Here is a 72,089-nt window from a genome sequence, read left to right as displayed (position 1 = left end):
AACATGTTTATTCTCAGGCCTGAAAGAAATCTTCCGCTGTGCATTTGCTCATTTTAAAGATATTACATGGAGCCGTTCATGGCACATAGAGGTCAGAACCTCGCAATGGGACCATCTGTTGAAGACTTCGTCCAGGTAGATTAGGACGGTCACTACATAGTATGGTAGAAAATAGAACATTTTATGTAAACAATTCAGGAAGACCTTGTGGCATGACCCACGTAAGATAGCAATTTTTCTGAGTTTCATATAGTTAAACGTAAAGATCCCAATCATATTGCTTCTTCGAAAAAATTTCTAGCCACACCTACATTAAGACAACAGATGGGAAAAAGTCAACCCACCTACAGAATAAAGCTAAACAACCGTAGAATGCGAACGACCTGAAATAAAACTTCAAAAAGCTTAAATCTGATAACCAACCATGTGTTTAATCGCTTGTCGTTATTTATGTTTGGATTTTTCTATTGTATCAGATGTACATATAAAATAAAGAACACATACAGATTTAAAAGATTAAATACTGCACCACCTCAAAAAGTTACCTGCAGATTCAAAGGACTTTTCTATTTAGCTTATCGTTACTTCAAAAAGATCAATGTTGGATTTTTCATATTGATGAAAACGACCACCTAAACATACAATAAAGAAATTGAAAAATAATCAAAAGAGTGAAGATTATTTATTCAAACAAATTATAACAACCAGAAGCACCATCAACTGTATTATTTAATGTATAGTAGAGATAGTAGAGATTGTATAATGCACAGCTAGCCCGACTCGTTTGCAACCATGCATGGCATCTAAAAGGTCACGGATTCGAATCTACTTGGTCACTTTTTGTTCCACTTTTTATTCCTGATGCTACGTTAATGGCTAACATCGACAATTCTATTTATTATTTATTTTCCTTTTTTCATTACCTACTTTCCCTTTTTCTTTCCTTTAATTTTTTCCCTTTTTCTAACATAATTTATATTACTTTTTGTTATGTTAATTGTTGCAAATTTTTATTTTAAAACACTCTTTTATACTTCTTTATTATTAAATGCATTTTATTTGTTTTATTACTACAACGCTACATGCCTTAAAAAAAAACTTTTCTAACGTTTATATTATATTTTAAAATAATAATTATCATGTTTCTTTTTATTCAATTAAAATGTTTGTATCAACAAATGTTTATGGACACATGTTAATATGATTAACTCGTTACACAAAATTTATACAGCATTCACATATATGTGCATTCTTATTATAAGTTCTTATAAATTTTAAAATCTTTCTCGCAGCAACGCGCGACTACACATATACCTCGTTTCTATCAATATTTTTAAACCATAGTCATCTAAATTTCTCTAATATTTTCTTATAGTTATCAAATACACAACAATCCTTCTCCAATCCAACATAACTTTTACAGACTCAAATAAAGACTAAAAAAAAATACTCTCTAAAGTCACGGATTGTCTATATTTTGTTATCCAATTATTTATTGGAACCATTTGAACACATTATCATTAAATACACAGTTATGACATCAAATAAAAAAAAAGTAAAGTAATTCAATTCCAAAAAATAACTATTTAAAGTTTAAATTTTGTAACTCATGTTATAAAAGTATTAAAAGCGACAAAAAGATATGTGATCCACATTATGGGGATTTTCAAAGCTCGAACTCCTCATTCCATTAAGCCTTCTCATCTTCTTTTTCATCCTCGTCGCTAAGAATAAAGTACGCGTTTTCTCAATTGTCTTGAACACGTAAAGCATCATTAAATAGAAGACAAGACTAGCGATGTATGGAACCAAGGCGTTCATCGCGACCGCTCAAATGGTAGTCAGACTATAGTATGATCTGTTGCCTGCTCGCAGCTTGGACATTGAGATTGTATCTTATTTTTCACCGTTTTTGTTCTGTTTCTTTCGTTTTAAGTCTTTTTTTCTCCGATTCTTCTTGCATAGTCTTTGTAATCACTTGATCTACCAAATAAAGCAAATAAAATGTTAATTATTCAATAAAGTTAGTTTATTGATTACAATTGGGATTGACATCGGGGGTAAAATCGTAACTTTCTAGCAAATATCACGGTTCATATTTCACTATTTTCGTTAACCTTCTAAACCAAACATACTTAACCAATGAAACTAATACAATATATGTGTTTCAAATTTGTAGGAAAAAACAATAACTATATAATAAAGTAGATAGTAATCGTTATGTACAATCGATCTATGTATGCCAACAATATCTTATAGGATTATCGTTAGAAAAATTCAAAAGCGTATGCAATTTTAAAAATGAAAAATTTAAAACTACAACAATAAATTAAATATAATATTATCTTTTAAAACAATTTAAAGAAAAAGGTAGAAGTTACATGCCTAGCACGTGACTCAAATTTAAAGTCGTGTCAAAAACCAAAACCAAATCAACCCACTACAAAAATTCACTTGGACCAATCAAAAAAAAAAAAAAACCTCAGCTTAAAAGGTCAGGTCGAGTACGAATTCAATTTCGATAATGTTTGTCACCCCGTGAGGACCAATCATCTTGTTTTTGAAAAAGTAATTATCATATTCTTCCTTCTATTTTATTTTCACATATTTAATAATTCACAGAATATCCCCTTTTAATTTTATTCCATAATGCTGCAAGATCATTTCAAGATGCTAGTTAAAATAATTATGTGTATTGATCTTTACATAGAATTGGTCCAGTTGAAAACTAACAAACGTGTGAGAGAGAAATCATTCATCGTGAATATGTTAATCCCCAATTTCAATTGTAGAAACTTCCATTGTTTTAAACAATTAGTCACCTTTAAGTCTTTAACATCAATTTCAATTGTGGACCGATTACTACACTCTCCATTGGAGCAACTAATCAGATTACATAAATCTTATTAAGTTTCGACAAGAGATCTTATCGAGCTATGTTCAGATGGACCGTGATTCAGAATCCCTGATTATAATCAAAACCCTAACTAAATTCAATCAATTTAATAGCCTGATTAGTTAGGATAACAATCGCTACACCACAAAGATTACTCCGTATAATTTTATTTTCGAGCATCAACCAAATAAATTCGAGAGAAATAAGTAACATCAAATGATTTCTCCTTCGTCTTATGAATGACATCGTTTTTTCTTCAAAGTTGTATGTAGGATGGGCGGTTATGACGTTCATTGCAAGAAAAGCACTTACTATCGAACACGAATTATGGATCGCAAGTTGAGGCGTCAAAAAATATTATACTTCGTAGTGAATAGAGCGAACTCACAAGGGTTATGGATTTTCCACCGTGTCCCATTTTTATGACTTACTTTTGTTTTATAAAATCAATCAAAAAGTAGGAAAAAAAATACTCCGTAATTACCTTTAGAACTACAAGAAGTTTACTTTTTAAAACTACGTTCATCCCTTAATAAACTCGTATATATAGATATACAAAATGACTTTTACACCCTCTGTGTATATTTTCATGGATAGGTGGGTCCCACAAGTGACCGGAGTATTCTTACCGGCGAACCCTACCAACGTATAAACTCCGCCCTTTTCCCGAAAACTATATATACTCCTCATAATTTCTTTACCCTAAAACAGCCGCAACTACTCCCTTTTTTAACCCCTTTTTTATTTCTCAAAATCAAAATCAAAAACGACAACATTATAATTTTCACAAATCCTTAATCACTTTCTCTAATTAATCCTTCCAATTTCTCAAATAATCCTACTTTTATTTCAACTATGGTCAAATCGAGTCAAAATTACTCTCTATTACAATAGATCGAAGATGACGATAACGGAATAATTAGCTACGATGATTTGATGGACGCGGTTGAGTTATCGTATCCAGCTACTATTGTTACTCAAATTATGAGATCGACTGGTTGCAGTGGTGGTGCGGTTACTAGTGTCGAGTTGTTAGGTCATAAATCGGAACTTAAATCGTGTAGCAGCTCATTGCATCCGGATAAAGGTAGCTCTTATATGTTTGAATTGTGTATTTGATATATTTTTTAAAAAGATCTAATGTTAGGTGTGTGTTACTTTTTACTGTTGATTTGTAATCTAGGGTTTTGGATTATGAAATTTTGGGGATATTATTTGTGGTGAATGATATAGCCTGGAGTTTGCTAATTAGGGCAAAATTTCACTTTTTTTGTAGTGATGAGTATTTTTATATTGCTGTAAGTGACTTTATTTACGCTGATGAGTAGTAAATTGGTTTTAGGTTTTGAATTAAAAGAGAGTTCATGTGTACATATTGTGATTTCATTGTTCTTTGAATAAATTAATAGTGGAAGAAGCTGAGAATTTTAGGGAAGGCTAACATATGTATTGAAGAACAGACACGAATAGGTTTTAATATATTAAGTCGTTATTTTTTACTTACCTACGATACTCTTGATCCACTTTTGTTTATATCTATTTTGTAAAGAAACCGTAGAGATACTAGATTTAGACAAGCAATCACACAGTTAATGTGAAATTAAACGATGCACAAAGTACAAAGATTTTACATTTTTTGGTCCAGGGTAGACCTACTCTATGACTGCAGTATCGACCACATATTTATTAGGGTTAGGGTTTGGGTTTGACATGTACGATAATACGGGAGAACTTTTCATCTAGGAATGGTCCATAATACTATTCACCTGGCCAAGTACAATACTTGCTGTTAATTGATTTGTAATGTATAAATGTGTATTGCACACGTCAATGTGATGGATGAAATAAGTATAATGGTAACATCTGTGAGCATTTGCTCTTATATTGAGTTTTGACTGAAACTGAATGCCGTCTTTACTTACATTTATGATTGTGCTAAGTGATAAAGTGAATGCCTATATGAACAATTGCACTACTATTTACATTATGCTTAGACTCTAATGCTTATACGCACCATTGCACGTGGTTATGACAGATAACTGTAATGTAAATGGTTCAAGACCAGCTTTTTGGAACAAAATGTCAGATGAGGCCATCTACAAGCAAGCTGATCAAGCGTTCCTTAACCAGGATACAAGATCTGTTCCAGAGGCTAAGCAACCACAGCGAAAATCTGGGAAGACAGCTAGAAGTAATGTCATTAGTTCTAGAAGATCACGAGTAGCACATATGGAAGCTTCTATGAATGTAACAGGATCTGTTGATTTTGATGATCTACCAAAAGACTTGGGATCTTATTCTGGAAAATACAACATTGCAGGTAAAAACATCTTACAAAAGAGTACATCAAGATTTTGTGCAGTTGTCTTTATATTTTAGCTGACTCTTTACAAATTCAGAGAAAAAACTGAAGACGAGTGTATCTGGGAAGCGAAGTGATAAAAGAAACGGTAAACTTTCTAAGAGCAAATGTGATTCTTTTTCTGTAAAGGCTGGCTTGTCAAGTTTCAGTTCAGCTGCTGGTAGTAATAACATACTTGGTATGTCCGTTTGTCATACCTAATTATTATGTGTTTGTAAGTCGGTTATTTTTTTTTTTTTATACCTATTTTGCTAATGCTTTTAAATTTGCGGTCTAGGCGTATACGGTTCAAAACACGATATTTGTGATTTTGGAAAGCAAGTAGATGAGGTATCATTGAATGAGCTCCTTGATGGTAGTTATAAGTGTCGCAATTCCATCGAAGAAAAGGAAAGGAAAACGGAGGTTTTGAATGGAAGTATTTTGTCATCCGTTAGAGATGCTTGTTCAATTCTTCACCTCCAGAAGCCCATTAAAACCCAAACCGCGGCAGGTGTAGACGGTGCTTATAAACATAATGCTTCTTGCTTACCAAACTCTGCCGTTTCTGGAGCTATCACAAATGATGAAAACGAAGGGGTTCCTGAAAATCCTTCTTCTAGTAACCAGGTTAGAAAATAGAATATATTTTGCCGCTTTTGTTAAACGGAAAGACGCTGCAACATTGTTCACATCAGAAAGTTATTTTAACCCTCTATTGCTTGGATTTTGTTTTATCATAGTGTCTTTTTTTTTTTTTTACATTTAATGTGTCTTGATGCCTTTACAAACAACTATAGATCTTGGGACTTCGTTGGCCAAATTAGAAATTATATTTAGACGTTTTAGACTTAATCGTATAACTCGTTCATTGATTTTTTAAGTGCATCTTAACCTAGTCGGAACAAGCCTACTAATAGTTACTAACTTGAAAACTTAGAGTCCGCTCTCAAAGATGTGTATCTATGCATGCTAATCGGTCGGTCTTGATGAGCATGATATCTGACCGGATCCATAATAAATGATTCGGCAGATCAAAGAGTACGATCCACTAATAAATAGCTGGAAAGGGTGGGATGAGATTATTAACAGGTACGATCTGGATCTGATCTATTGACAGTTGCTTTATTGTTTGCTTATGTAAGGTTGAAAATCCTTCATGCGCTTTTACTGATGACCATGCCAATATTCTTCAATTTCCGTTGGTTGCTCCAAAGGATGTTTTGACCCGTTTAGCTCTTCCGCCCCCAAAGGATCTCGATCTTATGCTTCTTGACAACATGAAGCCTACTTCAACCTCAAAAGGTAATCTTTATATATATTTATGCTTTTTGCCATAACCAATTCCACATATACTAAAACTAATACGTCGTTTCGACACCTTAATTATGGCAGTACAAAATGGAGGAAGTTTACCAATGTTTCCTTGGTCACATGTCTCCGGGCGGGATCTCAAATCTAATCCCGATGTGGTGAAGTCTACGCCTAGTAAGAGTAGTTGTCAAGGTAGATGGGTCAGAATAAGGAAGTCAACCGCTACTTTATGGGAAGCGACTGCCACTAGTTATCTTGCGGATTTTCAATCGCTGACTTATAATCAGAGCCTTGTTCCTTTAGTAAGTCAACGGGCCAACCCAATTGAAAAGGAAATATCCCCTACTCCATCTATCAGCAATACGTCTTCTGATCGAGGGGTAACACCTTTTGATACGGGTGCAACAGTTTCTAAAACTTCAGGTGAACTTTTTTTTTCCTTCCCTCATTTGATTTTATGATTTATTATTTATTATATTGATAATTGATAATATGAATATGAATGAATATGTTATTGTTTGTGATTAAGAGGTTGCAAACCTGAATTTTGACTTTCTATGTATTCTTCAACAGTTGGGAGTTCTTCAATGGATGTGGCTGCTGCTGAAACATTATGCAACATTGCAGCTCAATGCCGAAAAAAGAAATCTTTCCAGAAATTTTCAAGGGCTATCAAGTTAACATCAGACGAAAAACTCGAGAAAGCATTATTCACCATCCCGAATTCAAGACCGGTGGGACCCACTAACCTCATCAATGGTCCCAATGACACGAAATCACATATGCAAAAGAAAGTTACTAATACTGCCAAAGGACAGTTCCATTGGTCATCATCTACATCTCAATCTAGCAGATCATCTCCAAGCAAAATTGTGAAAAATGCATCCATGGAATTAAAACACCATGAAAGTAGTAGTAGCAGTTCGTTAAAGAGATCAATTACAACCCCACCTGAAAGATTCCCAAACAAACCTCCGAAGCTTAGAAAGCTTTTACCAATGGAGTGGAAAAGCAACAGGGGTGACAAAAAAGGTAACGGGAGGTATTAAAAGCGCGATTCTTTTGGTTAATTATATGCTATTATTACTTCATTGTATCTGTTGTGCGGTTCTATGAATTTGTAGTTTGGTGTATATATCCCTTTAGATTTTATGGTGTAGTATCAGTAGTACAGGAAAAATATTCCCTTGTTGGGTGTAGATCATTGAAGGATAGCCTTTGTGTTCTATTTTGGCCCCCATAATGCTTGTTGTAACCATCATGTATGTAACAGGAGGGAAAAAAAGTTTCGATTTTCTTTATTTTTATCATTCTTTTTGGCGAGTGTCATTCTGTTTTAGGCATCGGTGTACAGACGATTTCTGAACTCATATCGACCGAAGTGAGGAAATGATGACATAGGGACTATAGGCCTATAGCCACAAGAACAAGTCTAACAATAGCTCGCTGTTGGACCTGAATATTTTTAGGCCCTTCCATTCATGATGATTCCTGTAAAATACTAGAGTTTGAGTGTTGACTATAAATAGCTAAACCTAGTCCTTGTTTAACATAAGATTCCAACAAGAATTAAAATTATTCTCTCATTATACATTCAGTCACCAAAAAGGTAATAACATAAGAATCGACCATAAACCACCCTTCAGTAGATTCTCATCTCAGTTAGGGTTATCACGATATATGGACCAAAGTGTTTCTTAGTCGATCAAACCACACCTATCCACCCGCATATGCTCTCAAATATGAATATATGCTTAATCAAACATTAGAGACCAACCTTGTAATTTTGTAAAAAAAAAAATTATTATGGTCAGTTTTATTCTAATCCCGATTCTTCACTACGGCTAGGAAATCGTTCAGTGCAAAATAATTGATAATAATAACAGATTACAAATTTAGGATACACTCGCAAATCGCAATTGTATCAATACCATATGCTAGGCAAAATATCATAATTTGCCTATCATATATTTGGGTTATGTTCAAGATATTGTATTTTTATATCATTTTGTTTTAGTATATCTAAAAATATATATATTTTGTCTTACAATCTTTATTATAATGGGGATGTAGCTCAGATGGTAGAGCGCTCGCTTAGCATGCGAGAGTTACGGGGATCGATACCCCGCATCTCCATTTACTCGCTTTGCATCTCAAAATTAAATTCTTTAACTTTTACAGCATTAATTAATTTTGCATCTCAAAACTAAATTCTTTAACTTTTACTCCGTAGTACTTTTTCCCCAATATTATATTAATGGAGTGTATGCTTTTGTATTTAACAAGCAGATGGCCCACCGCACGTTGTTGCGGTTATGTTTTTCGAGATTTACGAAACGACCAATTTGACAAAGAATATTTCGCGTAGGATAATACATATCATACATAGGTTCATAGTTCACAAAAGTTTATAGTAGATTTACATAGAATCATACGTATGTTTCTACATAACATGGTTGGCCAAACAGAAATGTGAACGGGTATAGTGAGGACATAGTGGATATAACTTGTTGACTCCCTAAGACATACCGCCTTTGTACTCTATAACAACATCGCAATCCCCAATAGTCTTGTGACCACTATCAAAAACAATAGTACCTAACGCCTGTGAACTCGGCATATCATACTTCCTGGAACTCACAACACTGAGAAGTCGAACTTTCATTGAAGGGATATTCACCTCCAAGAATTTATCTGTAGGTAAACAGAAACCTACTTATTTAAGTGTTTATTCATTAAAAAATGCTTTCAAATAGTTGTTGAAACTGATTATTTATAGTAAAAATAAGCAGGTTACTCCTTAGTAACTTACTAATCACAATCAATTTCTACTACTTTATTGTTTTAAGCTTATATAATCAGTGTTAATATTTCCAAAATAGCAATTATACATATTTTTTAAAATCGGTGAAACTTTCGTCATCGAATTTCAGAATAAGTAACATGAAATTTAACAGATCGAGTTGAAGTTGAGGTTTACCTGGTTCGTAGAACAGTGACATCCAATAGCAACTGTAGTGCTACCAGGCAGTCATAAATATATGATATAAAAGACTACTTTTTATGAAGTTTAATACTTCTCTCTTAACAACAAACAATAGATGATAGATTTAACCATAGGTGGCAATCTCAACCCAGTTGCATCTGTGGGTCAAGTACATTTGCTCTCAAGGCTCTCGCGTCTAAGGTTGAGATGTTTAAGGAACTTTCATGTACCAATGCCCTTCTTTATCTGCAAACAAAATGACACACTCACAACATGAGACGACTCGAAAGAAGATACACGCCCGACACCATTAGCGTATGATAACACATGCCCACATTGGAATTCTGTAGATATTAAGATACATAGTAGTTACTACAATTATCCTACTGCATATTTAACACAATACTCCTACAAAAAAAAAAAAAAAAAAAAAAAAAAAAAAAAAAAAAAAAAAAAACAGTAAAGAGCCATGAATTACCTGGAAAAAGGTTGTCGTAAAAACAGAATATGACGTAACATATTTAATGCATCTTTAGTTTATAAATTAAACCCTAACCTTTGGCCGTCATCAATCGCTTAAAAAATGGAAGTCGTTCATCGATAAGCATCAGTTAGGAAAAAAATTAGAAATTAAACCCTGACTTTCACCATTAGCAACCGATTGACATAAAGCATCAGATAGATCGCCGGCCGACGACATTAACCATCCCAAAAATCGCCACCATCGCCACATGTGGAGGCAATGGAGATGGTTCCAGAATCGCCAAAAAAACCAAATCAGTATCGCAAATATAAGTGTGTAACTTAGAAGAAAAACATCATTAACCATAAACCACTCAACAACCACAAAATAATACATATTGAAAAAACTACAAAAGCAAGCAAGAAATTAAACAAAACATTAACCTGAAAAGGACATACCAGTGCGCATACAATATGTCTTCTCTGCCCATATCTATTAAACATCAACGTAACACTACTGTTTTTTATCTCCTCTCTGCCGATACCTATTAAACATCCTATTAGTTAAGGCTATTGATTACGTTTTCGTTACCAATTTAAGACAAACAAAACCAAACAAATATATAACTAACATTCGCAATAACATAACGAAGACAACAAAAAATCAGAAGCAATAATAATACAAAACAAATGGACAAAAACAATAACAACTAAATAGATTACCCTAAAGAAGAGAGAACAGTAGTCGCAAATCGGAAAGGATATGTAAATTTGCACATAACCTGGGAAAAAAAAAGAAAAAAAAAACAGACCATTAGCAACTGCAAACATAATTAGCAAGATATTCTAACAATTGATCTCATGAATACCATTACACCTTGTTCCTCATTCCCCGATTTTCGACACTCGCAAGAGATCAACAAATCGGTACATGTCTTTTCTATTCAAATTGTACTACCACCCATTGGCTTCAAATTGTTGTAACAACTTGCCTATTGTATAAAAATGGCTATAAAAACTGGAAAAAAAATAGATGGGGAGCCAAATCAAGATGAAATAGCTACAAAGCTACACTCATCATGGCAAGCTCATGACGACTGCTATTATAAATGCTACTTTATATTCATCTTTTTTTCCAAACACCTTTCAAATGTCAATTGTAAAAAAATGAAAATAATGAATCAGTTAGCACATAACTCAGAAACAACTAAAAAAAGAAGTAAAGCCGATTACTTGTTCAGCCAAAAAAAGTTGTAAGTTATTTTGGCAACTTCACTAACCTGAAACAACAATGAAAAAATCATTTCTATTCAAACTTGTTGAAATCACAGAAGTTTAATAGATATGCATAGTGAATGATAAACAAAAGTATATTGAAATAATGGAAGGAAACTTATGTAAGCTAACCCCTTGTTTAGAGACGTCCGAAGAGTACAGATGACGAAATAAACAGTTAGTTTAGATATATAAATTGAAGTCGTCGGTGGACACGTTTCCATAAATTGAATCGGTCTTTTCGGGGGATCGATGAGTAACTGTCTTCATGGCTTCGATGATACAGCTCAGCTACTCCGTTGAGCCTTCCGATTAAAGCCTGCAAACAACCCCAATTGAATGAACGATTACCTTACACATACTTTATTTTCGGGTTATCTGTTGCCGTCGTCGTCGCCGCTGCGGCCACCGTTCAAAATAGCATACTCTTCATCAATACTATTTGATAAACACTGATATGTAAAGAAAAAAAAAATACACGTGTAATGTTGTGTAAATCAGTAGCTTCTGATCCAACACAAACTAATTACTTATTTTGTTGTTAGATGGTGTCATTGAGTTTTAGTATGATTTTAAAACAATACATATAAATATAAAAAGGACACATTACAATTAAAAGTAAGAAATTTGCCTTTAAAAAAAAAAAATATATTAACAGCAAGAAATTGATACAAAATAAAACTCCATGTACAGGTACTAAAAAACATGCTGTAACAACAACAAACATTTCTATCAGACATTTAATCAAACACCTTGTATGCAAAGGCAACACTCAAAGAGTAAATAACTATCAATCCCAAAGATCAACAATAACAGCAACAAATAACTGACATAACATATAAAATAATGAGAGTAACAAACAATCAGAGAACATAAAACATACCACAATCAGGTGAGAAAAAGGATACGGAGGAAAGGACAAAAAAAAAATGGGGCAGCGAAGACATACCTATATGCAGAAAACAAAGACTTTGTACCAAAAACCTCCATAAATAAGGAAGATGCATATTACCACAGGTCAAACCCGAAGCGACCGCAGGGACAGAATCAGTCTCAACAGGGTTATGACTTACTGAAGGTGATGATGACGATGGCGGTTACACCGGTGATGATGGGGCGAAGGAGACGATGGTGGTTGTGTCGGTGAGGTGGCGTCGAGAAGTAGAGAGGGGTTGGTTGTGGGTAAGAGCTGGAGAAGTAGAGTGAGGTGGAGTGGAGTGTGGAAGAAGGAGAAGGTTCTGGAGGGACAAAGAAGAGGAGTGGAAGTTTGTGTAAAAGGGCAAAAATTGAAATGTCCCGTTCTTATTGATTAAAAACGTTCCATATTAATTGATTTCGTTGCGAGGTTTTGACCTCTATATGAGACGTTTTTCAAAGACTGCATTCATTTTTAAAACAAACCATAACCTTTATTTCATAAATAAAGGTTTAAAAAGCTTTACGTAGATTATCAAATAATGATAATCTAAAATATCCTGTTTACACACAACCATTACATAATTGTTTACAATACAAATATGTTACATCGAAATCAGTTTCTTGAATGCAGTTTTTACACAATATCATACAAACATGGACTCCAAATCTTGTCCTTATTTTAGTATGCAACAGCGGAAGCTCTTAATATTCACCTGAGAATAAACATGCTTTAAACGTCAACAAAAATGTTGGTGAGTTATAGGTTTAACCTATATATATCAAATCGTAAAAATAGACCACAAGATTTCATATTTCAATACACATCCCATACATAGAGATAAAAATTCATTCATATGGTGAACACCTGGTAACCGACATTAACAAGATGCATATATAAGAATATCCCCATCATTCCGGGACACCCTTCGGATATGATATAAATTTCGATGTACTAAAGCATCCGGTACTTTGGATGGGGTTTGTTAGGCCCAATAGATCTATCTTTAGGATTCGCGTCAATTAGGGTGCGGCTCCCGGAATAAGATCGATTTGGAATTCAACCGGTCGATGAGGCGGAAGACCCGGCAATTCGTCGGGAAATACATCAGAATAGTCACTAACAATTGGCACATCATCGATGTGCTTCTCATCGGACTCGACTTTCTTAACGTGAGCAAGGATCGCAAAACAACCCTTACGGAGTAGTTTTCTAACTTTAACACACGAAACGAGGTTGAGTCCGATGCAACTCTTATCGCCATAGACGATCAAAGGTTCACCATTCTCGATAGGAATTCGGATTGCGTTAAGATCACAAAGAATGTGAGATTTGGTTTTGACTAACCAATTCATACCGATTATTACATCAAAGCTTCCTAGTTCCATGGGTATCAAATCAATTTCAAATTCCTTACCCAAAATATTTATCGTACACCCCCGGTAATATGTGTCGGCACTTAATAGTTTCCCGTTAGCCACTTCAATGGTATAAGTGGTATCTAATGGAAGAGGTGGAGTGCTAAAAGAATGAGTCAAAGTCTTGGATACAAAGCATTTATCGGCACCTGAATCGAATAAGCAAGAGACATAAGAATTGTTGAGAAGAAACGTACCCGTGACTAGTTCAGTGTCATCCCGGGCTTCCTCGGTGTTGATGTTGAAAGCTCGGCCGCGCGTGTTGGGGTTATCTTTCTTCTTTGGGCATGCATTTCTATAATGACCTGTTTGACCACATTCGTAACAAGTGCCCGTCTTTGGTGCATTGGGCCACTTTCGAGCAACGGGAGTGGCACTTTTACAATCGTTGGCCTTATGACCAACTCCTTGGCACCGGTGGCAAATTAACTTGCCACATTCACCAAAGTGATGTTTGTTGCATTTGTTGCAAAGAGGTAGGTTCCCGGCATAACCCCTCTTGCCGTCGGAGGTATAAGGCTTCTTAGCAAAGTTGTTGTTGCTTGATTGGGAGGGTTCCCACTTTCTTTTGTTGCCGCCCGATTTATCCTCGGCCTTAGGTGCCGGAACTAAGATTTCGTCAACCGTTTCAATTAGTTGGCGAGCCATGTTCATAGCGGCTTGATGAGTAGTGGGTTTGGATGACATCACCCCTTGTTTGATGCTTTTTGGAAGACCGAGCATGTAGAGCTCAATCCTTTGAGATTCGGGGTTAACAAGATTAGGACACATCAAGGATAGTTCGGCGAAGCGTTGATTATAAGCTTTAAGATCGTTTCCGACCGCTTTCAAAGCTCTTAGTTCTTCCTCAAGCTTTCGGGTTTCTTCGCGCGGAAAATATTCAACAATCATCTTTTCCTTTAGATCGGCCCAAGAGAGGGCATGAGCTTCATCGGTACCCACCGATTGAACATAGGTGTTCCACCATGTTAGAGCAATTCCGGAGAAAGTGTGAGTGGAGTATTTGACCTTGTCTTGGTCCCGACAACCGCTTATGCTAAAGACGGCTTCCGTTTGCTCAAACCATCGGGTGAGCACGACCGGTCCCCCGGTTCCATCAAAAGTGTGAGGTTTGCACCCCATGAAAGCTTTATAGGAGCATCCCTCGTTTGAGTTTCCGGCTCCATTGTTGTTGTTGTTGTTGTTGTTGTTGTTGTTGTTGTTGTGGTTGTTATTATTATTGTTGTTGGATGAGTGACCGGCCATGGCCGCATCTACGGCGGTAGCTATCATCCGTTCGAGAGCTTGTTCGGGAGTTTCATTGCGGCGTACACGACGAGAAGCCATTGTTCCTTCAAGACACAAGAATATCATTGATTAGTATTCTCAATAATACTAACCGTGATATAGAATAAAGATAAAGGGAAGTTTTTCCTCGACTCGCCTTAAATTCTTTATGTCATAATGTCGGAACGTTCATATGAGTCACCGTAATATAATCCCGGAAATTATATTACCCTGATTCATATGTGCATTCGACATCATTTCATATAGTCAAGGTGGCGCGTCAATCAAATTAAACAACGTGAGATTAAGATGAACTAAGAGTAGATATGAGTAGAAGCGTTCGAGTATAAATGCACAAGTAGTCAAGTAATTCCTACTTCAAGTCTATATGCCGGTTGTAGTCTAGACTCACCAATGTACCCTATGACTCGAGGTTGACACCAATGAACTCTAAATCCCTACAACCAACGCTCTGATACCATCTGTAGCGACCCGACCAAATCATATTGGACGGCGCCGTCTACTTAGGTCCCGTTACGTGGTCATAAGTCTTTAAAACAACGTTTGACCAAAAGATATGTCGCATTCATTTCAAATGTAAAGATTGTTCAAAGTTTACAAGAATAGTTCCACCACAAGTTACGATACAAAGTTTTAAGTACAAATGAAACTTATGCGACACAATTTGAAAGTAGCCAAAAGACGCTCAATGTATGCATATATACTCGACATCCAATGCAAGTATCAAAATAATGAGCGGAAGCATGTAACACATATCGTTCAAAGACCTGAGAAAAACATAGAAATCTGTCAACGAAAACGTTGGTGAAATCATAGGTTTAAGTATGTAAGTACAAGTGAACCACAAGATTTGCATCAATGAAATAATAGTAATACATTCCAAAAGTTTGTTCCACGAGCACCCAATTATCAATGCTTAACATTTCTCCCATTGAACCCCATCACTTAGTGCTAGAACATACACTGTTTCTCGAAAATATATTTCATTCGTAAACGGTAGCGAACCGTTTGAATGAGGGTTTGTCAAACCCATATGGATCCATACAACATAAGTTCTCGCTTACACCCGGCAAGTGTAACTAATGATAATCGAATTGAGGATTTTGTTCTAAACTCGTATGTAGAATGTTTGTTTTCCTGTACTTGTGTTCACTTAGTAAAAGAAATGTTTATGTTTTCTCATCCCAAATGTAAGTTCAAAAAGAGTAAAAGTGGGACTATGATCTCACCTTGAATGCACGAGTAGTAAAGTACTTCAACAAGTAAATGTGTGCAAAGAACAATGCTAGTCTTGACCTAAACAAATAGGTTGTATCAATAACGATAGTCACGATTGGTCAAAGATGTTCAATTAGTCCTATGGCTCGTTACGACTCGATTAATATAGCATGTGAATCAATTTGTCAAGTTTCATGCACGATACAAGTAGTTAAGTATGTTAGAACGATTGTATAATCGTTTGGTTAAGTTTGACTAAAAGTCAAACTTGGTCAAAGTCAAAGTCAACGGGGTCGGGTCGGGTATCCGACAATTTTCCCAAGACGAGAAGTCATATAAGAGCCTAATAGTCAAGTTTCATGTTAAACGGAGTTTTAGTTAAGCGGAAACATTTTTGTGACATTTAAAAACAAAGAGAGTGGCCTGGGGCTTTTGCGCGGCGCGCAATACCTGGGAATCATGCAGTTTGCAGAAAAAAATGGTCCAAGTCACGAACCAAAATACAATATAACACATTTCATGCACCGAAAACACTTAAAACGCATAACCTATATCATTAGAAAGGTAATTTGACAAGGAAAACAACTAAGCACATTTCATCAAGTAATTCATCACTAACAACAACCAAAAACCGCATTAAACGTTCATAATCAAAGTTTCAAGTTCTAAAACGCATTTTATGATTCGGGCAACCAATTTACATGTACGATATGCCGTTCCGAAGGTAATTAAGCATACAATGCATCTAAACACTTACTAACAACATTAACAAGCATTCAACGCATCAAAAGTTCATTTCAAAGTCTATCAAACCCTAACCAAAATTCACAAAAATCAATAATCATGTGTTTGAAGTTTTCTTAATCAACCTACGCATCAAAACGAAGCTAGTGATACTAGTAACACAATTAAAACATGAACTTTAACAATCAAACAACATTTAATCTTCCAAAATGCAAGATTAAGCAAACCCATTTCAAATGTTCAAACTAGTTACTCAAAACAACAAATCGAGCAAGTAAATCATATATTCATGCTAGACACGAGCCATAGACACTAACTAACACCATTTCAAATCAAAAACACGAATTTAGAGAAATCTAGAGTTTTAGAAATGTTACCCAAACGAGATGAAGTTGGTATCAAATTGTAGAGGATGAAGAGAGGATTCCAAATATGTAGTTTATTTTGTTGTAAGCCTCCTAGATCGAATTTAGATGATGAATGATTGAATTGGGTGTTTGTGTGTGTGTTCTTGCTAGAGAGAAAGAGAGAGAGATGGAGGTGATTGAATGGTGGTGATTGGGGTGGACTAGTTGACCTAGTCAACTAGTTTACCCCGTGTCAATTTTAGTCCCTCAACTTTCGTTCGGGTGCGGGAATTACCTAAACGAGATAATTTAAAACGCGTATCAACGGGAGATGTTATAAACATATAACGGACTTTATATTAGTATAACGGTAAAGTAAATGGAAAAAGGCGGGATGTTACATTACCTACTCCTTAAAAGAAATTTCGTCCCGAAATTTAAGTAGGCGTAGTAGTCGTTGTTTCTTCCTCGAGATCTTGCGTTTCCGAATTCACGAATAGATGAGGATACTTCCTTTGCATTTGATCTTGTCTTTCCCAAGTAAACTCGGGTCCTCTTTTGGCATTCCAACGAACCTTGACAATCGGGATTCGGCTTTGTTTCAATGTCTTGACGGAGGTGTCCACAATTTCAACCGGTTCCTCCACAAAATGAAGTTTGTCATCAATAGTAAGTTCTTCGAGAGGGATGACGATATCGGGTTCGGCAAGACACTTTTTCAAGTTAGATACATGGAAGGTAGGATGAACGGAGTTCAATTGAGGCGGAAGATCTAAACGATAAGCAACGGTTCCAATACGCTCCAAGATTTCGAAAGGACCAATATACCGCGGATTTAGCTTCCCGCGTTTCCCAAAACGGATTACACCCTTCCAAGGTGCGACTTTTAACATTACTCGGTCACCGACTTGAAATTCAAGATCGTTGCGTCGTTTGTCGGTATAGCTCTTTTGACGACTTCGGGCCGTCCTAAGCCTATCTCGGATTTGAACGATTTTCTCGGTGGTTTCGTGAATGAGTTCGGGTCCGGTGATTTGCATGTCGCCTACCTCGGCCCAACAAAGAGGTGAACGACATTTGCGGCCATATAGCGCTTCAAAAGGTGCGGCTTTAATACTCGCGTGATAACTATTGTTGTAAGAGAACTCGGCGAGAGGTAAGTGCTTGTCCCAAGCTTTTCCGAAATCAACCACGCAAGCTCGTAACATGTCCTCTAAGGTTTGAATTGTACGTTCGCTTTGTCCATCGGTTTGAGGATGATATGCGGTGCTCATGTCTAAACGCGTTCCCAACGCTTCTTGCAATGTACGCCAAAATCTAGAAACGAAACGGCCATCTCGGTCGGAGATAATCGATAATGGTACACCGTGTCGGGCTACGATCTCCTTAATGTAAAGTTGTGCAAGTTTCTCCATTTTGTCCGTTTCTTTCATGGCAAGGAAGTGTGCGGATTTGGTGAGACGGTCAACAATAACCCAAATGGTATCATAACCGCCCGTCGTTTTTGGTAGCTTGGTGATAAAATCCATCGTTATCCTTTCCCACTTCCATTGCGGGATCTCGGGTTGTTGAAGTAGTCCGGACGGTCTTTGGTGTTCGGCTTTGACTTTGGAACATGTCAAACACTTGGAAACATAAGTAGCTACGTCCCTTTTGATGTTCGGCCACCAATATAGTTGTTTAAGGTCGTGGTACATCTTATTGGCACCGGGGTGAATCGAGTATCGTGACTTATGGGCTTCATCTAAAATAAGGCTTCGTAGATCCCCATAACTAGGCACCCAAATTCTTCCGGCGAAATATCGGAGTCCGGTTTCTTTAACTTCGAATCGAGAGGTGAGGACGTTCAAGTGTTCGAGAGAGATGTTTTCATCCTTGAGAGCCTCATCTTGGGCTACCCGAATTTGGCTATTAAGGTTGGTGTGAATGGTGATGTTTAAAGCTCGGACACGGAGAGGCACCGCTCTTTCTTTTCGACTTAAGGCATCGGCCACTACATTTGCCTTCCCGGGATGGTAACGAAGCTCGCAATCGTAATCGTTTAAGGTTTCAATCCACCTTCGTTGTCTCATGTTTAGTTGCTTTTGATCAAAAATGTGTTGAAGGCTTTTGTGATCGGTGAAGATAGTACTCTTGGTTCCATAAAGATAGTGTCTCCACATTTTAAGTGCAAAGACAACGGCTCCGAGTTCGAGATCATGTGTCGTATAGTTTCGTTCATGAATTTTGAGTTGTCGAAAGCATAAGCAATGACTTTCGTTCGTTGCATCAATACACACCCAAAACCATGTTTTGAGGCATCGCAATATACAACAAAGTCATCATTGCCTTCGGGAAGTGACAAGATAGGAGCGGTGGTTAGCTTCGTTTTCAAGACTTGGAATGCGGATTCATGTTCGGTCGCCCAAATGAATTTCTTTCCCTTGTGAGTCAATGCGGTTAGAGGACGTGCAACCAAAGAGAAATTTTCGATGAATCTACGATAGTACCCGGCGAGACCCAAAAATTGACGAATGTGAGTAGGAGTAGTAGGAGTCTCCCATTTGCTAATGGCTTCGATTTTCGTTGGATCGACTTTAATACCTTGGTCACTTACAACATGACCAAGAAATTGAACTTCCTTTAACCAAAATTCACACTTGGAGAATTTGGCATAGAGTTGTTCTTGTCTTAAAAGTTCAAGCACAAGTCGGAGATGTTGTTCGTGCTCTTCTTCATCGTTCATGAATAGATCAATATGTCATCGATGAACACAATAACGAATTTATCGAGATACGGTTCAAGCACGAATTTATGAGATATTTCATGCTAGTTGCCAAATGATGGTTCCCACATGTGTTAGGTGACTCACATGGGCTGCTAAGAGCTGATCATTGGAGTGTATATACCAATAGTACATACATCTAAAAGCTGTGTATTGTACGAGTACGAATACGGGTGCATACGAGTAGAATTGTTGATGAAACTGAACGAGGATGTAATTGTAAGCATTTTTGTTAAGTAGAAGTATTTTGATAAGTGTATTGAAGTCTTTCAAAAGTGTATAAATACATATTAAAACACTACATGTATATACATTTTAACTGAGTCGTTAAGTCATCGTTAGTCGTTACATGTAAATGTTGTTTTGAAACCTTTAGGTTAACGATCTTGTTAAATGTTGTTAACCCAATGTTTATAATATCAAATGAGATTTTAATTTATTATATTATCATGATATTATCATGTATGAATATCTCTTAATATGATATATATACATTAAATGTCTTTACAACGATAATCGTTACATATATGTCTCGTTTAAAAATCATTAAGTTAGTAGTCTTGTTTTTACATATGTAGTTCATTGTTAATATACTTAATGATATGTTTACTTATCATAGTATCATGTTAACTATATATATATATCCATATATATGTCATCATATAGTTTTTACAAGTTTTAACGTTCGTGAATCACCGGTCAACTTGGGTGGTCAATTGTCTATATGAAACATATTTTAATTAATCAAGTCTTAACAAGTTTGATTGCTTAACATGTTGGAAACATTTAATCATGTAAATATCAATCTCAATTAATATATATAAACATGGAAAAGTTCGGGTCACTACAGTACCTACCCGTTAAATAAATTTCGTCCCGAAATTTTAAGCTGTTGAAGGTGTTGACGAATCTTCTGGAAATAGATGCGGGTATTTCTTCTTCATCTGATCTTCACGCTCCCAGGTGAACTCGGGTCCTCTACGAGCATTCCATCGAACCTTAACAATTGGTATCTTGTTTTGCTTAAGTCTTTTAACCTCACGCTCCATTATTTCGACGGGTTCTTCGATGAATTGAAGTTTTTCGTTGATTTGGATTTCATCTAACGGAATAGTGAGATCTTCTTTAGCAAAACATTTCTTCAAATTCGAGACGTGGAAAGTGTTATGTACAGCCGCGAGTTGTTGAGGTAACTCAAGTCGGTAAGCTACTGGTCCGACACGATCAATAATCTTGAATGGTCCAATATACCTTGGATTTAATTTCCCTCGTTTACCAAATCGAACAACGCCTTTCCAAGGTGCAACTTTAAGCATGACCATCTCTCCAATTTCAAATTCTATATCTTTTCTTTTAATGTCAGCATAGCTCTTTTGTCGACTTTGGGCGGTTTTCAACCGTTGTTGAATTTGGATGATCTTCTCGGTAGTTTCTTGTATAATCTCCGGACCCGTAATCTGTCTATCCCCCACTTCACTCCAACAAATCGGAGACCTGCACTTTCTACCATAAAGTGCTTCAAACGGCGCCATCTCAATGCTTGAATGGTAGCTGTTATTGTAGGAAAATTCTGCTAACGGTAGATGTCGATCCCAACTGTTTCCGAAATCAATAACACATGCTTGTAGCATGTCTTCAAGCATTTGTATCGTCCTTTCGCTCTGCCCATCAGTTTGTGGATGATAGGCAGTACTCATGTCTAGACGAGTTCCTAATGCTTGCTGTAATGTCTGCCAGAATCTTGAAATAAATCTGCCATCCCTATCAGAGATAATAGAGATTGGTATTCCATGTCTGGAGACGACTTCCTTCAAATACAGTCGTGCTAACTTCTCCATCTTGTCATCTTCTCTTATTGGCAGGAAGTGTGCTGATTTGGTGAGACGATCAACTATTACCCAAATAGTATCAAAACCACTTGCAGTCCTTGGCAATTTAGTGATGAAATCCATGGTAATGTTTTCCCATTTCCATTCTGGGATTTCGGGTTGTTGAAGTAGACCTGATGGTTTCTGATGCTCAGCTTTGACCTTAGAACACGTCAAACATTCTCCTACGTATTTAGCAACATCGGCTTTCATACCCGGCCACCAAAAATGTTTCTTGAGATCCTTGTACATCTTCCCCGTTCCAGGATGTATTGAGTATCTGGTTTTATGAGCTTCTCTAAGTACCATTTCTCTCATATCTCCAAATTTTGGTACCCAAATCCTTTCAGCCCTATACCGGGTTCCGTCTTCCCGAATATTAAGATGCTTCTCCGATCCTTTGGGTATTTCATCCTTTAAATTTCCCTCTTTTAAAACTCCTTGTTGCGCCTCCTTTATTTGAGTAGTAAGGTTACTATGAATCATTATATTCATAGATTTTACTCGAATGGGTTCTCTGTCCTTCCTGCTCAAGGCATCGGCTACCACATTTGCCTTCCCCGGGTGGTAACGAATCTCAAAGTCGTAATCATTCAACAATTCAATCCACCTACGCTGCCTCATATTCAGTTGTTTCTGATTAAATATATGCTGAAGACTTTTGTGGTCGGTATATATAATACTTTTGACCCCATATAAGTAGTGCCTCCAAGTCTTTAATGCAAAAACAACCGCTCCTAATTCCAAATCATGCGTCGTATAATTTTGTTCGTGAATCTTCAATTGTCTAGATGCATAAGCAATCACCTTCGTTCGTTGCATTAATACACAACCGAGACCTTGCTTTGATGCGTCACAATAAATCACAAAATCATCATTCCCTTCAGGCAATGACAATATAGGTGCCGTAGTTAGCTTTTTCTTCAATAACTGAAACGCTTTCTCTTGTTCATCATTCCATTCAAATTTCTTCCCTTTATGCGTTAATGCAGTCAAGGGTTTTGCTATTCTGGAAAAGTCTTGGATGAACCTTCTGTAGTAACCAGCTAGTCCTAAAAACTGGCATATGTGTTTCGGAGTTTTCGGGGTTTCCCACTTTTCAACAGTTTCTATCTTTGCCGGATCCACCTTAATACCTTCTTTGTTCACTATGTGACCGAGGAATTGAACTTCTTCCAACCAAAATGCACACTTTGAAAACTTAGCGTACAATTCTTCCTTCCTCAATACTTCTAACACTTTTCTCAAATGTTCACCGTGTTCTTGGTCATTTTTGAGTAAATAAGTATGTCATCAATGAAAACAATGACAAACTTGTCAAGGTATGGTCCACACACTCGGTTCATAAGGTCCATGAACACAGCTGGTGCATTAGTTAAACCAAACGGCATGACCATAAACTCGTAATGACCGTAACGTGTTCTGAAAGCAGTCTTTGGAATATCATCTTCTTTCACCCTCATTTGATGATACCCGGAACGTAAGTCAATCTTTGAATAAACAGACGAGCCTTGTAGTTGATCAAATAAGTCGTCGATTCTCGGTAGTGGGTAGCGGTTCTTGATGGTAAGTTTGTTCAACTCTCGGTAGTCGATACACAACCTGAATGTACCATCTTTCTTCTTGACAAACAAAACAGGAGCTCCCCACGGTGATGTGCTTGGTCGAATGAAACCACGCTCTAAAAGTTCTTGTAATTGGCTTTGCAGTTCTTTCATCTCGCTGGGTGAGAGTCTGTAAGGAGCACGAGCTATTGGTGCAGCTCCTGGTACAAGATCTATTTGAAATTCAACGGATCGATGTGGGGGTAATCCCGGTAATTCTTTCGGAAATACATCGGGAAATTCTTTTGCGACGGGAACATCATTGATGCTCTTTTCTTCAGTTTGTACTTTCTCGACGTGTGCTAGAACAGCATAGCAACCTTTTCTTATTAGTTTTTGTGCCTTCAAATTACTAATAAGATGTAGCTTCGTGTTGCCCTTTTCTCCGTACACCATTAAGGGTTTTCCTTTTTCTCGTATAATGCGAATTGCATTTTTGTAACAAACGATCTCTGCTTTCACTTCTTTCAACCAGTCCATACCGATTATCACATCAAAACTCCCTAACTCTACTGGTATCAAATCAATCTTAAATGTTTCGCTAACCAGTTTAATTTCTCGATTCCGACATATATTATCTGCTGAAATTAATTTACCATTTGCTAATTCGAGTAAAAATTTACTATCCAAAGGCGTCAATGGACAACTTAATTTAGCACAAAAATCTCTACTCATATAGCTTCTATCCGCACCCGAATTAAATAAAACGTAAGCAGATTTATTGTCAATAAGAAACGTACCCGTAACAAGCTCCGGGTCTTCCTGTGCCTCTGCCGCATTAATATTGAAAACTCTTTCGCGGCCTTGTCCATTCGTGTTCTCCTGGTTCGAGCAATTTCTAATAATGTGGCCCGGTTTTCCACATTTATAACAAACTACATTGGCATAACTTGCTCCGACACTACTTGCTCCGCCATTACTCGTTCCGACACCATTTGTTCCTTTCGTTCTATTAACCCCTGGTCCGTAGACCTCACACTTCGCCGCGCTATGACCATTTCTTTTACACTTGTTGCAAAATTTGGTGCAGAACCCCGAGTGATACTTTTCACACCTTTGGCATAGCTGCTTCTGATTGTTGTTGTTGTTGCGGTTATTATTGTTGTTGGGATGATTGTTGTAGTTGCTGTTGTTGTTATTGTTGTTGTTGTTGTTGTTGTTGTTGGGCCGTTTGTTGTAGTTGCGATTGATGTTGCGATTGTTGGGATAATTGTTGCGATTATTGTTGTAATTACTGTTGTTGTTGTATTGGTGATTCTTATCACCGTTTTCCTCCCACTTTCTTTTGACTTGCTTCACATTGGCCTCTTCAGCAGTCTGTTCTTTAATTCTTTCTTCAATCTGGTTCACTAGTTTGTGAGCCATTCTACATGCCTGTTGTATGGAGGCGGGCTCGTGTGAACTTATATCTTCTTGGATTCTTTCCGGTAATCCTTTCACAAACGCGTTGATCTTCTCTTCCTCATCTTCGAATGCTCCCGGACACAATAGGCATAATTCTGTGAATCGTCTTTCGTACGTGGTAATATCAAATCCTTGGGTTCGTAACCCTCTAAGTTCTGTCTTGAGCTTATTAACCTCGGTTCTGGGACGGTACTTCTCGTTCATCAAGTGCTTGAATGCTGACCACGGTAGTGCGTACGCATCGTCTTGTCCCACTTGCTCTAGATAGGTATTCCACCATGTTAACGCAGAACCTGTGAAGGTATGCGTAGCGTACTTTACTTTGTCCTCTTCAGTACACTTACTTATGGCAAACACCGATTCGACCTTCTCGGTCCACCGTTTCAATCCGATCGGTCCTTCGGTTCCATCAAATTCCAAAGGTTTGCAGGCAGTGAATTCTTTGTAGGTGCATCCTACACTATTTCCTGTACTGCTAGATCCAAGGTTATTGTTGGTATGTAGCGCAGCCTGTACTGCGGCTATGTTTGAAGCTAGAAAAGTACGGAATTCCTCTTCATTCATATTCACGGTGTGTCAAGTAGTCGGTGCCATTTCCTTCAAAATAGTTAAATGGAACAAGTTAATCATACAGAATATTAAGAGTAGTTAATAGTATTTCGTAGCATAATATGAACTCATTTATAAAAGCTTTTTCTTCATATTAGCGTTTTATAAGTTTAAATTCGGGTAGTACCTACCCGTTAAGTTCATACTTAGTAGCTAATATACAATTCAACTACTACAATTCTATATGAAAAACTGATTATAATAATATTTCGCGTTCAAACTTTTATACAATATTTTACAAACTTACAATACCGCTTATTTTACATAAAGCATGAAATATAGCGCACAATAACTTTGATACAAGATAGTTGTGAAGATAATTCTAGCTAGTACACAAGTCGTTCAGCAAAGGCAATAAAGACACGTAATTCATACGTCCAGAAACAAGTCATGCATTCTGGTTTTACTAGGACTACTTCCCATCCTTGGTCTTGTGGAACATAACCGTTATGGTCGTTGATAAGACAGCGTGTTGTAACGTCGTCAAAGGGACGAGGGTTACGTAATGTCCAACAGTCCCGTAACAATCTAAAAACCTCATTTCTTACCCCAATTACCGACTCCGTCACTTGTGGGAACGTTTTGTTTAATAGTTGTAGGCCGATGTTCTTGTTCTCACTTTGGTGAGAAGCGAACATTACTAATCCGTAAGCATAACATGCTTCTTTATGTTGCATGTTAGCTGCTTTTTCTAAATCACGAAGTCCAATATTCGGATATATTGAGTCAAAATAATTTCTTAACCCATTGCGTAAAATAGCATTTGGGTTCCCCGCAATATATGCGTCAAAGTAAACACATCGTAACTTATGGATTTCCCAATGTGATATCCCCCATCTTTCGAACGAAAGCCTTTTATAAACCAAGGCATTCTTGGAACGTTCTTCGAATGTCTTACAAACTGATCTCGCCTTAAATAGTTGTGCCGAAGAATTCTGACCGACTCTAGACAAGATTTCATCAATCATGTCTCCGGGTAGGTCTCTTAAAATATTGGGTTGTCTATCCATTTTGTGTTTTTATACTGTAAAATAGACAAGAGTTAGATTCATAAAAAAAAATACTTATTAATACAAGCAATTTTTACATATATCATAAAGCATAAGCATACTATATTACATATATTACACCACACGAATACAGCTATCTTATTCCGACTCGCTTGTTTCTTCTTCTTCGGTTTTGGTTCGTTTTGCCAAGTTTCTAGGGATATATGATGTTCCCCTAATACGAGCCGTCGTTATCCACATTGGTTTAGAAAAACCTGGTGGTTTAGAGGTTCCCGGGTCATTATTACAACTTAAGGACTTCGGGGGTTGACGATACATATAAAGTTCATCGGGGTTGGAATTAGATTTCTCTATTTTTATGCCCTTTCCCTTATTATTTTCTTTTGCCTTTTTAAATTCAGTTGGGGTAATTTCTATAACATCATCGGAATTCTCGTCGGAATCCGATTCATCGGAGAATTGGTAATCCTCCCAATATTTTGCTTCCTTGGCGGAAACACCATTGACCATAATTAACCTTGGTCGGTTGGTTGAGGATTTTCTTTTACTTAACTGTTTTATTATTTTCCCCACCGGTTCTATTTCTTCATCCGGTTCCGATTCTTCTTCCGGTTCCGATTCTTCTTCCGGTTCCGACTCTTCTTCCGGTTCCTCTTCGGGAACTTGTGAATCAGTCCACGAATCATTCCAATTTACATTTGACTCTTCATTATTATTAGGTGAGTCAATGGGACTTGTTCTAGAGGTAGACATCTATCACATAATATCAAACGCGTTAAGAGATTAATATATCACATAATATTCACATGTTAAAAATATATAGTTTCCAACAAAATTTGTTAAGCAATCATTTTTCAAGTAAACACGGTCGAAGTCCAGACTCACTAATGCATCCTAATAAACTCGATAAGACACACTAATGCAAAATTCTGGTTCTCTAAGACCAACGCTCGGATACCAACTGAAATGTCCCGTTCTTATTGATTAAAAACGTTCCATATTTATTGATTTCGTTGCGAGGTTTTGACCTCTATATGAGACGTTTTTCAAAGACTGCATTCATTTTTAAAATAAACCATAACCTTTATTTCATAAATAAAGGTTTAAAAAGCTTTACGTAGATTATCAAATAATGATAATCTAAAATATCCTGTTTACACACAACCATTACATAATTATTTACAATACAAATATGTTACATCGAAATCAGTTTCTTGAATGCAGTTTTTACACAATATCATACAAACATGGACTCCAAATCTTGTCCTTATTTTAGTATGCAACAGCGGAAGCTCTTAATATTCACCTGAGAATAAACATGCTTTAAACGTCAACAAAAATGTTGGTGAGTTATAGGTTTAACCTATATATATCAAATCGTAAAAATAGACCACAAGATTTCATATTTCAATACACATCCCATACATAGAGATAAAAATTCATTCATATGGTGAACACCTGGTAACCGACATTAACAAGATGCATATATAAGAATATCCCCATCATTCCGGGACACCCTTCGGATACGATATAAATTTCGATGTACTAAAGCATCCGGTACTTTGGATGGGGTTTGTTAGGCCCAATAGATCTATCTTTAGGATTCGCGTCAATTAGGGTGTCTGTTCCCTAATTCTTAGATTACCAGACTTAATAAAAAGGGGCATATTCGATTTCGATAATTCAACCATAGAATGTAGTTTCACGTACTTGTGTCTATTTTGTAAATCATTTATAAAACCTGCATGTATTCTCATCCCAAAAATATTAGATTTTAAAAGTGGGACTATAACTCACTTTCACAGATTTTTACTTCGTCGGGAAGTAAGACTTGGCCACTGGTTGATTCACGAACCTATAACAATATATACATATATATCAAAGTATGTTCAAAATATATTTACAACACTTTTAATATATTTTGATGTTTTAAGTTTATTAAGTCAGCTGTCCTCGTTAGTAACCTACAACTAGTTGTCCACAGTTAGATGTACAGAAATAAATCGATAAATATTATCTTGAATCAATCCACGACCCAGTGTATACGTATCTCAGTATTGATCACAACTCAAACTATATATATTTTGGAATCAACCTCAACCCTGTATAGCTAACTCCAACATTCACATATAGAGTGTCTATGGTTGTTCCGAAATATATATAGATGTGTCGACATGATAGGTCGAAACATTGTATACGTGTCTATGGTATCTCAAGATTACATAATATACAATACAAGTTGATTAAGTTATGGTTGGAATAGATTTGTTACTAATTTTCACGTAGCTAAAATGAGAAAAATTATCCAATCTTGTTTTACCCATAACTTCCTCATTTTAAATCCGTTTTGAGTGAATCAAATTGCTATGGTTTCATATTGAACTCTATTTTATGAATCTAAACAGAAAAAGTATAGGTTTATAGTCGAAAAAATAAGTTACAAGTCGTTTTTGTAAAGGTAGTCATTTCAGTCGAAAGAACGACGTTTAGATGACCATTTTAGAAAACATACTTCCACTTTGAGTTTAACCATAATTTTTGGATATAGTTTCATGTTCATAATAAAAATCATTTTCTAAGAATAACAACTTTTAAATCAAAGTTTATCATAGTTTTTAATTAACTAACCCAAAACAGCCCGCGGTGTTACTACGACGGCGTAAATCCGGTTTTACGGTGGTTTTCGTGTTTCCAGGTTTTAAATCATTAAGTTAGCATATCATATAGATATAGAACATGTGTTTAGTTGATTTTAAAAGTCAAGTTAGAAGGATTAACTTTTGTTTGCGAACAAGTTTAGAATTAACTAAACTATGTTCTAGTGATTACAAGTTTAAACCTTCGAATAAGATAGCTTTATATGTATGAATCGAATGATGTTATGAACATCATTACTACCTTAAGTTCCTTGGATAAACCTACTGGAAAAGAGAAAAATGGATCTAGCTTCAACGGATCCTTGGATGGCTCGAAGTTCTTGAAGCAGAATCATGACACGAAAATAAGTTCAAGTAAGATCATCACTTGAAATAAGATTGTTATAGTTATAGAAATTGAACCAAAGTTTGAATATGATTATTACCTTGTATTAGAATGATAACCTACTGTAAGAAACAAAGATTTCTTGAGGTTGGATGATCACCTTACAAGATTGGAAGTGAGCTAGCAAACTTGAAAGTATTCTTGATTTTATGAAACTAGAACTTTTGGAATTTATGAAGAACACTTAGAACTTGAAGATAGAACTTGAGAGAGATCAATTAGATGAAGAAAATTGAAGAATGAAAGTGTTTGTAGGTGTTTTTGGTCGTTGGTGTATGGATTAGATATAAAGAATATGTAATTTTGTTTTCATGTAAATAAGTCATGAATGATTACTCATATTTTTGTAATTTTATGAGATATTTCATGCTAGTTGCCAAATGATAGTCCCCACATGTGTTAGGTGACTCACATGGGCTGCTAAGAGCTGATCATTGGAGTGTATATACCAATAGTACATACATCTAAAAGCTGTGTATTGTACGAGTACGAATACGGGTGCATACGAGTAGAATTGTTGATGAAACTGAACGAGGATGTAATTGTAAGCATTTTTGTTAAGTAGAAGTATTTTGATAAGTGTATTGAAGTCTTTAAAAAGTGTATAAATACATATTAAAACACTACATGTATATACATTTTAACTGAGTCGTTAAGTCATCGTTAGTCGTTACATGTAAATGTTGTTTTGAAACCTTTAGGTTAACGATCTTGTTAAATGTTGTTAACCCAATGTTTATAATATCAAATGAGATTTTAATTTATTATATTATCATGTATGAATATCTCTTAATATGATATATATATACATTAAATGTCTTTACAACGATAATCGTTACATATATGTCTCGTTTAAAAATCATTAAGTTAGTAGTCTTGTTTTTACATATGTAGTTCATTGTTAATATACTTAATGATATGTTTACTTATCATAGTATCATGTTAACTATATATATATATCCATATATATGTCATCATATAGTTTTTACAAGTTTTAACGTTCGTGAATCACCGGTCAACTTGGGTGGTCAATTGTCTATATGAAACATATTTTAATTAATCAAGTCTTAACAAGTTTGATTGCTTAACATGTTGGAAACATTTAATCATGTAAATATCAATCTCAATTAATATATATAAACATGAAAAAGTTCGGGTCACTACAAAAATACCCCTACTGTTGCGGAACAGTAAAGGGTATTTGCTCAAATGTAATATGTATAATATTTTAATATTTATATTAAAATATAATTCAGGTAGGGAAAGAACACATAGAACCCGAAAATGAGTTCAATTCACTCTCGTAAATGTATATGCAAAGTTTCATGCACAGTTTTAGATTTTAACTCTTAGATTTGAGCTCGAATTTTTAAGTCAAAGATCAAGGGAAAAAAGTCAACATTTTCTTCATAATTCAAGTTCGAAATGTATATGATGTTTCATGTTATAATGACGAGAGTTTCATGCAAAGTTTCAGATTTTAACTCTTAGATTTGAGCTCGAATTCTCGAGTCAAGGATTGAGGGGAAAAAGTCAACATTTTCTTCATAATTGAAGGTCGAAATGTATATAATGTTTCATGATATAATGACGATTGGCGAGCATTAGGAATGTGATTATATTCAATATTCATGAAGTTTTTGATCACTGAAACGTTCTAAATTTCCTTTTTTGATTTCAAGTTCATATGAACAATATTTGGTATCATCGAATATATTAAAATTGGTGGTGTTTTTGGTTTGAATCCTTCACAAGAATGTTTAATCGCTACATAAGGAGTATACTACAATCGATTTCAAGGTTTAATTCAATCAATATGAAATTTTGACAAAAATCTTACAAGTACGTACTGCAACGTCGCACTTTTTAGTTTGGTTATATGGGTTCTCTACTATCAACAGTTCTCCTGAAACCTTTCAATATATATATATATATATATATATATATATATATATATATATATATATATATATATATATATATATATATATGTGTGTGTGTGTGTGTGTGTGTGTGTGTGTGTGTGTGTGCGTGAGCACTCATATGCGAACATTAAGTCAAAGATTGAGGGGAAAAAGTCAACATTTTCTTCATATTTCAAGTTCGAAATGAATATGATGTTTCATGTTATAATGACGAGAGTTTCATGCAAAGTTTCAGATTTTAACTCTTAGATTTGAACTCGAATTCTTGAGATAAGGATTGAGGGGGAAAAGTCAATATTTTCTTCATAATTCAAGTTCGAAATGTATATAATGTTTCATGATATAATGACGATTGGCGAGCATTAGGAATGTGATTATATTCAATATTCATGAAGTATTCGATCACTGAAACGTTCTAAATTTCCTCTTTTAATTGCAAGTTCATATGAACAATATTTTGTATTATCGAATATATTAAAATTGGTGGTGTTTTTGGTTTGAATCCTTCACAAGAATGTTTAATCGCTGCATAAGGAGTATACTGCAATCGATTTCAAGGTTTAATTCAATCAATTTGAAATTTTGACAAAAATCTCACGTACGTACTACAACGTCGCACTTTTTAGTTTGGTTATATGGGTTCTCTACTATCAACAGTTCTCCTAAAACTTTTCAATATATATATATATATATATATATATATATATATATATATATATATATATATATATATATATATATATATATATATATATATATATGTGTGTGTGTGTGTGTGTGTGTGTGTGTGTGTGTGTGTGTGTGTGTGTGAGAGCACTCATATGAGAACATTAAATTATTTAGTAAATGTCACATTACGTAAGGAGCACATATATAAATTACAATTTGAAACTTCGGTCAAAAGACACTTCACACACCCTCGTTTACTCAAGTATAACTGTCTTTCATCCAAACAATTGATTTGAGAAACCAAATTCATTATGTTGTCATTGTATTGTTTCATATTAAGGATTTTTGAATCTTGACCCAACAAGTAAAGTAACATATTCATATAAGATTCTAAAAGGATTTATACTTTATTGGATGTATATAAATATTAGAATTAAAATGAAATGGTGGTTTATATTTATTTATCACAAGTAGGTTGATATCGGCCAAAAAGTCACATTTTTACCCCCAAACATTAAGCCCTAGAACAACAAAGATTCAAACTTTCTCGGCAAAATTATCGCTTTTTCGGTTGATATTGTAGATTAAGTAATTACGAAGGCGATGCAAAAAGAATCAAGTAAAACGGAGCTAAAACGAAGATTCTAGAACGAAAACGGTGAAAGACAAGAAATCAAGTTACGATCCAGGAAATTCAGCTGACCAGGCAAGCCAAATGGCCTGCCAAACGGCTTGTCTGGCTCAAAAACGGCCTGCCAAACGGGTCAGACAAACGGCCCCTGCAAACGGGCTGGCCTGGCAAACGGCCTGCCAAACGGCTTGTCAAACGGCCTGCCAGCCGTTTGCAGGCAAAAATCCAAGTCGATTTAAAGGGGTTTTCTCCATCCATTTCAACACACACTCAATTTGTAATTCATTTTATATTTTCAAGCTTTTAGTTAGTTTTTAGTAGTAGTTAGGTTAGCTTTTATTTTCCGGAGGATATCCCGGCGAGTCCCTGCGATCTCGGGCAGATTTCTTCGGCCTTTTCAGGTTTTTATCTGAAACGCTTGTCTTTCGTATTAAACATGTGTTCTTATTTTTTATGTTTAATAATGCGTTCTGATATTACCATGATAGGTTAATTTATCTGTATGTTGCCATGATAGAAGTTTGGGTTAGCGTAATTATGTTAATTTAGTACGATTACTGTTGTGACACTGAACTAGGAAGTCTGATAGATTTGTATGCTAGTATCTTAAGGATTGACCAACCTAGATTGTGATCAGGACTTGTCCATCTATATGAAATTAGCTACTTCATAGGATTAAGACCTCTGGTTATACTGTATCTGAAGATTCTATGAACTCGGTATGGCCGGAGTTCCCGAGAGGCAATTAATGCGCTTTTAGGACACGGAACTTAGGAATTGAGACATGAATGACCTAGTATGCCTATTGACTGTTCCGAAGAGACTTCTTAGGAGCTGTTAAGATCTAGTTATTGCCTTCACTGTGTGACCCAAGCCTATTGTATGTTCTTGTTTGATTGTTGCCTTAGGACTTAGTCATATCAACTGTTTAGGTATTTATTAGGTTTCTATCTGCTTCACTATCAGTAAATCAACTATAATGCTGTATAATGTTTGAATTTATATGATCTCATTAGTATGATGGAGTGGTTGTTAGTTTTCACTTAAGGTTTTGCCAACTTAAACCGACAGACTCCTTCCGTTTGTGATCAGTGTTCAACACGGCACGTTGTTATTCAGTTAACCAAACTGATAACGAGGGTTAGGACTAGAGCTCAACTCGCTAATAAACCTAGTGCTTTACCGTGGATAACCTCCAAGGTATAGCTACCTTTCAATTATACAACTAAGTGACATACTTCTCACTGCTCAAAGAGAACTCCGAGAGTTCAGAGACAAGTAGGTCTGTGTAATTGGCTTATCCAACCAGATCTATATCATTCTAAGCATAGTCTTAACATAAGCATAATTACCTTTTCCTAACCCAATACTGATATCTTGGTTAACATTTCCGTGATCTGCATACTCCGGATATCCTTCCACTTATTTACTTTTCCGCATTTAGAACTTTTAGCTTAAACCAACTACTATCCTTTATCTAGGTAATTTAACTAAAAGACAATTATTCACTTGATTTTCAATTCGTTAATCCATAAAAAACACGACACTAGGTTAACTTACACCTTCCACACCTTAGAAAGTAAAAGTAAATTTAGGCCCCGTACAATATAAATAAACAAAATCACTGTGTGCTACCTTGATCAACTGAATAGGACGTCCTGCGGCCTAACGATACTGCACGAATTAAACCGTCCGTTTCGACCGTATCTTTGTAGTGACATCATGGGTGTACTATTTAAGAATGTATTATATAATAACAATTCATGAATGATAACCACACGTGTATTAGTTATTTACGACTTTTTTATTCGATGCATTTCAGGCGCTCGGCTCACGTCACTTCGCCCGCCTTGGGAGGCAGGCTTTGAACAACCACCGATGCATACGACTTGGATACATATAACAGATGGTTGCCATCCACATATATATGATTAATCTGAGAATAAATTGAAGGTATCTTCACACAAAATAATGGGATTGGATCCATGAATAGAATGGATGCACATGCGAATGACTTTTAATAGTTGATGAGTTGATTGAACATATTTTTTTTACATGGATTAAATACACATTTGGATATAATGGATTAATGTTAAGGACTTAATGATTTTAACTATTTAGTTCGGTTACCGTGAATTACCCTAATCATGATTATGATCTTGATAGGGTGGTTAAATGAGTCTACCATCATCGGATGAACCAAAATGATGGTCAATGGTTTTCGTAGGTTTATGTCAAAGGAACATACGTATAACTGTAAGTAGCTTTAGAAATGTCAATATTTGAATATCCAGAACGTGATGTGTCAATAATGAAGATTAGAGTTTGTATTTATACCCTAATTCAAGATATCTTAATCGGTCTAAGATTCTCCATAACTACTTTTTATAATTATCGGGATTTAAAGTAGGAAATGGTCATAACCAAAAAAGGAAAAGATCTTTACCGTGTGCGCAAAGCGTAGATGCGTTGCCTTAATGGATGCTAATATAAATTAGCGCATGACCAAATTAGTAAGCATGCGCAAGCGTATGATACGTACGAGTGCCTAATGCGAAAGTACATGTATCATTAGGGATCATTATACTTTGATATGGTTTAACATTTTCAGGATAATGCTGTTATAAAGGCCATTATTGGGTGTAGTGTGAAGCATGTGACAGACACGTGTATGCAAGATATGATTTGTTCCTCCAACTTGTTTGGAGTTAGATACTTTCGAGCTTTTCGATAAATGAATAATTATTTGTACGACCGTCCCAAATGTAATTGAGATGATACTTAATTAATTTGGTGATTTATTTCAATTCCGAAAATCAAAAAACAAATTGTTAAAAAAATTAGAATGACTGATGATCCATGTCACAAGTTTTACTATAGTACATGAAACGAAGGGATAAATGACATTTAACGCTACTATGAGTTGTTTTTGAGTAACAACCCTCAAATGAACTTGGGGACGATGACACGTTGCTAGACGTTAACCATTGTTTATATAGTTACATGGTGTTCTGCCGTATATGGTGGGAGTCTGTAGGATTAAAGCACAATGTTAAACACATAACTATATGGCTAAGTTTATGTGGGTCTTCAGGTTCACACCCATATATATCAAGATGTCAATTATTATAATGTGTATATATATATATATATATATATATATATATATATATATATATATATATATATATATATATATATATATATATAATATTTAATTAAATGGACTTCTATTGTTAATTTATATAATTGGACTCTTAAATTAATTGATTTAATTAAGTTCATTTATTTAGTTAAACGCAAGTTCAATACTTTCTCCGTCCCAAATCTATCATTCTCAGACAAAAAACACATAGGTTAAGAAAAATGACTCACTATTACTTTTTTGTTAACTTTTCAGTCTTACCACTTACCATTTACCTAAATTTTTGTCTTACATATATAGATTAAGAGTACAAAAGAACTTTATCACATTATTCATTTTCATTCATGAAAATGAACAATTAATTTGAGATATCTTAAAAAGAAATAATTAACTATAAATTTGAGAGGGGGAGAGTATAAAGTATAAACAAAGCCTTTTCGGATTTTAATTATAACTATAAATATTGTGAAATAAAAACCAAAAAATCCTCTCCTCTTTATAGTTTCGGCTGCAAGAGATCACCATGTTAAATTAAAAATATTCTATTTATTTTTAGATGTGATTGGTCAAATAAAGAAACCAAATGTGTTTTGATTTTTACAACAAGGAATAAAATATCAAATAATATCACCTATTGTTTGATGAATAGACGTAGAGAAGACAAAGGAGATACTTTTTATTTATTTTAGGGTTAAAGCCAAAAATAGGCTACAAACTTACACAAATGTACCGATGTCGTCCACAAACTCATTTTCGTCCTACTGTCGCCTAAAAAACTTATAAAATTAATTAGAGACGACCGTACTTTCAATCGTAGATTTCTTTCTAACAAACTGTGATCTTTAAAGAAAGGTTTCTCTCCATTAATTCGTGATCTTCAAAGAGAGTTACAATATATTCTTTCTTGGTATTAGATTTACTTAATAATATATATGGACCCAACTTGGAGATTGTTTTAATAAATTACAATGCATCCGCTGTATATTATCAGTTATTGTATGTTTGTGAACATGATAATAATAGACAAAATTTTTTTTCCTGAAAACCTTGAATCACCAACAGTGGTATTAGAGCCGCTTCTATTATTGTACGGTTAATTGTTAAAGTTTAAATATTGCTTATTTAAACTTGTTAAATAGGATTGTTTACATAAAATTTCTTGGTTAATTTTATATCAATGGTAACGTCATTCATCTTATGCCCTTATGCAAGCCACTATAATATACAAATTGAGATGAGACACTTGAATGTTGTATTATATGATGAAAATAGGTATTATGAAATAACATATTTAATTTCAAATTCAAGAAGTGTCCTTAACTTGAACCATCTAGACTTTCTTCATTTGTGGAGTTGGAATTGGGCTATGAAAGTAATGCAAGTACATCGAGCCATCAAAGATGTCTCCATTGTACATAATCAGTTTCAAAATAAATGTTCACTTTACTATTTATAATGGTCTCAAAAAAATTGTTTAGTTGAAAAAATGACTATTAAATATCATCAAACTCTTAATTACCCTTATTTATTACTCTAAATCACTAATTTTTTTAATAAATTCAGTCAAAAATACCTTAGATATATGGATAATACTAATATTAATCATACATAACTTAAATCTAACAAAAATTCTTAGATGTCACTCTTTTGAACGGAGAGAGTAACTGATTATAAAAGTAAACGAAAACCTCAAATAACTTTGTAAAGATTATTTTTTATCAACCATTTAACGCACAGAATTAACAAAATATATAAATTTTGTAAATTTAACAACAATCATGGTCTCTTTAAAAATATATTACACAATCAATTATTGGTACGTACTTTTATTCTTATCTTTTTGATCAATCCAAATTCGCTGAAGTATATAAGTGTTGGTTTGAAGAGCATGACAACCATATGATGCTTCTACATACGACTATGTCGAAAAATATCTCATATACTCTTTTGGAACCTATTGTCAACACATTTTTTGGACAAATTACTAAATTATATACTTAAAAATTCGGCATTGAATGACGATGTCTTAAGTAATATTTATTTCACTTGAATGACACTCGTGAAACTATATTTGGGTCGGTGTTCGAGTTTAAATATTGAATGTAACTTTAGTAGGCATTAACTATATTTCAATTGGCTTGTAAATGTCTCAAAATATACTTTGGTTGACAAATAATCGAGTTAGCCACTAAATTGATATAGGTCGAATGGATAAACTTTAAAGTAGTTTAGAAAAAAATAATATATGAACCGCTCTTTATAGTGAGAAATGAATATTAAAATGAATTACATAACAAAATTCATTGTCTTTTTAAACTGAAAAAATAATGATTTTGCATCCAACCATTAATATTATTGCATACTCATTATGCGAAATAACTCTAAGCAAGATGCATGCAATACTCACCATACAATAATTGGCATTGGCTTGTTGGCAATACATGTTCATTTAAAGTCTCAACATTATTAATGGTTTAAGTACTCTTTGAATTTCTCGCCCGAAATCTTCATAATTTAGTATTATTAATCAAATATTACAATCATATGTAAATACGATACCAATTCTTTTTTAAATCACTTAATTTTGAATACATTCATTTTACTACGTTTGAATACCTCATGCAATGTCTTACTATTCTATATATATGTTAGCATAATGATGAATTCAATTACTTTTTTTGGTTCGAACCCGCAAGATTTTCAATGTTATCAATTCAATGTTCCAATTACTTAGTTTCTGTTTTGAACCCGCAATATTCATTCATATTGCCTTTTATTTTTTTCAATTGTATATCAACTTACAAATAATTCCTATCAGCAATTTAAATTCAAAATACCATATTTGAATTAATCAATGAAATAAATTCACAAATTTTGCGGGTCTTAAACTAATTATATATCTATATGAAAGCATTAATTAGCTTAAAAGTGCATTAAAAAGACATATATGGAAATTATACTCATTGTTTGGTCAAACTATAACCCTCAATTTCGTGTAATTAAAGATTCTTATGGATTTATTTATTTATTATAAATATATCATTACACCACCGGCCTTTATTTTTCACTCATATATATATATATATATATATATATATATATATATATATTATCTATCTTCTATCTATCTATCTATCTATCTATCTATCTATTACATCTTATAAATAGTGAAAAAAATCCCACGTGGCAATCATTAAATTAATCCTAATCTAAGATGCTGACATGTTAATCATAGGCTAATTATCATTAACAATAAGCATGCCACGCTGTACAAACAAAATAGAAGAAAAAAAAAAACGGGATCACTCAGCATTTTCCTTCGTCCTCTGTTGAACCCAAACCAAACTCAAACCCTAATTCCCATCCTTCGTGGTCTCTTTCACCCATTCTACAGAAACCCTAAAATGGCGATTGATAAACGGATGATTGGGGATAAACGGCGATTGCAAATCACGTAAAACCGCCCTTCTCTCTTAAACCTAATTTTATCTGCTCCATCTATGGCGACTATCCTAATGCAATTTAGTGATTTTTGTACAAATTGATGATTGAATATCCTTTTTTGCTTTCGATTTTACTGGAATAGCATCGTTCTTACTTCGATTGTTCCTTGATTGCTTCACATATTGCGATGATAACAAGTATATTTATTTATTTTTTTTTTTTTTTTGTGTTTTCTCGATTTTTTATTTATTTATCGATTTTACAGATGTATTATCGATTTTGAGTTGGCAATTAAGGTTTGTGTTTTTCTTTTTTCGGTGTTTTCTTGATTCCGTATTTAATGATACATACTCTTAGTTGTATTATCGTGTTTTTTTGTGTGTATTCCTTTGATCAGGAAACAATGATATGTACTCTTAATGGTTCTTATTCAATGCAGATGATGTTATATGGTAGAATATTTGGCCGCTTATCACCGATCTTATCTATCTCGGCAATTTTGAGCAGGGCTAATAAGTCTCGGCATTTTTGTTGGCACTCTTTTTTGGTGTATTCCTTCGATCAGGAAACAGTAACAATGTTTCTGCGGGGCTAATATTGTATATGTGTGTGATCACATCCCGAGAGGTGGTCTGCTACTGATGATGTCCGGTGACTTTATGTAATATATTAAATGGTCAAGTCTGAAGCGGCGGTAGGGTTTTTATATTTTTGGCACTCATTGCTTCTCCTCAGGTATTTGTTAACTTTTTTCTTTTGTGTGTCTTTTTACATAGCTGAATCTCCTTTACTTCGCTTCATTGCATAATGTGGATTTTTTTCTTTAATATTTTAGTATAAAGTCTTTTATTATACTTCATTTAGATTAGATATCAAAATGGTGATATAGTAAAATGAAAGTAGTGATAAAATATAATGAAATGGTAGATGTGGCAAAATGGGCGGGTCAAAAAATTATAATTGGGTGTACACTAAAATGAGTTGGATCATCTTGACCTACAACCACTTTTTTGTTCTTTTTATATGATATACGGTGTAAATTTTATAATTATAAATGATACATTATATATGATTACAAAAGATATAGTAGTATCATGATATAAATAATTTGAGTTTGAGCTGGTCAAATGTCAACCTATAAATCTTTTTGTGGTTCCAAAGGTAGTATTCATCATTAGATAAAGATACATAGCCTATAGAGTTTGGCAATATCATTGGAATCAGTAACAGAATACTATAACACTACACATAGCCTATAGAGTTTAACTTACAGTTTTTTTGCATGTTTAGCTATAACAACAGGCGCTTATGATACACATGGGACTATGAGACGTCGAAGGAACGTTCACCAACCTAACGAGGTTCTTATTCAGATTGTTATTGGATATGATGTTCCTCTTACTACATTTTCGGTGTCTCCAAGACAAATAGCTGTCAAGAACATGTTCCAGTATCGTAATCGTATGGGCGTTGTTCTTATTCGCGAGTCATCTTCTTCTGCCGGAACGTCGGCAAACCCTGAAGACTTGAGCCCATCTTCTTGTATGTCAGATGTATATTTGTCTTCCATGCATACTATGTGCTCTTCAGGTACTCTTAATGTTTTTTGTTCTTCATCTGTATTACTGCTTCCGGGTACACGAACAAGCTGCGTTATACCGCACTCCTCCAGACGGGTTACCTTTTTTAATAATACGTTGTCACAGCACACTGTAGCATTAATTTAAATAGTTACCTTTCAATATTTAATCATATTAAACACAGTAAGAAGTAATCTTTATTTTTTTTATTTATATATATATATTTAAAACATATATTTAATTAACTTATTTAACAACATTTAATTGTATTTCTCAGGTTCTGATTAACAACCGATGAATCTGATTGATCTTTGATGACTAAATTCAAAAATACTTTTTTCTCCAAAATTAGTTGGGGAGAAGAACCATCAGAGACATCAAGTAAGGTTTTCTTTTTTGTATTGTTTGTTATTATCGAATTTGTTTCTAAAACTTATCATAAATCTGTTTATATTTGTTATAGAGTTTATGGATTTCTGTTAATTATACCCAATTCTAACATTTTTTTTTTTTTTTGCATTTCGTTTCATTTTTCTGTATTAAGTATTTATTTTCAGATTTGTTTTTTTTTTTTTTTTTTTGTTTCCGCTGCCATTGATTTTCCTTACAGCTCCAGAATGATTTATGATTGTAGGGGTCTGATATACTTGTGAATATGAGTTATAATGACAAGGATCACTTTGATATGAACATTTGAAGGTTTGTCTAAACGGTTCTTTAATTTTAAACGGTTATTTTTTAGTAACTGCGGTGCAGCTTTTTGATGTTATAAGTGTATTAATGATGAATGTCTTTTTTTCATCATTAGTTAGAGTTGGCCAAGTGTTGGCCAAGTATTTGGGTGGAGCACTGACGGTAACGGGTAAAAGTAGGTTTTGACAATTACAGTTGATTTTTTATGTTGATTTGGCTGTGTTGAAACATTGTAGTAGTTCTTTGACTTTAATGTTCGCTATACATCATAATCTGGATGTTCCATTCAAAAGGACATGGGTCAAAATCACCACCTGATGTTTCTTTTTGTATGCAGATTCAGCATTTAGTGTCTCACTGGGGCAGTTATGTAAAGTCACTCGGATCCTATAGCTACAATGCAGTAGGGAAACCCCATGATCTGTATGGAAAGGTAAGGATACATGTAGATAACTTATTCTTTGCAGGGGAAGCAACTAGCGTTGACCATCCTACTTCAGTACATGGTGCTTACCACAATGGATTATTGGCTGCTGAGGACTGCAGATGCGGGTCCTAGAACGTTATAGTGAGGTTGACCTTTTCCAACCTGTTATGGGTGAGAGCACCCCTTCTGTCCCGTTATTGATATCCCGTATCTGTTAATAATATATATTTATTTGCTATATTTAAGTTTTTGAATTGTGTCACTGACTTATATGCATCGATCAATTTATACGCATCGATCATTTGGTTCATATTAACTTCCTTTTTTATATACTAAATTATTTTTTGAATCAATTTCGTACATGCATCCCTCTCCAACCTTTTTCAGTGACGTGTTTCAATGTATATTTGACGATATAGACCGACTCTTTGTGATGGTGGGGCAATGAAAAATGGTGTTGCTCCAATCGCCAAAAATGAATTAGCCGCGCTCCAGAAAGATTCGTCATATGTTCTCTGTAAGTTTTACAATTAACCTCCTACTTTAACTTATGATGTGTTGGCTGAGCCTTTTCACTTTGATTTTAACTTGGTTTTTAAGTAGTTGAGGACGAGATGGGTGGGTCAGATGGTTTAGAAATGGGGAAAGGTTAAATAGGGTTTTAGTTTACTAGGCGAAATTAACTGGTTAATTATCACATAAAATTGATTGCTTAACAATGGCATGTTTGATCTGGTATTGGGTGTATCGGGTATGTCTATTTTATTTTTTGTTGGAAATAATTTAGTCTATGATGAACTTTAAGTTTTATAAATAATTTAGTATAATGGAATGTGAAATGATTTTGGATCACTTAGGTACTATGGATAAGAGTTTGGGTCGTTAACTAATTTTAGTGTCATTTGTGGTAAAAGTGTCAAAATGACTCTCGGCCTACTTTTCGGATCCGTAGGTTGAAAATAGATAACTTTGGATGAAAACTAATAATTGGGATAAAATTATTCCCGACAAGCTTTAAAAACAGTATACGATATGTTTAAATTTTTCGAGTCTAAATAAGTTTTAAAAGTGTATGTTGCAGCTGTTGGGTTGCTGGGCAACAACAAAACAGCAACTGTACAGTAGTGTAGGTTGTATGCTGTTATTAATGAGTTAATTTAGGTCTGCACGGGTACAAAGTGAACATGATAACAATTCATATGCATCTAAATTCTACATTCTGAATTGAATAGGGAAATGTTATACAAGCAAACATCCACCTGAGAGAGACGCACATGTTCGAACCAACGCTCCAAATTAATTCCGCATACGGAATCTCTCGGTACTTCAACCACCATACCAGCAAACGTGCATCTCCGGTTACTGAAATCAGCAGAATGTCGAACAGTGTTCGTCACATGTAAAAAATTCATCAAATGAATTTATTAATCCTTTAATATATTCACACTAACCGTAGTGTTCACAAAACATTACGACATTATCTTTTTAAAGTTATTAATAAGCTTGATCACCTGCTACTTGTACTCTATGGATATGCAGGTACAAAGCCATAGACATGCATCTCCGGTTACTGAAATACAGCTTGCCAGTTGGTGAGTCAAATATTGTATTGAGGTCTATTTAGCTGTATTACAATTTAACCGAAAATCATCTTTCAGTCTCATTTCGTTATGTTTGTATTTATGGTGATTAAGTACATCCACAAACTCAGCATTGTAAAAAACATATATCTAGAAGGTTATGACTTTGCACTAGACCAACGTATTAAGTAAACTTTCTTTTAAATGTTAGCTTTTCAATTTTATTTTATATGTATTAAATAGCTACATTGAATATAAGCCATGTCCCACTAAACCTTACTAACACTATATAAAATATAATGATGATTATTAAAAGTCAATGGTGATTCATTTGTCCTATTACAATGTCCATAAAGTTTGTGAGGTAGTTTTTGTTTTTATGAATTATATTCATTTTTGTAGCGTCATGAAGAAGTACATTAGTAGTGTTTGCGATTTCAATAATACTACTAATCATTTGGTTGTAATAAATATTAAAACATTTAGAAATACGTACGAGTTTTTTTTTTTACATATCGTTAATTGTTATATCATTTAAGATTCATGATTGTTGCGGAAGAGTCCCCGTGCAACGCACGGGCTCTTAAATCTAGTATATATATATATATATATATATATATATATATATATATATATATATATATATATATATATATATATTGACTTCAAAAATCATAAATATGCTTATTTAAACATTTTAGTGTATTAAGTAGAATTTCTATAAATTAAGTAGGAACTCCGATGCTACTAGAACCATTCTAAGGTATCCCTACCCTAAACGGGCACATAAACAGCAGAATAGCTCGGATCATAATATAATCTTCCCGTTACACAAACCTACTCTCCACTCTAAGGAAATTTTAGCTGAATTTATGAAAAAGCAATACATGATAAACCTTCAAGTCATAGAATATCAAAATAAGTTCGACATTTTGATAAAAACTTTTGAAGAATTAATCACCAATTTTCAGCTTACGCTTAAAAGTTTAACCACTAAAATTGATATAGAGTGTAGTGAGTTTGATGCCCTAGTAATCACTAGAGGAGGGAAAGAAACAACTGTCAATATACTCAGACAAGAATTTTACGATATGGAACCTGTGCCCATTGACCCAGTTGTCAATCCACCGGAACCTATCTCTCCTAAGGCCCCGTAAATTATTCCGCGCGCCCGCATACCTTTCACAGGTAGGCTTAGGAAGGAAAAACAAGAAACGCAATTCGCCAAGTATTGGGATATTATTAAGAATTTTCATTTGAATGTACGACTAGTAGATGCTTTAGTAGAAATGCCAAACTGCGCTAAATTTTTCGAAGAACTACTTTCAAACAAAGAGAGATTAAGAGAGATAGTTAGCTTGCCATTAAGTGAAGAATGCTCGTTAGTGTTACAACATGGAATTCCCCCTAAGTTAGGAGATACAGGAAGATTTACGGTACCTTGCTACCTGCAAGATGTCCAAATTAGCAATGCGTTAGCAGACTTTGGGGTCAGTGTAAACCTAATTTCCTATTCGTTATTCAAAAAGCTATGATTAAATGACTTAAGGCCTACCAGAATGACTATCTAAATCGCGGACAGATCAGTTAAGATTCCTCGAGGAATAGCTGAAGATGTCCTAGTCAGAGTGGATAAGTTCGTATTTTCCATTGATTTCGTCATTATGGATATTGAGGAAGACATGAAGGTCCCACTCATTCTTGGCAGACCATTCCTGAATACTGCCAAGGCCGTAATTGATGTGCACGAGAAATCATTGAAACTAAGGGTTGGAGGAGAAGAAATCACATTCAATGTTGATCATCTCATGAACCATCCTCGCGAAGAAGATGTGAATCTCTCTGATTCCTTTCAAGAACTCGTCCATTAATACCTGGAAGAAACCATGGCTATATGTAGTCAAGATCAAATTTCTAAGGATCTGTTCTTTACACCTCCTAAAGGAAATCTCGACAACCATTCAGCCATAAACCTTAGTCAACACAAATCTCCCCTCTCTGAAAGTAATTTTCTTGGCAAAACTATCCAAATAGCACCACTAGGACAAGACATTCCTCTACCCCTCTTAAGGAGAAGACCGAATGAAGAAACGAATTTCATTCCGGTATATCGGAACCCAGTCAAAGGAGGACTGCGAGGAGATTCCCGAACCTACCTTCGAGACTAAAGAAGACGTTTATGAGGAGGAAGCATTAAGAAGGACAATTTCCAAAAATAAAGAACAGATAGCATCAGTGACCGCTAATGAAGAATCAGAATTCCAGGAGAACTATGACTCGTTAGACCGAAAGGAGATAGCTAGGATGAAGCCATCTATCGAGGAACCCCCCGGAATTGGAATTAAAGAAGTTACTCGACAATCTGGAGTATGCATTCTTAGAAGGAGAATCGCAACTCCCTGTGATCATCTCGAAAGACCTCAAGCCACAAGAAAAGGCGAAATTGATTCAAGTTTTGAAATCACATAAGAAGGAAATTGCTTGGAAGATCTCCGACATAAAAGGAATCAGCCCCAACTATTGCATCCACAAGATCTTCATGGAAGATGATTTCAAACCTTCAGTACAAAGGCAAAGAAGGGTCAACCCTATGATTCAAGAAGTCGTCAAGAAAGAAGTAATCAAACTTCTGGACGCCAATCTGATCTATCCCATTTCTGACATAAGTTAGTCCTGTTCAAGTGGTACCCAAAAAGGGAGGGACAACCGTAATTCAAAATGAGAATAATGAGCTTATTCCAACATGAAAAGTCACCGGTTGGAGGGTTTGCATAGATTATCGTAAACTAAACGATGCAACCCGAAAAGATCATTTTCCATTACCCTTAGTCGATCAAATGTTGGAACGTCTATCAGGAAATGAATACTATTGTTTCCTTGACGGTTTTTCCGGTTACTTTCAGATTCCCCTCGATTCAATAGCAATCATACAATGGGAAGATCACACCATATTACTAAAAGATATATATTCAAGTTATGTATCATGAGGTAAACATATGTAATTTATATATTATTTATGATTTAAAATATTATTTAATATATATATATATATATATATATATATATATATATATATATATATATATATTATATTCGAATATATATATGTAATAATTGATTATAACTTTTGAGTTTCCCATTAAATTGTTATCATTCATTACTTACATCATTTTATGTGTTTATATATGAATAAAACATCAACTTATACTTAAATATAGGGATTATCAAAAGTCTGTCATTGATTATCTTGATAATATATATATATATATATATATATATATATATATATATATATATATATATATATATATATATATATATATATATATATATATATATATATATATATATAACTTTTGAGTTTTACATTAAATTGTTATCATTCATCATTTTATGTGTTCATATGAATAAAACGTCAACTTATATTTAAATATAGGGATCCTCAAAAGTCCCTTATTGATTATTTTTATATAATTGAAGTAAACCATTTTTACAATTTATGGGTATATATAAACGTGGGTGCATAGAGGGACAAACAATAAAATTGTTGTTTCACACAAAAGATTTTATAATGCCTGTTTGTTTGTTTTTGTAGCTACCGAGGGTTTAAAAAAAAATGTAAAACATAGACTAGCCAAGAAGACACGTGGTTGGCTCTATGTTGGATGGATTCGTCCGAAGATTCCCTTTTTAATGTTTATAATGTGATTATTGTATTTGTATATTCATGATATTTTGAATTTTTTATATATCATGTATTTTATTAGACGATTCGTTTATTATATGGGACAAACATATGATCACATGTACGATAACACGAGCCTCAATAATGAAAGCAACACATCATTAATTCAACTCATAACTAAACCGACTCAAATACCATCCAATAACTGTAATATACAACGTGCAACGCATGGGCAATGCATTCTCCTATATTTTAATGCTTAAAGGGTATTTTATAATTTCAAAATTGGTGTATTCTGTAACATCCGTCAAATTCAACAATAGTTACGAATATTCCTAAATTAATATGGATGCAACAGATTATGAATTCTCATTTTCACAAGAAATTTGTGATTTCATCCATATGAACATATCACAATTTGATATAGATGCACACATTATACAACCCGATTTTTCATAAGAATGATCCGACTACATCCATAGTCTACATACTCTCAATAAATAAAAACGATGTGTATATACAATATGATGATTAAAATATTAAATGAATTAAATGAGTGCATATATGATGAGATTTTACACATACGCAAATATAACTATTATAATATTAATTGTACATGACGACTCATTCGAGTATCATTATTTTGCTTAAATGACTCACAACTTTTTTAAAATTAAACTTGCGGGTTACACTTTTATTGAAAAACTAATTGTATGTAATAATTCTAAAATAATATAACTTAGACTTTACTAATGTTACGTTCTATGACAAATTTTCAATGTACTCATATTTTCTCTAAATATTATACCGTATAAAATTTATATATAATTAAAAAAAATTGCGGTGTGAATTTTTTTTGTAGACATTAAGTTACTAACACCACTCAAAATCACTTTTAAAATTTGTCAATACCACGAGCTCTTAAACTTAAAAGAACTTTTAGAATTTGTCAACACCACATGCTTTTAAACTTAAAAGAATAATTGTATAAAAAATCAATTAATTTTGCACGATTATTTTACCCACCGTGCAACGCACAATTTTTAAAATTTGTCAACACCACAAGCTCTTAAATAATTCTTATTTTTTTTTTCCAATTTTCTTAGTATCGCTATTTACATGTGAAATGACTACAACCCGTTTACGAAAAGTGACAAGATTTGTTTTTTTGAAACAGTCCCAGTTACACTACATTGGCGCGGCACGCCAAATGGTTGCGAGGCGCGCGTCACAAAAGGTTTTAAATGCCGAAGCTTAATTCAAAAATTGATGCCAGACTTAGTTATATTGCGCGACTCGCCAGGGCATGCGCGACACGCAGTAACACACATAACAGACCTGCAATTCTAAGTTAAGTATTGACCCATTTCCAAAATGTCAAGGTATTCAAATACAACCCAAAATGTCCATACATGTTGACATTTATCAAACAAGTTAACAAAGTGTTAAAACGATACACCAAATATGCAACCGCTTGAACCACGGCTCGTGACTTAACCAATATAACAATTTCGACCCAATTACACGACATAAAGATTAAGACTCGACATCCCAACCCGATACCATGAGCATGATCCCGAGGACTATCCATCCCCAACCGAAGTCAAATATCCAAGAGCTAAATCCACCAAACTCAAGCAAGCTTCTAGCATTCTAGTCGAACTACTAGAATTCTCCAATACATCCAACGGGTACCTATAGAAAAAGGTAAACAACAATGGAGTAACCAACATGCTTAGTGAGTGCAATAGTTATTTGCATACATACATAACCTATTTCCTTGCTCATACTTCACAAATCCGCATACAAACTAGCATCACAATTGCATATAATCACAATATAATATGCTAAACTACAAACACACACAAATATGGTTAACCATACCCAATAGTGCTAGTTATCAAATGAAATAATACTATTTAACATATGTAAGTGGCCAACGAAGGCGCTTTCGGGATGGCACCGCCACGTACACACGAATGTGGTCAACGAAAAGCGAAACCGATAAGTGACACTTACCACATTCCACCGCACCGTGTGGCTAACGAAGAGTGAGTAACACTCACCACATTTCAAACCGCAAACGTGGTCAACGAAGAGTGAAACCATACAGATATCACTCACCACTTTACATCTAGGGATGGCGCCCGCGGGTAACGGGCACGGGTTCTATATACCCGCGACCCGCCCGTCGGGTTTCTTTTTTGCACGTTGAGACCCGTTACCCGCCCACGGGTAAAAAATTTTCGCCCACGCCCGTGACCCGCGAATACCCGTGACCCGCGGGTAACTCGCAGGTAATAATAATATACAACTTTATAATAGAAAATCCAAATAATTTTATTAATTATATAACCGCAATATGTATAATGACGTGAAAATTAATTTTTTTACTTGTATATAATATTATATATTTAATCATTATTCAAATACTAGTAAAATAGCTTTTAAATTTAATAATTGTAAGTATTAATTCGTGCGTAAATTAAGAAAAGTCTCATGTAATCACGGGTCGGGTTTTACCCGCGACAGGTAGTATATACCCGCGACCCGCCCGAGACCCGGTGGGGGATATAAATTTTTACCCGTACCCGTGCCCGCGGGTAAGATTCAATGATTTTACCCGTCCATCGCGGATCGGGTACCCGCGGGTCACTGGTTTTTCCTCACCCATTGTCATCCCGGTTTGCATCAAGTGGCCAACGAAGAGTGAATGCATACGCTCGAATGTCACTTGCCACTTCCTACAAGCAAACAACTTATATACATGCATATATAAATACTCTACTCACCTTGGAATCTCTATCAACACAATATCGTTTAAGCAATATTGCCGTCCTCATATCCGAGCAAGTAGTCACCTATATACACATAGACATACAAAAACATAAAACTCATTCTCTATAAGAGAATTCTGACAACACAATCCTATAAACGATGGATTACACCTTGCTCGCCAAAATGGACACAACGAAATTACCACTACGGGCGGTAATTTTGACCTATACAAACAAGTACAATCTAATCACCTATTGTACTTGACCCAAAAGGCTCAACCCATCACCACTACATGTGGTAATTCAAACCCAACAACACCCTAAAATTATTGACACTTGCACCAAGCCCAAAGTCCCAAACAATAACAATTTAAACCATTTTTACCCAAATTGACCACTTGGATAGCCCCTTATTGACAACAAATTTTGACCCATTTGATCACCAAATGAGTAAATACAAACTTATTCATTGGAAAGTACAGTCAAAGACATTTCCAAAAAGTGCTCACACGCCCTAAACGGAGCCACGGTTTACAAGATATGACCTTTACAAAATCATGTTTCGTGCAGATTTATAGTGACGAGTTTGACCCAAAATTGACCCAATTCAACTCAAATCAACACAAAAATATTCCCAACAAAACCAAGTTACTTACATGTACAACTAACACTAATTATGAACTTAATCTAACTTATTACATCATCAAACTCCAACCCCCAATCCCTAGTTCATCCATGATGTTTAACCATCATGTATGAGCTAGTTTCAACTTTAAGCGACACCATAAATCCCCAATTTAAGAAAACCCACTTATGCAAAGTTAGAGTTCTTACCTAATATGAAGATGATGACAAGGAAGATGAAATCGAGTCATGCATGCACTCCCACGGTGTTAGATGGAACCCTAATTGAAATAATCTAGAGTATTAAAGCTTGATTCCATCAAAATCACCTCCTTCTTGCTCTCTCTCTCTAAATCGCCACTTCTCTTTCTAAAACGTGAGAGTGTTTTCCAAAATTGTTTAGAGCTAGAAATGACCTCTCGACTCATTTGAGTGTTAATTTTTTTTTTCATATTTGCACCCTTAGTCCCTCAAATTTACGAATGCTGTCAACCCCATTTTCAACTCATATTCAGCCTATTTCCCATCAATTGGGGCAAAATTTTGAAAAACTTAAAACACGAAAGTTGTAGCTCTGACTTCTGGCTTTCGAATCGCCTCATTTCGAGGTCGTACGAGCAAGTTATGCCTAAAATACAAATCAGCTCAGGAATGACCTCTTATCAAAAAGTTACCCGTTAGTCATTTCAACTTAATATTTTAGCCCTCGACCATCAACACTTATTATGTATAAAAATAATAATATTTCAAGTCACTTCTAACACCCCGAAACATCTCGATCGTTCCCGGTATTATTAAATTAGCACATAAAATATAATAAAATAATACCCCAAATATCTAGAAGGTTACAACATGCCAATATGAATTGCAAATTACATTTTTTGCACAGATTTTTACACACCCGTGCAATGCACAGGCTCAAAAACCTAATATATATATATATATATATATATATATATATATATATATATATATATATATATATATATATATATATATATATATATAGATGCGTTCAAATGAGAACGTTCTTATTATAATTTTTGGTGAGAACAGATCTGGACCACACATCTCTATATGATTATTTAAATTAAATTTTAATATTAAATAATTGTTTAAGGGTGTAATAGTAAATTTTATTAGCAACTAGGGGACAAATATGTAATTAAACTCTAATATTCAGTTAATCCTCTTCCTATTATGTAGCAAAATGTGAGTAGACTCATTTATTTGAATCTTCCCACGCACACACTACACCAAACATTCCTATTTTATAGTACCTGCACTCCCACTTCTCCATTTCATTTGATTTCAACATAATTCAATTTTTTAACGTCTTTGCCTAAATACATCGGTTTTCTTTCTCAAAATCATTTCTTCATCAGACTATTATTAGATATCAATCAAAAATATGTCAGATTATAAAGAAGTTGAAGACGTTGAAGCCGTTGAAGACGGTGAAGACGTTGAAGAAGTCGAGGATGACGGTACTTAGTTAATTTTTATTCTTTCTGCATTCATATTACGATCACTGGTAGTTAGCTTATGATATGAATATTTATTTGATTTGCTATTTTCTCAAACAGACATCCGTTAATGCATATAAAATCAAATTCATGTATATATCATTGTTCAGAATCTATCCTTTTTTATGCATAGTTAACATATATCTACAAGTTCTACTCATAATGTCAACCGTATACGCTCGCATTTAATATCGTTTGTTATGTCAATATTTCCAGAGTTTGACTTTGTTCCTAAGCAATACGCTGTTGGAACCGAGATAGTGTCGGGTGATGGCATATCACATTGGCTGCCTCAAGTGTGTAGTGCAGACAAACCGGTATTAGGTACCATATTTGATAGTATTGATGCGGGTTACGAATTTTATCAACAGTATGCACAAAAGGGCGGTTTTGAAATTAGGAAATCAACATCTAAACCAGTTAGTAAACGTCAAAGGGGTGTAGATGGTCCGAAGATAGTAAAGTTGAAATATTTTGTTTGCAGTAGGCAAGGGTTTAAGGACCAAAAAAATAACAATAATGTGTTAAATGGTAATGAGATTAGCAAGGATCAAAGCAACAGTACTAGAAATGTAGATGTCAATGTGGAAGCGAACAATAAGCAAAAGCAGAAAAGAACACGACCTTCACAACGTATCGGTTGTCTAGCAAGTTTCAAGCTTCAAATACGTCAAGATGGCAAATATGAACTTTATCGGTTTGTAGAGGAACACAACCACTGCTTAGTGCATCCTGATTATTCTCTACATTTAAAGACATATAGGAGGCTTGATAATTCCATGAAAACCATGTTATTTAATTTTTTACTAGCAGGAATTGGTCCAACGGCTGGCCATCGGATTCTTACAAAATTATTTGGTGGTCATGATAAAGTTGGTGCCACTCTGGTCGATTGTCGCAACTGGAAGAGAGATATCATCCAATATATAGGTAAGGCAGACGCACAAATAATGATCGATATGTTGAAGAACAGAAAAGATACATGTCCTAACTTTTCATTCGAATACTTTACGGATGAGAATAATATCCTTGGAGGTTTCTTTTGGGCTGATGACCATGCCAAGCGAAATTATTCTGCTTTTGGTGACGTTGTTTCATTTGATGCAACGTATCGTTCTAACAAGTAAGTCTTTATATTTACTTTTAATCTTGTATTCATACAACAACTAAAAATCTTTACTTTATTCTGTATTTTGTAGATACAAAATGGTGTTTATTCCATTTACCGGCATCGATAATCATACGAAGTGTGTTACCTTTGGTGCTGGAATGTTGTCCAAAGAAAATGAATACTCATACACATGGTTGTTAAAATGCTTTAAGAAGGCGTTCCCGAAGGAACCGACAATCGTGATGACTGACCAAGATCCCGCCATGAAAAAAGCAGTGGAAGAAGTTTTTAAAACTGCACGACACCGTCTTTGTATGTGGCACATTACAGAGAAGCTTACATCTAAGGTTAGTCAAACATTGCTACTTGTGAATGTAGGTGTGCTAAACTAGCAAATACAACCATCTGACTATTTTTGAGAGTAAATTATTGCTTTTGAATTAATTTATGAATATTAACTTTATAACCTGTTGAATGCTTTTGTATTTTTTTTTATAGGTTGGTGTTACAATATGTAATTCTGGATTTAAGGCTAGATTCTCCCAAATAGTCTGGACAAATAAGCTCCAACCGCATGATTTCGAAAAAAGATGGGGTGGCGTAATGAGAAACTTCAACCTTGAACAACATGAGTGGTTGATTGACATGTATAACATGAGATTTAAATGGATACCTGCATATTTTCTACAATGGAAGATGTCTGGTCTGATGCGTACATCCTCACGATCCGAGAGTGAGAATCACATGTTCGGTCAACTGATGAGTGGTAGCTCAACTCTTGTTGAATTTCTTAGCTTTTTTGACACGGCTATGCATACCCAACGATTCAACCAGTCTAAAAATGACCACGAGTCGGAGTACACTACACCCGATGTAGCCGATGATGCAACTACAATTGAGAAGGATGCAGCCAAAATTTACACACGAACTGTATTTTTGGAACTGCAGAAGGAAATTTATGCTGCTACTAAGCATTGCAATTCACTAAGTTTTTCAGAATCTAATGGTATAAAGAACTACACTATTGTGGACAGGAGCGTGAAATTACATGATATACACATTGATGAGAGCATTGATCGCTCAGAAAAACCGTACCACTTTGATGAACTTTTACATAAACAAAGCGAGGTACATAATATATTTGTAGAGAAGCTCTTTTCTTTTCAAGAAATGCTTCTGCAATTCTTATTTTTTAATTGGAACAATAAAAACATACTAACATTGTGATACATATGTAGGTTGAATACAGGGTGGAAAGTCAAGAATTTTTATGTTCTTGCAGGCGTTTTGAGACATTTGGGCTTCTATGTCGCCATATTTTCTTTGTTTTACTGATTAGTGACATCGAACGTTTTCCAAAAAAATATATTTGTAGAAGGTGGACACGTGGTGCTTTACCCGAAATGCCTATACAGTCCGACATCAACGTAAATCAGGTTGACATTATATTAGAGGGTAAGGATGCTTTGGTTCGTGAAATATATCAGCAAGTTGATTATTGTGTCAACAGGCTGCTTTTACATCCCGAGAAACTTGCTGCATTTCGAGATTCTCAAAGAGATTTGGTTAATAAGCTTAACCAGGATCCAAATTGCCAACAATCGGTTGGAAATAAAGAGTTTATTGGTGCATTACTTGGTTTTGAACAACCATCTGAAGTAAATGTTCACGCACCGCAGGGGATTGTTAACAAAGGAGGTGGAAAGAGGACCCGAATAACTAGTTCTCGAGAAAAGTCAATCAGAAAATCAAAGAAACCTAAGAGAAAATGTAGTTACTGTAAAATAATGTGTAGACATGACTGTCGTAACTGCAAGTTAAAGAAGGCACATAAAGCTAGAGACTCCGGAGCCGATCCTAGTGTGGTCAAAACCTTGTTGGCTGAGGCAGCCGCTCAGTTAGTGGATGAGGAATTGAGTGAGTCCGATGAAGATGATTCTGATGCAGGCATAGAAGATTCAGATCGCATTTAATCTTGATTATTACCAAGTTTTTTGTGTTTTTGTTACCATTTCTTATAACAGTTTATTTTTCCATTTAATATTTTCATAGCATCCATTTCCTACTGCTCACATTATTGTTAATTTTAAATGAATGCCATTTTAGATATTTGTTACCATCTCTTATTTATTTTTTGAATCAATTTTTGTAGTATACTTTGTGTTGAGATTTAATTATTGCTTTACTAAATAAGATGACTATTTGATCATTTGACCTGTTTGGGCAAAAAAAAAACTGAAAACCTACATACTAGATCCAATGAGTTTGACGTCATGGTATAGCGTTGGTGTGACATCTTTGTATGATTACTTCGTGTCTTTGTGACTGTTTATACGGTAGATTGGAAACAACATAATATTTGCATCTGCTGTCGGACAGGTGAATACCGTTAGCAAACCAAAAAAGTTGAAATTAATCATCTGATAGTTCCAAAAAATGAAAATTACTATAACACATAATTTATCATCCAATATGAATTAATACGATTTTTTAAAAATAAATAACCCAACTTCATGATAGTTCAAACTTCTAAAAATTCATGAACTTCAACACCACCAAAATCATATGATAAAGAAAATCATACAAATGCATTAAGACGCTTTTCTATTCTTTCTAATGCATACTCGCCCAAACGGATTTTTTCTTTAATTGGAAGACTAATGTATCTATCAACCTCAACTACAACTAAATGTTTCATAGAATTGAACTCCCATAGAAGAATTTTAGCAAGATATTTATGACGAAGCCCCAATAGTTGTTCATTTTGTGGATCATCTTCCTTTGCAAATCCAGCATCCCATCCAGCCATCCCACTACCCGGAAATGTTTCCATATGCCTCATTAAAAACACTCCACAATCAACCCCATTTTTAGCAGTCCTCCATGGCATTCTTAGGCGTACAACTCTTGATGCACCTAATCCATTTGTGGTTGTTCCCATCCTGATGACAAGGTAATCTAAAAAAAGCTTTTTCTGCCAACAACAAATAGAACAATTGCTTAATTCAAATATTTTATCTAATGGATCAATATTTTTAACTCACCACTATTTCTGGAATTCCATTGTATCTCTGCAATGAGTCATCCCCATCACACATGTTGTCAATCAAGTATATCTTCGCCTTCCTTATGTTGAAACATATCAAAAAGTAGTGTGATCTTTTAATAATTGGTATGAATACCTACAACGAACATAAGATTTTAAAAACTAATATCATCAATCGAGTATATAGCAATGGTTACTTTCAAACGTGTATGCAAATATGAATCGCTACACAACTTGATAATATAAATTATATATAATATATGCATCCTCTTTTATAACATATGTAGCCGACTTTTTTTTAAAAAAAATCATACCATTTCAACTTCAATTAGCTGCATCTGTGTTTTGCTCATCACGTTATCCATGTTCCTTGTAAAAGTTGCTAACTTATTTTCATAGGGCATTGCATTTTCCAGCATATCATTACTCTGTAAGTTATAAACTGTAACATTATAAACATATATACATAACTCTTTTAATACTGAAAATTGGTTGAATGCAGCAGCTTACCAACACTCCAGAGTCACAAAATACTTTTTTCTTTGAGCCATGTGTCTTTAAACCTTCCTCGTGATTCAGGATGCATGCCCAAGCATCTATGACACCCACATGAACCATTAGATCAGGGATCAAACTTTCAACCATTACTCTCACAACTTGTAGGCCAGATGAATGTTCAAATACAACGTCACTGAAAAAAAAAATAGAATAAATAAGGAGTCAAATATATATTTTTTTAAATGCAATATTCAACTATTCTCAATTTAAATCAGCTTACTATGCTGATCTCATCCCCAAAAAAAAACAATCGCTGACTTGATATTCTATCCTTAATAATGGAGTATTAATGTCCACAACCGTACCAAAATATGGTGATATTTTAGTATCAACAGCTTTCACCAATTGCAGTTTACTCTTTCGTGGTACATCCAAGCATGGCTTGGTGGCAGCCTCATCCATATCCTTCTCTAAGTTTCTAGCAACTAACACACCATTGTGTGGTGTATGCTTAAGTGAATTATCACTCTGACTCTTATTAGGTCCATTTGGTCCTAATTTAATTTCATCAAACTCTGTGACAACACCAGTACTCGGCCGAAACCAATGAACTTCCTTTTGCACACTGACCATGGCAGATTCTTTTCTCAGCTTTATTGCTTGTATAGCAGATTTTTCAAGAGTGTCCCACACAACTGGATCGGATAAAATCTGTGTCATGGTTGCATTTTCAAGTTCACTATTGTCATTTTTCACGTTTTCTGACTTACCGGTATTGCAATCGTCATCTACATGCATCATTGGATTTTCGTCACTAAATAGTCTAGACATTGCTGATCTCAACCTAGTAGCCACGATGCGAACGCGTTCACTTTTTGGGAACTTGCTCATTGCCTTATTCATCATAGCTTCTACTTCTACCTTCTTGTTACAAATGGTCTTGAACATATTGTTCATTTCACGTTCGTAATCCTATATTTCAAATACATAATTTATATTAACTTAATATGGTCCATCCATAACATTTCAAAAAAAAAAAAAAAAAATGAACGTGAACAAACGAAGTCTAATGGTTTGTACCTAAAAAATAATATACATATATATTCATACAATATAATACCTCTTCAGTGTACTCATATTCTCGATTTTCTTCTTCACTTTGAACATTCTCATCAACACCACGAGCTGTCCAGAATTGTTCTGATTTTTCCTTCGTACTACATGCCGTATACTGAACTGATTCATTCCCCCCAGATTGTTCATCTCCCTCTATAACAGTTAGTGGTTTAGCATCCACAAACTTACCAAAAGATTTACTAACATGTTGTTCTCTTACAAATTTTCGCAGCCCGAACCCACCAGATGCTATCTCATCTGTCTCTCGTCTTTGAAGTGTTGAAGTTGTCCATTGTAAAATTGCAGGAACTCCCTCACTTTCCCCAAAAAGTGATGAGCGCGTGTTATGAACATACCACAACTACAATAAAAAAAATGAGATTAATTCAACTATTTTCAACACAAACAACCATGTACTACCAACAACTAAACAAAACTTACTACAACTTACCACCAAAAATAGTAATGGTCCTGTGTACCAACTTTTTGGATCATCCCTCTTCCACTTGGCCTTGCTTCTTTTTAGACAATCAAGCACATACCCACACCAGTCAATTTGTCTGATGTCATTATCACTAGTGATATAAGGTAAGATTTTTTGATTAACCGTTGAACATTTAATACCTTCAACCAACACGGTCATGATCACTAACAAAATATTTAACTTGAAAAACCTCCCCACATCGGTTGATCTCTGGATTATATCAATCACATTACTAACATATATCCGTTGTCGACCGATTTCTGGTCGTGTAAACTGTCCCCTCCATTCATTTTGTATTCCTTTTCCCACCTTTCTGCCATTCTTTAAGCTGTCTATCTTTTCTTTTCCTTTAGGGAACCCAAGGATCTCATGGATATCTTGTCTAGTAATTTTATACTTTTGCAAACCAATCTTGAACGAACAATCTAATGGATCATAATGATCTACCACCCAAAAAGCCAGCATAAGTGGAATTTTTTCTATTCTAAAGCCAATCAGGCTATCGAACCCAATATCAGTTAACCATCGTTTTTGGTCAAGGGACAACACACTTAATATACTTACCAGTTTAGACGGGTTTTGACGTGTTTTAAGGGGTCTCATTTTTAACGACTTGTTACAGTAACTAACATCATTTGAAGATTTACGAAGCCTTTGTTTATAGTTCGGGTGTTTTATCTTCATAATCTTTGATGGTTCATTGTTGTTGCACTTCTCGACAAAATCATCATCCATCATAAATGTTTTTGAATACGTACCTGCATACGTTAACGAACTAATACATGGGTACAAGATTCAAAAAACTAGATATAAACAACAACATAACCTACACTAACGATTGTCGCAATCGATACGTTTATATATCATGTAACTAAAATTGTCATCCATTATCAAAAGACCTGGTAGTAATGGTCTAATGACACCTGTAAGTGCATTTTTTGTGGTTTTACAATACATATGGTGTGCTCTTTATTCAGTATTACAAAAAAAAAATAAACATTTCATCCAAAATATTTACAAGTAGACACCTTGAACTGACTTCAATCTATTTGAGATCAAAATCTAAGCATCCACTATCAAAAACAATACACTTACGTTTATTGATCGGACTTTTGTTTTCCGCATCCTCTACTTCAGAATTCATTCGTTTATGGTCGCCATCATGATGCACCAAAACTAATGGTTTAGGCTTTCGAACTTTTTTCGGCGTAACACCTACAAAATTATAAATAACTAAGTCTGCACGGATGAAGTCATCATATTTATAATTTTTCAAAAATAACATTATTATAAAACAATAAGCAATTACATCAGGAAAATTTAAATTGGATGCTACATGACAAAAAAACAGTGTTAAGCATACTTACTCATCTTTGTATTTGGACTTGTCTTTCCCAAAGCTTTTGACATATACATCCAACTTTGCCCTAACAATGAAATTACAACTTCAAATTAAATCATAAACATGTTAATCGGATGCTACAAGACTATCAAAAGAGTATTAATTATACTTACTCATCTTCGTTGTTGGCGTTTCTTGTGTAAAAAAAAAACCTAATTTCACTCCCCAAAAAATGGATGCTACGTGAAAATAGTTTCCAGCGAATTTTTATCTCAGATTTTTTCATTATGAACAACTTCATTCGAAGGTATGATAGAAACAAATGAGAAATTGAAGGGATAAGCATCAATTTGAAACGAATTTGAAATTTCAAAACCATCTGGAAATTAGGATGAGGTTTATCGTACGTAAAAATTAGACTAAATTCCCCGCATTTAAGTTATTAAAAATTAAAACAAATTATCTTGATCAAATCTCTAATCTAATGGCCAAAAAGTGTTCTCATCCAAATATATAAATGAGAACATTCTCATGGGATCACTACCCTATATATATATATATATATATATATATCATTAATTCAAATGAATCACAAAATGACATATCAGCAAAAATCTTTTTGATTTATATATGTGTGTGTGTGTATATATATATATATATATATATATATATATATATATATATATATATATATATATATATATAGGAGAAGATCCAGAGCTAAGAAACTTTTTTCGGATAAGGGGATAAGTAGCTTGTGATTTTTATATCATTAGCTCTACAACTCGGATTTGAAAAAAAAATCTGGTATTAGTATTCATTGTGTAGATTCAGAAAAAATTAATTTTTTTATCGGCTTATTAACATACATCTGATGTATGTTAACAGCTATTCATACACCAAATGTATGATAATCAAAAAACTGAGAAAATGACTAATGATTAATGAAAAATAATATTTAGGGTTTAGTAATTAGGATTTAGAATTTACTATTTAGAAATTATGGTTTAGTGTTTAGATTTAGGTTTAGATTGAGTATTTAACGTCACAGCAGGTTCACATACATCGGAGGTATGATAAGATACTGTAAAAAAAGTTGTATTGTTTTCATGAATCTAAACAATGAATACTAGCCCCGGAAATTAAAAAAATCTAAAATCTAACATCTAATTTTAAATATATAAAATCCAAATTTGCTTATCCCCTATCTCTAAAAGGGTACTTATCCTTTGATCTCCCTATATCTATATCTATATATATATATATATATATATATATATATATATATATATATATATATATATATATATATATATATATATATATGACTTATGAGTGATCAAGGGTGAAGTGATCATGTACGGGGGTGATATGCCTGAATCGGACGGTTTATTTATGCGGTGCCGTTAGGTCGCAGAACGTCAATTCAGGATATCAACAGAAGAAGTTGATTGTTTGATTTATATATGCTGGGCCTAAATCTCTAATTCCTTCCTATGGGTTAGCAAGGGCAAATATGATCTAGGGTCGTTCCTTGAGCGGTCGAATTTGAAACGGAGCTTATTAAGATAATTTAGTGATTAAGATGGGTTCGTACACAAATCAATATCCAAGACTAATGGCCAGGTACACCTTGTGTGGAGAGGCATGATCCTTTTGGTCCCAATAAATTGGTGACTGTTCGAAAAATCCAACAACCAAGTCCAACCGGTTTATTCTAGACACCACTTTATCCGGAATATCAAATTGTGTAAAGGCAATAGTTGGGTTGATTTGATTTATAACTGTATTTAAAATATTAAAGCAATATAATTAAAATAAGCTAGCTAGCATGCAACAGCTAAGGACAGAGAAGACGTGGTTCACCATGATTTAAGATAACATAGTGTCGGGACGATTGCGAGACACTCATTGGAAAGATATAACTTGGTGTAAACACTAGATTCCCTACTAATTGATTTCTCGATTAGCATGTCACGAGGAACTAGGCTATCGTGATTCTGATCAGATGGACTCTGCACAACTCTCGACGCTTTATCAGGTTTAAGGATATAAGCGGCCCATCTTGGATGCAATGCATACCTTGGGCGCACGAATAGAGTAGCATATATATATATATATATATATATATATATATATATATATATATATATATATATATATATATATATATATATATATATATATATGTATATATATATGTATGTATGTATGTATGTATGTATGTATAATATCCAACCTTTCTTAACACCTTAGTGTATCACCCACGTGAGTGGTTATGATTTTGTTTCGAATTCCTTTCTGTCAATGGTTTGGTAAAATCTAAAGGTTTGTAGACAAATTAGAACTTCTAATAATTCTCAGTCATCCTTAAAGATTTATAAGCTTAGTTTGTATTGTAGTGCGTTAAATTCTCATTTATGATTTAAATCAGCCTTACTTAAATCTACCCAATAAATCCCTTAGTTATCCACCATATACTATACTTGTAGTGGTTCTATAACTTCTAACTTTGAACATACTCAAGTGGTCCTATAGTACATCGACATGAGTCTTATACTCTTGATCAATGTCTTGATCTGGTCCTACGATAATTCCTGATGTACTTTATAGTATTTTCGATGGGTTCATACCTTGACCAATGTATAAGCACAGATAATTAATTATCTTATAATTGTCGATTTTATAAAAGGTTTTAATCACGTTTATTGGTGGAAGGACGATAATAACGAGGTTTAATATCATAGACAGAAAGCGAGTACTAAACGATAAACATCCCTAACTAACATTATTAATTCATGGCAAACAATCAAGCAATTACTCACACATCATGGCAACAAGCATTTCTATTATTAATAAATCACAAACATCAAACAAGAATATTGTATGTAGTAATAAATTAATAAAATAAATGATAGATATTACTGAATAATGTCAGCAGAATAACACTTGTATTTCTTCATAATATTCATAGCGTTACAATGCGTGATAGCTTATACTAATAACTACATACTAATCTCCTATTGATCACTAGAGAGCGACAATAGAGTGATAATTATTTTCCTCATCTCTGTAACTTTTCTCTATCTAGAATCTAGAGAGAGAAAGTAGAGAGGGAACTAATCTCCTACTGATCACTAGAGAGCGACAATAGAGAGATATTTAGAGAGAAAAGTGAAGAATGGTGTGTGTTGAAATGGTGGGATGAAGCCCCCATTTATAGAAAATGCTTGGTGGTAAAATTGTAATTAAATGGATGAAACCTGGCAGGCCGTTTGGAAAGGCCGTTTTTGGTGCCCGTTTGCTGGCAAGCCGTTTTTTCTTATGGCAGGCCGTTTGGCAAGCCGTTTGCTGGATCGTAACTTGTCTTTCACAGTTTTCGCTCTAGAATCTTCGTTTTAGCTCCGTTTCTGACGATTCTTGCGCCCACGTGTTCGTAATTAAATATCCTACAACATGATATTAAGTAAATAAACTTTTCCAAAAAATATAAAATAAGATTTTAAACGCGAGTTAATCGTCTTAGCCGATTTTGCTCGTTTTTCAACTGTTTTTAGTGATTCTTGAAATATAGCCTTTGTAATGACATAATCTACCAAATGAAGTCAATAAATGCTTATTTAGATGATAAAGTCAATTACTTTATCATAAATGAGGCTAATATCGGGGATAAAAACGTGACTATTTAGCCGATATCAGAGGGAAGTGATTTTTTTATTTTCATTCTTTTACAAATTTCTTTTTTTTTTTTGCAAACATTAAGATTAGGTGAAAATATGAACATTTAAAAAACACACTTTGTGATAAATATTACTATTTTGGCCTAGAAAACGCTCGAAGAAAATAAGATTCATCGTGAAGAATGTTATTTCTCCGAGGGTTTTTCTTCAACTTATGTGAAGTTTTTTTTCTTCCAAATTTAGCCTGATTCAGAGTCTATAGTTAAGAGTTTGGAGTTTAGTGTTTTGGGTTTAGTCCCTAGACCCAAAACCCTATACCTTAAACTCTAAACCGTTCGTGTTAAAAACTCAATCTAAACCCTAAAACCTAATTTCTAAACTCTAATATCTAAACCCTAATTTCCCTAAATTCTAAACTCTAAAAAAACGCTTAAAGAAATAACATTCTTCACGATGAATCTTAATTTTTTCGAGCGTTTTCTATGTCAAAATAATAACATTTATCACAAAGTGTCTTTTTTTAATGCTCATATTTTCACCTAAACTTAATGTTTGAAAAAAAAAATTAAAAACGGTAAAAAAAAAAACTTACTTCGCCCCTTCTCCCGTAGATGGTCACTTTTCTCTTGATCCTCCCTATATATATATATATATATATATATATATATATATATATATATATATATATATATATATAGTGGTAGGATCAAGAGGGAAGTAACCAATCGGGGGGAAGCGGGGAGAAGCAAAATCTTTTTTTTTCTTCGTTTTTTGAAAAAACTTTGTTCACGAACATTATAGATTGGATGAAAATATGAACATTTAATAAAGACACTTTGTGATAAATATTTTTATTTTGGCGGGAAAACGCTCGAAGAACTAATATATAACAATTATCGTGTTTTTCGAGCGTATGTTGAGGTTTTAGATATTAGGGTTTAGATATTAGGGTTTATAGGGTTTAGATATTAGGGTTTAGAAATTTAGGGTTTAGGGTTTAGATTTAGGGTTTAGATTTAGTATTTAGATTGAGTTTTTACCACGAACGGTTTAGAGTGTAGGGTTTAGGGTTTAGGGTTTGGGGTTTGGTGTTTTGGGTTTATGGAATAAACCCAAAACACCAAACTCTAAACCCTAAACCCTAAATCCTAAACTCTAAATCGGGCTAAATTTTACTTCACAAAACATGAAAAAAACGTTAACATTCTTCACAAACAATATTATCTTGAATATTATTTTTTTCGATCATTTTCCCGCCTAAATAATAACATTCATCACGATGTGTCTTTTCTAAATGTTCATATTTTCGTGTGATCTTGATGCCTGAAAAAAATTCCAAAAAAAAAATGAATTTTTTTTTTGCTTCCCCCCGCTTGGTTACTTCCACATTGATCATGCCCCTATATATATATATATATATATATATATATATATATATATATATATATATATATATATATATATATATATATATATATATATATATATATATATATATATATATATATATATATATACATACTAGTTAAAGACCCACGAAATCGCGGGTTTTATAGAATGATGATATTTTAAAACAAACCTAGGAGATGACGACCCATTATAATATTCCACCCGATGGAGTGAAGTTTAGCCAAGATTCCATTGTCCTCGATTCTCTAAATAACATACCATCTTACATAGTAATATGTAGTATTATTAAACAAAAAGTAGTTGAAAAAGAGTTGTATCTAATCGCTTCAAAAAGTTTTCCTTGATATTTGTGTTGAACAATCTATATCTACATATCTATAGTAATTGAGTTCCAGAATAATAAGTATGATGTATTAAATACGATTAACTTGATAAAATTTACTCATACATTTTAATAATGGTAAAAAAGGTTAAAAATTATTATGGTAAAAAAGTAAAAAAAATAAAATAAAAACCATATTAAATAAAAATGTCATAATAAATTTTAAGTAATTAATTATCAATTAATATATAAACCTTTCATCTTCTAAGTAACGTAAATTATTTTTTTTAGCCTATAAATATCTCATCTTCATTTCATTTTTTCATATCAATCATACAAAGGAGTACACTATATTACTAATACTGTATTCTCAATTTTTTTTAACGTAGAAAGAAGAAGAATGATATATACAATATTAAAGTATATATATATATATATATATATATATATATATATATATATATATATATATATATATATATATATATATATATATCTTTGTTGTTTGTTTTTGTATGTATCGAAGAAACACCAATTTCAAAATACGTAAATCGCGGACAAGATTATGATATTATGATATTATGATTATTATATTGCATATTTATATAACTTATATTATTAATAATTAAGATTATGATTATTATTATGATCACAATTCATAATTATATATGATTACAATTATTATTTTTATTATTATTACATTTTAGTTATAATTCATATAAGTGTGATTATTATAGGTGTAACGTTTCTTATACATGTAAATATATAGATAATGTTTATCATACCTTAATTTTAAATTTATGACAAAATTATGATAAGAAAAATGAAAAATTATGGCAAATTTTAAGCTCTTTTGTATTCTTTTAGTTAATAGGTCATGTCTAAAATTTCAATTGTTTTAAGTGAAACTACAAATTAATTTAATTTTGATGGTCTTTCATTTTCCATATTTTATTACTGTATGTCACTTTAAAACAAAAAACCAATAGTTTTTTATTTTATATATTAGACTAATAATAATTAGAAGTAAAAGATGAAAAGTTGATCATTTAAAGGGTATAGGAACCCATCGGTTTTCGCATAAACCAAATCCATATTTATTAGCAATAATTATATATATTTAATATTTATTCATTGTAAATATAAATACCCTTATCCTTTCTAAACTCATGTATTTCTCATACGAAACTAATATGTGAAATCAAATAATGATTATTACTGAACGATCAATGGCATCGATAACATTACTAACATAATTGAGCAAGAAGGTGTGACTTGAGCAACTATGTCTCAAATTCAATTTCCATCTATATATATATATATATATATATATATATATATATATATATATATATATATATATATATATATATATATATATATATATATATATATGCCGACTAACTTTTTTGGTTTTGGAGAAAAGTCTTAGTACATTTTGAGTAGAAGTTAAAACCATGATGATGTGCTCTATTTGTTACTAATTTCTTTTAATCTACTCCTATATGATAGCCAGAAATTTAATGATGCAAGTGATAAGTAAGAACATTTATTTCAACTATAGTAAGTTCACACCTTCTTCATTTTTCTTTATAATTAAACAAACTTTACATGATGTTTTAGGAATGTGACACCTTAGTGCAACTATAATTGTTGATGATGAAGGTGTTTTCGATTATTATGGTTCAAAATGTTTGTAGTTTTTTGATATGTATGCAAGATGTCTTCATTCACGCTTTTAACTATAATGTGGGCATTAATCGATTATTGATAGCCATGATAGTAATATGATTTTAAATGATAATTTGCAATTACTTATTTAGGTGTGTAGTTAAAAAACTTTCAAACTAATGAATATTAACAATTCCTGTTCTTAGAATATTTGTTTGCAAAATTGGCAATATGTTAAAAGGTATATATACTGAAAAAAGTGCCAATATTGACCCATTTACATATTAATGGATGGATTTCAATTCTGCTTACTAATACCTTAAAGTTGATATCCCGGTAATTGTACTTTGACTCTTGCATACATACAACAAGAATTGTGGCTATATACTTTGACCCATTTACATATTGATGGATGGATTTAGAATGAATTTATTTGAAAAAAGTCTTGAAACATTTGCAGTTTTAATTTAACAACAATTATGATAATGATAAAGTAATAGATAAGTGTTAGTTTTGTTTCAAGCTATTACACAAAGTCTTCAACATCTCGAGTTTTTCACAAATTTTTTAGTGAATCATTTTAGCCTCAAGTTCCAACCACAACACTAAAAGTTTCAAGCCAAACATATACCTGTTATATAACCCTAAACTGTATACATGATAAATTACAATTACTCCTAATAACAAGTAATTGTTTTTTTCAATGATGGGTAGGAGTGTTTTGTGACAACAAACCATTTGCATATGATCAGTTATTTTAACCATTGAATTAGTAAGACATACAAAAAACACTAACACGTAACATTAGAAGTCTTGAAGAGTGTAGACAAAGCAACACTTAAAATGATAGATATTCAGTGACATATCAACATCCTTGGCCTAATCGGGGATCTAACTAAACCCGATTATGCAACTATTTCACACATGAATACTAAAATATTGAAACGTGGGACAAACCGTGCAACGCATGGGCTTTGCCCACGAGTGTCATATAACCTACAAGACTACAACACATGCTTTATTGATAAACTCATTATCTTTAACTACAATACTAATAGTCTTTAGTAACTCATAAATGGCTTCATCTTCGCTTAAACCAACTGCATTATTGCTACAGCAAATAAAGTTGAAATAGATAAACGATTAGTCATCAGAGCTTTTAACAACATAAATGGTAATAAACTGAGATATTGTAGTAGCATACATTGTTTTTTACATGTTCATACATTTGAAATTGTAGTCGCATCACAAACTTATGGATGGAAAAAGATAATTTACGTAAACAAACCTGCTCATCACAACAATGAGTTCAATAATCAGATAGTTTTTGTCAGTACCATAACCTTTCTGATTCCTGATATACCATAATTCTTCGAGCCGGGTAAAACTCCAGAGAAAAGAGGGAAAATAGAATTTTGATTATTGAAAAATTGATTACATTCTTCTTACAATTGCACAGTATTATTACATTCCAAATCTAATCTAACCGTACATCTATAACAAGCAAATTGGGGATATGCTAACAAGTGTACAATTGACTAACAACCCTAACCAACTAAGTCTTCTTGTTTCTTCTATTACTTGTGAGTTGATAGTCATTCAATCGAGCTGGCACTCCAATATTATGTTTGGATCTTCTTTGCCCCACTTCAGATTCAGCTGCGTTGACTTGTTGGTTGACTTCATTTGACTGGTCATGTGTTGCAGGTGTATCATTACCTTTCCCATTAAAATTGACCATGTCCTCATGGTCCATTGCAGTTTGCATTGTCCTGTACTCCTCGTCATTAATCCAAGTAGCTTCTTCCACATCCAATGATTCCCATTTAACCAACACTTACTTAATGAGAGCACCATTTCTCAAAATGTCCCTAGTATCCAAAACTTGATGTGGTATCAGAATTGGCCCACCATAATTGTCAGATTCAGGTAAATGATGACACTGTACTGCTTCATCACCTTGAAATCTTTTAGGCAAAGAAACATGAAAGACTGGATGAATTCTTGAATGACTTGTTAACAGTAATCTGTATGCTACAGGACCAATATTCTTCTCCACTTTATAAGGCCCATAATATCATTTACTTAACTTTTGATACACACATTTGACCACAGATAGTTGCCTATAAGGATGCAATTTGACCCAAACCAAATCTCCTTCATTAAAATGTTGCTCAGTTCTGTGTGCATCAGAAAGAATCTTCATTTTAGCTTTAGCCTGTAATAATGGTTCCTTTAACAATTTGATCTTATCATGTCTTTCCATCATTATGGTATGTAAAGCATCAACAAAAGTTGCTGTATGCAAATAATCAGACATCACAGGTGGTGATCTTCCATACATAGCTTCAAAAGGACTAACACCTATGGTTGTATGCACTGCAGTGTTATAATGGAATTCAGCCAATGATAAGAATTTGTACCATTGCTTAGGCACATCTGCTACAAAACATCTCAAATATTGCTCCAAATATCGGTTAATGACTTCAGTCTGTCCATCAGTTTGAGGATGATAAGATGAAGATAGTTTGAGAGTTGTTTGACTAACTCTGCACAGTTCTGACCAAAATTTGCTAACAAACACCTTATCTTTATCTGAGACAATTGACTTAGGAATTCCATGGTATTTGAACACCATTTCAAAAAACAAAGTAGCAACTGTGGAAGCTGTGTACTTAGCTGTCAAACCACCAAAATGAACACCTTTGGAGAGTCTATCCACCACTACACATATGACTTCATGACCATGGGAATTAGGCAGCCCAGTGATGAAGTCCATACTAATTTCTTCCTAAACCTTTTCTGGTATGGACAGTGGTTGTAACAACCCATAAGGAGCAATGTTCAACGTTTTGACTTGTTGGCATATAACACAGTTTTTGACATAATTTTCCATATTAGCCTTCATTCTAGACCAATAAAAATTGGCTGCCAACCTCATGTAACTTCTATGCATACCTGCATGGCCTGCCACTGGAGTATTGTGATATTTTGCTAATAAACGATGTCTTAACCCATCAACTTCTGGAATAAACAACCTACACTTGTAGTACAGAAGACCTTCTTTAACTTTCCAATGAACCCTAGTTGTTAGTTGTGTTTCAATTTCTTTGATTAATGATTGGGATGCAGCATCTTTCTGAATGAAATCTTTTAAATCTTTGATACAATCAAATTGTACCAAGGACAGAGCCATAAAAGAACCTTCATTTGTAATTCTGAACAGAGCATCTGCAGTTGTATTAGCCACACCAGGCTTGTAGGCTATGTCATATTGATAGCCCAAAAGTTTAGTGAGATAACGTTGTTGTTCAGATGTTTGAATGGTTTGCTCCATAAGACTTTTCAGACTTTTATGGTCAGTAAAAATGGTGAATTTACTACCCAACAAGTATTGTCTCCACTTTGCTACTGCAGAAGTCATTGCATGGAGCTCTTTAATATAAGTTGATGACCGTTGCAATTTAAGACTTAATTTTTTTGCTAAAATAGGCTATACGGTGTTTTTCTTGTAACAATACTGCCCCAATAGCCAAACCACTTGCATCTGTTTCAACCTGGAAAGGCAACTTAAAATTTGGCAGCATCAATACTGGTGCAGTAACCATTTTGGCTTTTAGCTTTGATATGAAACTTCTGCATCATGGGACCACTCAAAACTATCTTTCTTCAGCAAATTGGTCATAGGTGCTGCTATTTCTGCATACCCTTTAATAAACTTTCTATAATATCCTGTTAACCCCAAGAACCCCATTAGCTGTTTAGTATTTTGAGGAGTAGGCCATTCTGTCATAGCATGTATCATAGATGGGTCAGGAGCTACACCTTGTGCATTGATAATGTGGCCCAAATAATCAATTTGTGGAATTGCATAACTGCATTTACTTGCTTTGACAAAAAAATGATGGGACCTTAAAATATGCAGGACCAATTTCAAATGTTCCACATGTTCCTCAATTGAATGGCTGTATACCAGAAGATCATCAAAGAAAACAATCACACATTTCCTTAGTAAATCAGTAAAAATTGTGTTCATTGTGGCTTGGAAGGTAGATGGAGCATTTGTGAGACCAAAAGGCATCACTTTGAATTCATAATGGCCAACATGAGTTCTAAAAGCAATTTTATGGATATCTTCTTCTTGCATTCTAATTTGATGGTACCCTGCTCTTAAATCTAATTTGGTAAACACTTTAGCCCCATACAATTCATCAATTAACTCATCTATTGTAGGTATAGGAAACCTATCTCTTAAAGTGTGTAACGACCCAACTTTTTCGACTTGTTTTTGTGCTTTGTGTTTTCACAAAACTGCGTATTTGTGCGTACTGAGCTATATTATAATCTGGGATCTTACTACATGTGAATTACTTTCATTTATATGTTTAAACATTCCTTTAAGTACGTAGGTTACTTAACTTGATCCCCGGAAGCCTTTATGACCGTTAGTGTCACTTGACGTTTAGAACTGTGTACATGTTTAACTTTGGTCATAATCAGAATATTATGACTAGGAAATACTAATTGTTATTTTATAATAACAATTACTTGGGGTTTTGGATGCTTAATTACGCTTAGTAATTTACTAGAGCACACTAGTTAGTCTTGTTGGACTTTCTACCTTGTTGGACTTTAACCCACCCTACACTAGCTAGTGGACTATTTAATTAGCCCATTTATTAATGACTAGTGACCCAATAATATGTAAGACAAATGCCCATTTATTAGAGGGAACATACTAACATTTTTGCTTACCATTATCCTTAATGTTGCATGGGATCCTAACATAAGCACCAACTTTAGACAACCATTAACCAAAAAGCAAAAAGGTGTCCCCTTTGTCCCCCACCAAAACCTACGGCCACCATCCCCTCCCCACACCCTCACCTTCTATAAATACCAAGCTTATTCATCCCATTTCACACTTGATCTCATTCACAAATTACACACACTTACTCTCTAATTCTCTCTCTAGTCTTTCTCACTCTAAAAAGTGTAAGTTTTAATTTTTCTTTCTCTTCTTCTTCCCTTCATATCCACGACATCATCATCATCATTTAAAGGATCTAGCTTTTAGCTTTTGATCTTGTTATATCTTGTAGATTCAAACTTGGGTTTGAATCCTTCAAGAACATGAAAGATTCAAGCTTTCTAGCTTTGAATCTTTATTTACTTGTTAAATCTAGCTTATGATTTCT

General features: G+C 34.0%; 3 protein-coding genes, 4 long non-coding RNA genes and 1 other non-coding gene across 11 annotated transcripts; 5 read left to right on the top strand and 3 right to left on the bottom strand.

Annotated features, from left to right (window-relative positions):
• The first annotated feature begins 3,629 nt into the window (after window positions 1-3,629).
• On the top strand, window positions 3,630-7,833 carry LOC139847935 (uncharacterized). The gene is made up of 7 exons (XM_071837668.1): window positions 3,630-3,983; window positions 4,932-5,216; window positions 5,296-5,436; window positions 5,536-5,867; window positions 6,383-6,542; window positions 6,633-6,974; window positions 7,125-7,833. The coding sequence occupies exons 1-7, from the start codon at window positions 3,833-3,835 to the stop codon at window positions 7,598-7,600; spliced, it is 1,887 nt and encodes a 628-aa protein (XP_071693769.1). The 5' UTR covers window positions 3,630-3,832; the 3' UTR covers window positions 7,601-7,833.
• A 781-nt stretch (window positions 7,834-8,614) lies between these two features.
• On the top strand, window positions 8,615-8,687 carry TRNAA-AGC (transfer RNA alanine (anticodon AGC)). Its single transcript has one exon. It is a non-coding gene; the product is annotated as a tRNA-Ala (tRNA).
• A 30,501-nt stretch (window positions 8,688-39,188) lies between these two features.
• On the top strand, window positions 39,189-42,187 carry LOC139847290 (uncharacterized). 4 transcript variants are annotated; one of them, XR_011759426.1, is made up of 6 exons: window positions 39,189-39,516; window positions 39,759-40,054; window positions 40,610-40,909; window positions 41,177-41,280; window positions 41,534-41,598; window positions 41,708-42,187. It is a non-coding gene; the product is annotated as an uncharacterized lncRNA (long non-coding RNA). The 4 variants fall into 4 exon arrangements; XR_011759424.1 differs by having other exon boundaries at window positions 39,189-39,329; window positions 41,534-42,187; XR_011759423.1 differs by having other exon boundaries at window positions 41,534-42,187.
• Window positions 42,188-42,392: 205 nt separating this feature from the next.
• Window positions 42,393-43,772, top strand: LOC139847291 (uncharacterized). Its single transcript, XR_011759427.1, has 3 exons — window positions 42,393-42,536; window positions 43,252-43,418; window positions 43,559-43,772. It is a non-coding gene; the product is annotated as an uncharacterized lncRNA (long non-coding RNA).
• Window positions 43,773-48,653: 4,881 nt separating this feature from the next.
• Window positions 48,654-51,068, bottom strand: LOC139846646 (uncharacterized). The gene is made up of 3 exons (XR_011759124.1): window positions 50,896-51,068; window positions 50,077-50,145; window positions 48,654-48,979 (listed from the first exon to the last, which is right to left on the bottom strand). It is a non-coding gene; the product is annotated as an uncharacterized lncRNA (long non-coding RNA).
• Window positions 51,069-52,096: 1,028 nt separating this feature from the next.
• Window positions 52,097-55,295, top strand: LOC139850150 (protein FAR1-RELATED SEQUENCE 5-like). Its single transcript, XM_071839739.1, has 5 exons — window positions 52,097-52,172; window positions 52,428-53,334; window positions 53,411-53,669; window positions 53,821-54,450; window positions 54,561-55,295. The coding sequence occupies exons 1-5, from the start codon at window positions 52,097-52,099 to the stop codon at window positions 55,293-55,295; spliced, it is 2,607 nt and encodes an 868-aa protein (XP_071695840.1).
• A 605-nt stretch (window positions 55,296-55,900) lies between these two features.
• LOC139850149 (uncharacterized) lies at window positions 55,901-58,425 on the bottom strand. Its single transcript, XM_071839737.1, has 7 exons — window positions 57,987-58,425; window positions 57,637-57,838; window positions 57,147-57,561; window positions 56,879-57,059; window positions 56,683-56,796; window positions 56,367-56,504; window positions 55,901-56,296 (listed from the first exon to the last, which is right to left on the bottom strand). The coding sequence occupies exons 2-7, from the start codon at window positions 57,821-57,823 to the stop codon at window positions 55,901-55,903; spliced, it is 1,431 nt and encodes a 476-aa protein (XP_071695838.1). The 5' UTR covers window positions 57,824-57,838; window positions 57,987-58,425.
• An 879-nt stretch (window positions 58,426-59,304) lies between these two features.
• LOC139850544 (uncharacterized) lies at window positions 59,305-59,976 on the bottom strand. Its single transcript, XR_011760063.1, has 2 exons — window positions 59,834-59,976; window positions 59,305-59,681 (listed from the first exon to the last, which is right to left on the bottom strand). It is a non-coding gene; the product is annotated as an uncharacterized lncRNA (long non-coding RNA).
• Window positions 59,977-72,089: the final 12,113 nt, after the last annotated feature.

Source organism: Rutidosis leptorrhynchoides, chromosome 5 (assembly GCF_046630445.1).
Source record: "Rutidosis leptorrhynchoides isolate AG116_Rl617_1_P2 chromosome 5, CSIRO_AGI_Rlap_v1, whole genome shotgun sequence".
NCBI classification, from domain to species: Eukaryota; Viridiplantae; Streptophyta; class Magnoliopsida; order Asterales; family Asteraceae; genus Rutidosis; species Rutidosis leptorrhynchoides.
This window is presented reverse-complemented; position numbering and strand designations above follow the sequence as displayed.

What these genes read in the sequence shown, in the direction of transcription:
- LOC139847935 (XM_071837668.1), top strand. Translation starts at nt 3,833, where the DNA reads ATGGACGCGGTTGAGTTATCGTATCCAGCTACTATTGTTACTCAAATT. An exon ending in TGGTAGTAATAACATACTTG is followed by an intron (nt 5,437 to 5,535) that starts GTATGTCCGTTT and finishes TTTGCGGTCTAG; the next exon opens with GCGTATACGGTTCAAAACAC. An exon ending in ATCCTTCTTCTAGTAACCAG is followed by an intron (nt 5,868 to 6,382) that starts GTTAGAAAATAG and finishes TGCTTATGTAAG; the next exon opens with GTTGAAAATCCTTCATGCGC.
- LOC139850150 (XM_071839739.1), top strand. Translation starts at nt 52,097, where the DNA reads ATGTCAGATTATAAAGAAGTTGAAGACGTTGAAGCCGTTGAAGACGGT. An exon ending in GCAACGTATCGTTCTAACAA is followed by an intron (nt 53,335 to 53,410) that starts GTAAGTCTTTAT and finishes TGTATTTTGTAG; the next exon opens with ATACAAAATGGTGTTTATTC. An exon ending in CAGAGAAGCTTACATCTAAG is followed by an intron (nt 53,670 to 53,820) that starts GTTAGTCAAACA and finishes TTTTTTTTATAG; the next exon opens with GTTGGTGTTACAATATGTAA.
- LOC139850149 (XM_071839737.1), bottom strand. Translation starts at nt 57,823, where the DNA reads ATGAACAATATGTTCAAGACCATTTGTAACAAGAAGGTAGAAGTAGAA. An exon ending in AGATGACGATTGCAATACCG is followed by an intron (nt 57,562 to 57,636) that starts GTAAGTCAGAAA and finishes TATCCGATCCAG; the next exon opens with TTGTGTGGGACACTCTTGAA. An exon ending in ATGGAATTCCAGAAATAGTG is followed by an intron (nt 56,297 to 56,366) that starts GTGAGTTAAAAA and finishes TGTTGTTGGCAG; the next exon opens with AAAAAGCTTTTTTTAGATTA.